Below are 72,089 nucleotides of genomic sequence, written 5' to 3' on the forward strand. Positions count from 1 at the left end.
GCATAACTGAGACCTGGATGGGTAGGGAAGGAGGGGTCCCTTTGACCCTTTCCTGCCCTCCAGGTTATGCAGTGCAGCACCAGGGCAGACTGGAGGGGCGGGGGGAGGGAGTTGCCATTGTTTATAGAAAATCATTAGAGGTTACTAGGCGCTCCTCGCTTATGAGGCCAGGTCTGGAGGCTCTCCATGTGTGGATTGGGGCCAGGGATGGTATTGGGATCTTGCTGGGTTACCGCGCTCCCAGCAACCCAGCCACCTCCCTACCGGAGCTGGCGGACTTCGTCTCCGCGGCACTGTTGGACTCCCCGAGACTTTTGGTCCTGGGTGACTTCAACATCTATGGGGAGGCGGAGGTATCCGGTCCAGCTCTTGAGTTCTTGGAAACCATGGCTTTCTTGAACTTGTCCCAACATGTCAACGGCCCCACACACATGGGTGGCCATATGCTTGATCTGGTCTTTTCTACCGAGTGTAGCGAGCGTGGTCTGATGGTGACTGACCTTGTGTCAGTCCCCTTGTCATGGTCAGACCATTACCTGATAAAATGTAACCTCGCAATGGCGCTTCCCCCCCGCAGGGAGCAGGGACCTATTTTGATGGTCCGCCCTCGAAGGTTACTGGATCCCATGAGATTCCAGGATACCATGAGAGGGATTCCAGCGGCACTGTCTGGCGCTCCTGTCGAAGCTCTGGTCGATGGTTGGTTCTCCGCCGCCACTAGGGCTGTTGACACGATCGCACCCAAACGCCCTCTCCGGAGTAGAGCTCGGCCAGGACCCTGGTATAGCCAGGATCTACGAGCAATGAAGCGAATAAGGAGACGGCTAGAGTGCACTTGGAGGAAGGAACCGACGGCTTACAATAAGATTGCTGTCAGGATCGCAACTAACCGTTACCTTGATAAGGTAAAGGCTGCTAGAAGAGCTTACGTCGCTGACCGGATAAGCGAAGCTTCTAACCAGCAGGCGGAACTTTTCCGTATAGTTCGCGATCTATCCGGAATTGGACAGGGTGAAGGGCCTCCCACTAGCATCTCACCTGACCAATTTGCAGCGTTTTTTAAATCCAAAGTGGAGGCCATCCGCCGTGACCTTTCTCCTTTTTTAAATACAATGGATCGAGCAGAGATGTCCAGCGCTCCGTCCTGCCCAGTAATTCTCGATTCTTTTCAGCCTGTAACATCAGAGCTGGTAGACAAGGCGCTTGATCGCTGTCGGGCCACCACCTCTTCTCTCGACCCTTGCCCGGCCTGGCTAATCAAAGCAGCCAGGCCAGTAACAACTGAATGGGCCACTGCAATAATTAATGGGTCTCTCCAGGAGGGCAAGGTACCCCTTGCCCTCAAGGAGACACTCATTAGGCCCATCAGGAAGAAACCAAATCTGGCGGCGGATGAAATTGGCAATTATAGGCCCGTCGCCAGTGTGTCCTTCCTCAGCAAAGTGGTTGAGAGGGTGGTGGCAGACCAGCTTCAGGCGCTCTTAGACGAAACCAATGCTCTAGACCCATTTCAGTCGGGCTTCAGGCCATGCTATGGTACAGAGACGGCACTGGTCGCACTGCTGGATGACCTGTTGAGGGAGGCCGATGGGGGCAATATGTCCTTGTTGGTCCTCCTCGACATCTCAGCTGCCTTTGATACCGTCGACCACGGTATCCTCCTGGGGAGGCTCTCCGAGCTGGGAGTCGGCGGCCTGGCACTTGCCTGGCTCCGCTCCTTCCTGGAGGACCGCCCCCAGAGAGTGCAGATTGGGGAGAATGTCTCGGCCCCGTGGAATCTCAATTGTGGGGTTCCACAGGGGTCGATCATCTCCCCAATGCTGTTTAACATCTTCATGAGGCCGCTGGGCGGGGTCATCAGGGGGTGTGGGGCATCGTGTCACCAGTACGCTGATGACACACAGCTCTACATCTCTTTTACTCCAACTTCAGTGGATGCCGTCCAGTCCCTTCAGCGCTGCCTGGACACCGTACTGGAATGGATGCAGTCAAATGGATTGAGGCTGAACCCGGACAAGACGGAGGTCTTGAGGGTGGGTGGCCCTCCCGTCAGTGGCATAGGTGACTCCCTTTCTTTTGGAGGGACGACCCTTGCCACAAAGAGTGAGGTCCGCAGCTTGGGGATACATCTGGACCCGGCACTAACCATGGAAACCCAGGTGGCGTCCGTGGTCCGTTCTGCCTATTTTCATCTATGGCGGATTGCCCAGCTGTGGCCATATCTTGATCGGGGGGCCCTCACTACTCTAGTCCATGCGCTCGTAATCTCGAGACTAGACCATTGTAATGCACTCTATGTGGGGCTGCCTTTGAGGCTCTTGCGGAAACTCCAGATGGTCCAGAATGCAGCAGCCAGGCTTATTAGTGGGGTGAGAAAATATCAGCACATCTCCCCCACTCTGGCTGCGCTGCACTGGTTACCTATTCGTTTCCGCATTGACTTCAAAGTATTAATGATTACATATAAAGCCCTAAACGGTTTGGGACCTCAATATTTGGCAGATCGCCTCCTCCCACCCAGATCTACCCGAGTCACCCGACATAGCCAGCAGGGACGGCTGAGGGGACTGACGCCGAGGGAGGCCCGGAAGGAGAAAACAAGAAACCGGGCCTTCTCGGCAGTTGCCCCTCGGCTGTGGAACACACTTCCCACTGAAATTCGGCTGGCACCCTCGCTGGGTGTGTTCAAAAACCAACTAAAAACATGGTTATTCAGACAGGCCTTCCCCCCAGTCACCTAAGTTCCTTCCCCCTCTTTTCTGGTTCTTAATGTTGCCATCTTGGATAATATTAATTATAATAATTGCATTATGTTAGTTATTCTTTTATATTGTTTTAATGTGTTTTAATTTTTGTAAGCCGCCCCGAGTAGACCTTGTCTAGAGGGGCGGGGTAGAAATTGAATAAATAAATAAATAAAATAAATAAATAAATAAATAAATAAATAGCAAGATATAATATACATATACAAAGGAGAGATATTAGCTGACTTGGGTAACCCAAAATGTGCCAAGTATCTTGGCACTCTGGATATCTCAACAGAGGGAGGAATGGAAAATGCCTTTGACACGAATGGGAAATATAAAAAATGAAACACAGGTGGCAACAGAAGCAACTATGTCCACCTCCACCACACACACACAACCACACACACACACAAAAGGCTGCAGTAAAGATCTCCTGCTCTAACTCTCCTTATATTTAGTATAAACTATTTTAAAAAAAGCAGCTAATGGAATTTCAATAGTAAATACCAGCTATCCTATAACTGCAGATTGGAAAGGACTCATCCTGGAAGAAAACGAAGGCTTGTCTACACAGCTAAAACATATACCTAAGTTGTAATCATTATGATTATGTATGTCGTGAGAATGGCTGAAGGTCGGATTCCAAAAGATCTCCTGTATGGAGAATTAGTGCAAGGAAAGCACCCCAGAGGGAGACCACAGCTACGATACAAGGAGATCTGCAAGCGAGATCTAAAGGCCTTAAGAATGGACCTCAACAGATGGGAAATCCTGACATCTGAATGTTCAGCCTGGAGGCAGGCGGTGCAGCATGGCATCTCCCATTTTGAAGAGACACTTGTTCCGCAGGCTGAGGCAAAGAGGCAGTCCCGAAACAAGCAAAACCAGGGAGCTGGACAGGGGACAGATTGTATTTTGTCTTCAGTGTGGGAGGAATTGTTACTCTTGAATTGGCCTTCTCAGCCACACTAGACGCTGTTCCAAGTCCTCTATTCAGAGCACGTTACCATAGTCTCTCAAGACTGAAGGATGCCTACAGAAAAAATATCATTATGATACATATATCTAATGCTAGGTTTAAAGTGACGCAGTGCATATCCACTGCTCTAAAATATTTTTCACTTCCTTGGCCCCTCCATGGAGCTGAGGAAGTATATAATTTAGCAATACTGTGAAGTGCCTGCCTTTCTTCACGATACTGGCAGATCATAAGAGGCTTTGGGTTCGTTCCCAGTGATATATGTGCTGGAAACAGACCAAAAGAGAGTGACCCTACCCATACCAAAAAAGTAGAAGCTCCTGGCAGGGGCCTGAAAGGTATGAGTAGGATTGATCTGGGAATGGGCTGGTTTGCTCTAGCAAAAACATCATCTGACCATCATCTTCAGGAGCGGACTAGCCCATCCTTGCAGTTGACCAAATAAGGGGCTAAGCTGCCATGTAGTCAGTCTCTTACTTATGTGGCAAGCACTGAGTGGGTTGCAACAATTTTGCACTATAAGATGCATTGGTAGTCCAGTTGTATTGTATTGTAGACTGGGGATTGTGCTGAAGCAAGGAGAACAGCTTACAACAACCATACAGTGTCATCCATTTATTATATACCCACATTGCAGAGTGGCCTGAAAGAGAAAAAAGCAATAGTCATGCCATGTATTACACTCTTATACCACTTGTGCAGATAAGAAGGATAGCACTGATGTGGAGTAACTTGCACCAGCCTTTTAATGTAGTCCTCAGTTTATATTGCAAGCCAAAAATGGGGTTATTTGTGGCCAAATATGCATGGAGAAGTCTCAAGCCCTGATGACTTCTATGCAGACTGCACTGTTTGTATGTTTAACAGAACTATCAGAAATCAAGTTAGCTCACAAGCTTCTGTCTTGGACGTTAACTGCTGTTTGTCCACTCCCTTTAGTTTCAAGCTCAAGTAACATGTGCACACCAGCCAAACACCACAGCATTTCTTGTTGTGAACCCACTTGTGAAAATAATATTTCTAGATCTGATAGAATATTTCCTCCAATATACAACAGCTGAAACCAAGCATTGAAAGGAAATCCCATTTCAGCCTTCTGACTTTAGATTATTAATATTTTTAACATTTAACTTCAACATTCAAAATTGGTTATCTCAGTGTTGTAGGTATCTGGCAGCAGAGCCATAGGTTGGGAGCTCAGTTCCCCATTGTTCCTCCTCAATAGAGGCTGGGCTCTATAAGATCCATAGGGTCCCTTCCAGCTCTGCTGTTCTAAGATGATGATGATGATGATTAAATCATTTGAGAGGTGCAGAATTGTCGGTGAGTGTTTTAGTTGGATAGCTATCACCACCAATGTACGGTAATATTTCCTGATGGAATTAACACTGCCACTTAACACTATGTGCTAAGATTTCTGCCTATCATTAACTATTGTAAATTCTAACCTGATGACACACAATACAATATTGTCTGTCATCAGGTTGGGATACAATAAGGCAGCTCTTTAGAGTCTTGCCATAAGGCCACATTAGCCTCTATCAGTTTAAAAAGACACTTCCTTGCCATTTTGGAGCATTCTGTTGGGAAGGATATATTCTAAACTCTGCCATGTTAGATTATCTGGCACCTGTTCTGTCAGAGACCAACCATGTCCACTTGTCAACACTAGGTTAAAATCGCTGATGGCTCAGCAATTTCAATTTCTCTGTGTGGTTTTTCCCCCAAACTGGCTCAAATCGCTTTTGTGACATTTATTTTTATTCAGCTAGGGATGTGGTGTTGCTGCGGGTTAAACTGCAGAAGCCTCTGTGCTGCAGGGTCAGAAGACCAGCAGTCGTAAGACTGAATCCACGCAACGGAGTGAGCTCCTGTCACTTGCCCCAGCTCCTGCCAACCTAGCAGTTTGAAAACATGCAAATGCAAGTAGATAAATAGGTACCACATCAGTGGGAAAGTAACAGCGTTCCGTGTCTAGTCGCGCTGGCCACGTGACCACAGAAGATTGTCTTCGGACAAATGCTGGCTCTACAGTTAGGAAATGGATGAGCACCGCACCCTAGAGTCAGACACGGCTGGACTAAATGTCAAGGGGAACCTTTACCTATTCAGATTTTAAACTGTGTTTGTTGTATTGAATGGCTAATGTTCCCTAGCCCCTACCCAAGGCTCGGTCCTCTCTAGCTTTTTTGGTCTTTACCCCTCCATTTTATGCATTTTGGAAAGAGGAAGCAGATGTGGATGTCCATGTTTGAATGGTGAACAGTGAACCCTACTTTCCTCGAAGGCATCCCCTCTTTGAAGGGCTCCCCAGGCCAAGCCTGGTTTTAAAATAAAGAATCAGGAGAAGGGCAAACAAGCAGAGGCCTTGAAGCTGCCCACTGAAGATTGCCATCTGGACAGCAGACCCAATATGCACACAGAACAACCAGTCTCCATAGTCTGACATCAAATGCCTTGGAGCAAATTTAGCAGCCCTGGCATTAGGAGACATTCTCTTACAGATTGGAAATTAGTTTAAAAAGTAGGGAGCAGAGAATCAAAATCAAAGGCCAGCTGTCTCAAACGCAGGGTTTATAAGAATGGCTCCCCCATAATCTTTTGTACTGCTGTTGTTCATAAATGTTCATGAATTTGGGCTAAGCAGTAAAGTCACTACATTTGCTGATGACATGAAATTATTTAGGTTGGTTCGAACAAAGACAGATTGCAGAGAGTTCTAAAATTGCCAAGTGAACTATAATGTAAGGAAATATAAAGCTATAGACACTGGAATAAAAATAATTAAATAGATAAAAATAAAAATAAATCCCAGCGTCACATACACTGATGGTATTTCAGCTGGATAGGTGAGTTCCCCCCACCCTCCACCCCAACCCTCCAAAACTTCTCAGGGTTGTAGTAGATCATTAAGTAAACATGTCTGTGTACAGCTGCTGTAAAAACGGCAAACTACATATTGGCCATAATTAGAAAAGGAATGAAAAGGAAAACTTCCAATACAACATTATCCTTATACAAATCTACACCGTGACCACATCTGGACCACAGTGTACAGTTCTGGTCAGCACACCTCAATGCAGATACTGTAAAGCTGGAAAAGGCGCTGAAAAGGGTAAACCAAAATGATTGAGAAACAGAAGGGACTTCCTTAAGACAAAAGGTTACAAAGTTTGAGCTGTTTAACTGAAGGAGGAGGAAAGCAAGGGAAGTATTATAGAACTTAACAAAACTATGCATGGTGTGCATAAAAACAGTCTTCCCCTTCTTTCATAAGCCTTACAACCCAGGGCATCCCCTGAAGCTGACTGGCAGAAGATTCAAGAGATAAATGCAGCATTTATGTGTTCATGCAGCACATAGTTAAAGTGTGGAATTTGTTACCACAAGACATGGTGACAACTGCCAAACTCAGGCAGCTTTAAAAGGAGCATGACGATTTCACAGAGGTCAGGTTGGTCAATGGTGACTAGCCATGACGGATAGCTATATTTCCTTCAGCATCAGAAGCATCTTTGCAAGAGTCTGTGCAATTTTGGAAGGGGAACACGGCTCCATAAAGGGAGGAAAAAAGGATTATATCTTCCAGTGGAGGGGTGTACAATCGGTATACTGTAATTGCTTTTGTTGTTTTGTCTTATTAGCTGTTTTTAGGTGTGTGTGTTTTTGCTTCATGTAAATAATTTTTAATTACTTTTTTAAAAAACAAATTTTAAATTACTTTTTAAATAAAAAGGTATCAGAGGCAATCTGCCTCTGCATGTCAGTTGCTGTAGAATACTGTAGGAGAGAGTGTGAGCTTCCTATAGGCAACTAATCAGCCATTGTGTGAACAGAATGATGGAGCACATAGGCCTTTGGTCTCTACCAGCATGACTCTTCTGATGTTCCAAAAGGGCTGGATCCTTTCCACCTAACACAGCCAATTCAATCCCCAGAGCAACTTGTAGGTATACATTTGCTGGGGAGGCTTTGGTATGGCATTCAAAAGATCAGATAGCCTCACCTCAGCTCCCCACACCTGTCACAGACGGCAGTATATCTCTACCGAATATATTTCCCTTCTCACTGCAACCAAGGCTTTCTCTCAGAAGAGGTTTTTCAGGGAGGAAGTTTTGTGGACTATTTGCAAGTCTCTCAAGGGCCACAGCTCTGAGGGGATTTGTGCTGCCCATGGGTTAATGTGCCTTCACGTTCTAAATGGGAGCTGAGTATCCTTGTGCATTAGTTTGATCCTTAGGTTTTATTAGACAAATATCCCAAACTTTATTAGATGGAAGTTCTCTCATGGAAAAATGTTCCATCTTCAGTGTGCTACTATTTGCAGCTTGGCAGCCATGAACCAAAAAGTGTAATTAGTTCTGTCTTTGTTGGAGATCAGTATTAAAATCAGGGTCATGCACGTACTTCCCAGTGCCAAATACAGTTGCTGTAAAGTCAATGTCTTTTTTCAAGGGGGGGGGAAATCCTCCAGTCTTGACATATGGTCTGTTATTTAGGGACTTGAGTCAGCTTTTGGATAAAAAGGAGAAATGATGCTTCCTTTGCCTTTAACAGCCCCCAACACACACCCTTCAAAGGGCCACACACTTTCATTAACAAGGAGAACAAAAAGCACTTGGTACATAAATATGTGCAGGAGAGGTTTCTCATCCTAAGTGGGTTATCAGTGCATGTTTGGGCACAGGCAGGCACATGGTGAAGCCAGTACAAGTTAGGAAAGGCAAACACCTCCTACACAAACTGGAAGCAGAGAGGAAGCCGCACCAGTTGGAAGCAGATGAAGAGGCCTGTCAGAACACGACGGAATAATTCCAGCATGCGGAAGCCAATGTGCTATGTGGGGAATGAGCGAATGTTTACGATGCATGATACTCCCTGTGACAAACCCAGACCTACTGGGATATGCCACAGTTTCACTAAGCTGCCACCAACCATTCCCTATAAGAAGTCACACAGACCAGGGATGGATTTTTAACAAATAAAGGAATAAGGTTTATTTAAAGAACACACAGGGAAAATAAAATGATCAAATGAATAAGATACAGTAACTTGGCTTAGTCTCAATCATACATACACACAGTTTGGTTCACACAGAACACTTAACTTGAAGCACAGACCCTGAACCTATCAGTTCTGGCTAACCATACAGACACCTGAACCTATCAGGTTGGTACTGACTGACACACAGTAGTACCCTGTCTGACACACAGACTCCCACACAAGCTTCTTCTCTCAGCTCTTCTTTCAGCTTCTTCTAAACTTCTCCACACAAGCTCCACATATATATACAGTACAGCCCCTCCTCCTGATGTCCCGCCTTCCACTCCCCATAGGATGGAACTTTCCCTCCAAACCCATGACAGACAGGTAACATCAGTGCTGTATGTAACACCTCCCCTCTTTATAAGTTGTTTTGTAGGGGGAAAGCTAAGGTGCTTTTCACCAAAAAAACAACCTGGACCCAAAACACACAAAAACAGTTATACATACAATATCATACTTACTTATACTTACACTCTATTAGGCATTTAAACATTTACCATTAACAATACATCAAGTTACCTTTATTCATACAAACCAACATGTTTAATAAACAGACACATTTGACTTTTTGTCATCAAAATATATACATAGTCCATGTTTCTTTCGCCGTCTTCATTCTTCAGGTCTTCTTGACAAGGCGTCAGCAACACAGTTCACTGACCCTCTGACCACCTTCACTTCAAAGTCATAGTCTTGCAGGTTTAAAGCCCACGTCATAAGTTTACTATTGTGGGTTTTCATTGTCCTTAACCATTGCAGTGGTGAATGGTCAGTGCACAGAATAAAATGTCTTCCCCAGATGTAAGGCTTGGCCTTCTGGATCGCGTAGACTATGGCCAGGCACTCCTTTTCCACGGTTGCCAAATGTCTCTCACCCTTCTGGAGTTTCCTACTCAGGTAGGACACTGGATGCTGGTCACCATTCTCATCCTCCTGGCAAAGAACTGCTCCTACCCCGCTGTTAGACGCATCGGTGTAGATGATGAACTCCCGGTCGAAGTCTGGAGCACGCAGCACTGGATAGTTGATGAGCGCCTGCTTCAACCTCTGGAACGCCTCCTCACAGTCGCTGGTCCACGGGATGCGGTCATCAGTCTTCTTCCTCGTCAGATCGGTCAGCGGAGCCGCAATCTCGCTAAACCTCGGGATGAACTTTCTGTAGTAGCCCACCAACCCAAGAAATGATTTGACTTTTTTCTTGGTGTTGGGTCTAGGCCAATCACGAACTGCTTCTATCTTGGCCTCGAGGGGTTTTATCACTCCTCCCCCTACTATGTGACCCAAGTATTTTATTTCTGGGCTACCCAGCTGCAGTTTGTTCTCTTTGCAGAGCCTAGGCCAAAGCACTTCCTCCCCTGGGTCAAAGTGCCTCTCCCTGGCTTTGTGGTCATACCAAGCTTTCTTTCTGACCTTTTGAGCTTGCAGGGTCTCTGCTGCTAGCTCTAGGTTTCTCTTTAAGTCATTCATCAAGGTGTCTATGTATGTCACAACGTCTTGTGGGTCATCCTGGGTGATCTGCTCCCAATTTTGTTTGATCAAATCAAGGGGCCCTTTCACCCTTCTCCCAAATAAAAGTTCAAATGGACTGAACCCGGTACTGGCTTGTGGCACTGATCGATAAGCAAACAAAAGGGATTGCAGCTTCTGGTCCCAATTGTTTGGATTCTCTGCCAAGTAAGCCCTAATCATGCGCATTAGAGTCCCATTGAACTTCTCAGTTAACCCATTACTTTCAGGGTGATAGGCAGTGGTTTCCTTGTGCTTAATTCCACAGATTTGCCATAACCGTTTCATGAGCTTCGATGTGAACGATGCGCCCAAATCTGTGATTATTTCTGAGGCAAATCCCATCCTGGACATATACCCCACCAAGGCATCTGCCACTGTGTTAGTTTCAATGTTAGTCAAGGGTATGGCTTCAGGGTACCTCGTGGCATGGTCCACAATGGTGAGAATGAACCTGTTCCCCCTCTTTGTGGCCTTGGGCAAAGGTCCCACAATATCCACCCCTATACATTTGAACGGAGTGTCAATCACAGGCAAAGGGCACAACTTTGCTTTGGTCCTGTCACGGTTATTCCCCTGCCTCTGACACACATCACATTGTTTACAGAACTCCTTGATCTGCTTCCCTATTTCAGGCCAGTAAAAATTCTGTGTGATTCTCTGCTGTGTTTTGTTCACCCCTAAGTGCGCAGCAAACATGTCAGAGTGCCCCCTTTGTAAGATCATGGGGCGATACTTTTCAGGTACCACTAGCTGACTTCTGATCCCATCTCCCCCTTTTGAGATATTCCTCAGGGTCTCTCTATATAAAATCCCCTTTTTCTCTAGAAATCTCACTGGGGTTTCAGGTGTTAGCTGGGCGTCAGTCACCTGTTCAAAACACTTTTGGAGAGTGGCGTCTGCCTTTTGCTCTTGGCCAAATCGGCTGTCTGTGGTTAAGGTTTCCACCACAGCTTCTGAACTCCCCTCTGCTTCCGTCTCTGGCTCATCATTACCCCCCTGAACTGTCCCCGTGGTGGCTTGTGAACGTGTAATCACTAGCACCCGTTTCACATGTTCAGCCAGGTCATTTCCCACGAGCACGGCTGCTGGCAGAGTCGATGAAATCGCTAGCCGCCAAACTCCCCTCCAGCCTTGAAAGTTCACAGGTACCTCCGCTACTGGCAGTGAGATCACCTGCCCCTCAATCCCTGCCACCTTCATGCTCTCATTTGGGATTATATATTCCCTAGGAATAATATCTGGATGGCACAGGGTCACCTGGGAACAAGTATCCCTTAACCCCCGATACTGATGGTCAAGTATTCCTACGTCCACCCCTGCTGTTTCAAACAACTGTGAATCTGTTCTCACAAGTAAGCAGCGCCTGACCTCCACAAGAGGACCATTTTCCTCAGCCTTATCAGCAGATGTAACTGTTCCAGATTGAGTAGCCATGGCAACAGGCTCCCTCAGTGACAAGGAGCTTTGCTCTTTCTGGACACAGAACACAGCTTTTGGCTTGGTTCCACTCGAATCATGAGGCACATTTCCTTTTAACTGCTTTAATTTCTCACACTCTGAGATTAGATGGCCCTTTCCTTGACAGAAATAACATTTTCTGGTGTATTTTGAGTCTTTCTCATCTGATTTTGGTTTTCCCTCCAAAATCTGAGGTCTTGGTTTCGTGTCTGAGGGCTTCCCTTCACCATGGGCCCCTCCCACTTGCTGGTTTCTTCCTGGTCCCTGAGAGTACTTGCTGTAGGTTTCTTTAGGTTTCCCCATCGATTTCCCCTCACCCAAGGGCTTTCTTATTTGGGAAATAAAATCTGCGATCTCGGCTGCTTCTGCCACAGATTTCGGTTTCCTTTCCCTCACCTGGAATTTCAGTTCCCCATGCAGGACTGAATAGAACTGTTCCAGCGCTATCAAGTCTTTGAGCTGCTGAAAGGTCTCTGTCCCCTCCTGAGATAGCCATTTCTCTAGCAGCCTCACCAATTGGGCCCCCACTTGGGTAAAAGTCTGCTCTGGTTTCTTGGTGATTGACCTGAATCTTTGCCTCAGCTGTTCCGCATTTATCCCATGTCTGGCAAACACCAGTTTTTTAAACTCTGCAAAATCTTTCATCAGTTCCTCTGGCATCTCTGCATAGACTTCTGCAAGGCTGCCACTGATTAAAGATCGCATGATGGTCATCTTCTCAGTTTCCCTTACTGAGAAGTCCACAAACGCTCTTTCCACTAGGGAAAAGAACACCTCAGGACAATCTCCCTTGTGGTACACAGGGAATTTCTTCAGGTCAGCTTTAGACAATTGGCCTCCCTCAGAATCCCTATTGTTATTATTGTTCTGGTTCATCAGTTCCAATTTTCTTAACTCAAACGCCATTCTTTCTTTTTCCAGAGCAATTTTCTCTCTCTCCCTCTCCATTCTTTCTTCTCTTTCCATTTTCTCTATTTCAAATTGCCTATGTTTCTCTCTTTCCCTTTCCTCCATTTTTTATCTCTCTAATCTTTCCTCCATTTCAAATTGCCTCATCCTCAGTTCATGCTGTTGGGCTATGAGCATTTTCCTGAGTTCTGGGTTCTGTTCTCCCGTGCTGTCACCTTGCACTGAGCCAAATTCATCCTCAGAACCTTGGTCAACCTGGGGGTCTTTCACTTCACCCATTTCTGCCATTTGGCTTCGAGTCAAGGGCATAATCCCCCCCCCCCAGAACAGGCTGCTTTCAAAAGTCAAGCCTCAAAATAAAGCGACCACTTTTTTTTTCTTTTGCCTCAGAACCAGCTGTCTATAGATTGCTGCTGTTCTTCAGCACTAACTTGCAACAGTTGCGAGCCAGAGTCTACCCCCCTCTGCTAGGCCTCTCAGCAGGCAGGCTAGATCACTGCTACTACACAGTTTTGCCTCAGCTTTTTTCCCGCCAAAACAGGCTACCTCAGAGCTCCCTAATCTAGTCCCCAGTTGGCACGTTCTTCCACTAGCGCCCCTCCCCGTGAGGTACGCCTAGAAGATTACCTACGCGCCTCAGATTGTCCCTGACTAGACCCCCCTTGCTCTGGGCACACTTGCCAAGGCTTTGCTGGACCACTGGACAACTGGACCAGTCGTATCCCACCGCTGCCACCAATCAATGTGACAAACCCAGACCTACTGGGATATGCCACAGTTTCACTAAGCTGCCACCAACCATTCCCTATAAGAAGTCACACAGACCAGGGATGGATTTTTAACAAATAAAGGAATAAGGTTTATTTAAAGAACACACAGGGAAAATAAAATGATCAAATGAATAAGATACAGTAACTTGGCTTAGTCTCAATCATACATACACACAGTTTGGTTCACACAGAACACTTAACTTGAAGCACAGACCCTGAACCTATTAGTTCTGGCTAACCATACAGACACCTGAACCTATCAGGTTGGTACTGACTGACACACAGTAGTACCCTGTCTGACACACAGACTCCCACACAAGCTTCTTCTCTCAGCTCTTCTTTCAGCTTCTTCTAAACTTCTCCACACAAGCTCCACATATATATACAGTACAGCCCCTCCTCCTGATGTCCCGCCTTCCACTCCCCATAGGATGGAACTTTCCCTCCAAACCCATGACAGACAGGTAACATCAGTGCTGTATGTAACACTCCCATTTCTAAATTATTCCTCCTCAACACACACCTTAGTTTTATACCAACACACAGCAGAATACGAACTTAAGGGAAGATTTCTGCAGAATGTAACACAGTATTGCAGGCGACTGACAGGTAACTCGATTGACTGGCTAAGCAGATTCCAAATAATGCATGTGGAAGCTACAGATCTCAAACAATGAGCCAGAAAGTCAGTGGTTCAAATTTCACAGCCTAAACACTGTGTAGCGTTAAATAAGCCACTGTTTTCTCATTCTGATCTGTAGAATGGGGATAATTTAATGCCAATTTGGTTCACCAGAGTGTTGTAAGGGACTGCTGAGATAATATAAGTGAAGTGCTCTGAATGTCCACTGTGTAACTGCTAAGTATTATTATTTTCCACTTGATTAAAAAGGTAAAGGATACCTGCAAGCGGGATCTGAAGGCCTTAGGAATGGATCTCAACAGATGGGAAACCCTGACATCTGAGCGTTCAGCCTGGAGGCAGGCGGGGCATCATGGCCTCTCCCAATTTGAAGAGATCCTTGTCCAGCAGGCCGAGGCAAAGAGGCAGTCATGAAAGCAGCAAAATTAGGGAGCTGGACAGGGGACAGATTGCATTTGTCTTCAGTGTGGAAGGGATAGTCACTCTTGAATTGGCCTTCTCAGCCGCACTAGATGATGTTCCAAGTCCTCCATACAGAGGACATTACCATAGTCTCTCAAGAGTGAAGGATGCCTAATCTGAAAAGGTTTTAAAAAAGCACCATCTACATTTTAAGAATATATTATCCTGGGTTCATTTTATAACTCCTTTGCTGGCATGGCTTCCCAAAATGAAACTTGGTAGTACTAATAACTAGTTTTGTCAAATCTCTAGTTTGCTCTCGTTGAATAGCCATCTCCAGAGTTTGTTCAGGAAATGTTTCCATCTTTGCCAAAGAAGAGGAGGGCACCTCTTTTGAAGCTTGCCCATGAATTCATTTAGCCTTACTTTTGGGAAGCTAAGTAGCTCCCAACCAAGCCCTGCTCAGCTCCTGCAAACTCAAGATTGTGGCTTCAATACATCTCATACAGTATTTGGTCTTCCTCTTTTCCTGCTGCTTTCAACTTTTGGTTCCAAGCATTATTGTTTTTTCCAGAAAATCTTGCCTTCTCATTAGGTACCCAAAATAAGATAACCTCTGTTTTGTCATTTTTGCCTCCACAGAGTTCAGACTTGTGTTGATCTAGGACCCACTTGTTTGTCTTTCTGCCAGTCCAGGGTAGCTCTTCTGTAGCACTATATTTCAAACGACTATCCCCCCCCCCTTTCAACTTTATTCACTGTCCAGCTTTTAAAGTAGTGCATAGTAATTTGGAATAGTGTGGATGATGTTGGCCTTGTTCTCTAGTGACACGTTCTTACCCTTGATGATCTTTTCTAAATCATTCATTACTCTTCTTCCCAGTCTAATAAATAAATGTTTTGATATATAGCAAAACCAAAATTCCCCTCTCTCTTTGTTGTGTGTGATATTCCAACTCTTTGTTCCATTCTTATCTTGTTAACTGTATGACAGGTCTGAACTTTCTGGAAAGTTCCTATGGAATATAACCATGACTTGCACTGTATGTATTAAGTGCTTTTGAGGAACTCCAGGCCTTCAAAGGCCAGGTGTTGGGCACCCAGCCAGTTTTTTAGAGAAACTGTAGTAGCCTCACCTAATCAGATTATCATTCCAAAAGTGAAAACAAAAGAATACTCATAGGAACTAGCCAAACCCTTCTATTAAATGAAGCAACTCTATAAAACACCTTCCAAAGGCCTGTCATTTAGAAGTATTCTGGATACAGGGCAAGAAGGGATATACCACACCAAGGCAAAGACTCTGAGGACTGACTCCAAATGAATTATTCTTCTAAATTTTTGACAAATCATAAATATATCACTCAGAAGCTGCAACAACATAGTATTCACAGATCGCCTTGTCAGAAGTCAGCCTTACTGTTTTTTTTAAAAAATAATATAGTAAATTTGTTTTCACTGTAATATCAGCTTCAGTTATTCATTTTGCTTTGAATTAGTATCTGAATAATTTCTGTATTCATATTATTTCAAAATGAAACTTGGGCTATTGACAGGGAGGACCATAACAGGCAGAAACTGGTGTTTATTTTTTTAATTTTTGTTTCATGCTTTTATTTGACAAAAAAAAAAAAACCTTTTGACATGTACCACCTGGAAAAAGCTCATTATTTGAAAATCCTGAAAAGAAAAAAAAATACCAATAAGTTAAAGTGTCTTAGTAATTTGAGTGTTGCTGTATTGCCCACATATTAGGGATTGAAGTAAGCTATGCAACAATGGGTAAGAAAGTGGGTTTCTTTTATGGGTGATCAGGAACATGATGAAAATGTTGTTCGTCTCCTTTCATTTCATTTCTCCCTTCTGCCTGAAATCTAGGGCCCACTTCCTTTTCCTGTACTTCCTCTAACTCTATCTCTTCCTTTGTTATTTCCTGTTCCCAGAGATGCTGGGAGGAAAATGCAGTATTTTAAAGGCAGCCAGAAGCTGTGTAAATTTTCTTTGCCTCAAGCTATACTTTAGTCTAGTGTCTTTTCCCCCTTGAAGGTTAGGGTTGCAAGGTTGTGGAACACCATCTAAACTCTTGTGGAATTTGTGTGCTTCTCCGGGTCTCCAGATATGGAGGCAATTCTGAGGACAAGTAGAAGAAAGTTTCATTTTTGTGTGTGAAGTCTTTTAAGGATTTTCAAGAAGACACCTCCTTTTCTGTTTAGGCCCCCATGTCCTCAGATTTCAGGTTGGGACCCAGGGTTATGATGAAATAAGGTTCACTGGTGGTTTTCTGCCTGCTCTCCTCACATCCAAACCAGAAAGTTGTTACTTCCATTGGTTGGGCGCGCACACACACACACACACACACACACACACACACACACACACACACACACACACACACACACACACACATACACACACACACACACACACACACACACACTCTTTTCATCCAAATTTCCATGAATTTAAGCACTAAGGTTTCAGTAATCAGAATAGGAATTTCAATTATCTCTTCATTTTCTATCAAAAGATAATCAAATAGTGGTTGGCTTAGTTTCCTGTACAGCTAAATACAGTGTCATCACTGTGTTACCAGAAAAGAACAACTTTATTTGTAAGCAGGTTTCAATAAATCAGTCTGAAAAGTTGGACCTGACTAGGAGACCATTCCAAACTCAAAGATGCACCTCCTGCTGCAGTGACTTTGGAATGAGCAGACGTCTTGTGGGAATGGCACAGTAACTGCTCTTCTACCTGCAAAACCACTTTGTGCTGGTTGAGACTAGACAGGAGATCAGCCAAAAGAGGGGAAGGAGGGAGTTGCAAGACCCTCCTGGCCTGCACTCAAGATGCTTATGCCCATACAGAGTTAGCCCGGGGTCACGGTAGTCCACCCCAAGATACTTTGGCTGGACAGGTTTGGATTCAGCACATTCTCAAAGGTCTTTATGGCAGCTCAGCCAACACTCAAGTCAAACTGACTAGCGAGGACTGCATCCTTTGTTGATTATTCACAAATGTACTGGGGACTTTAGCCAACTGAAAATATATGAATATTACTATTTTGCAATTTATGTGCAAACCAGAACATGTGTTATTGCTATTTTTGTCCAGTAATGATCATTTCAGGCCCTGCTTCCACTTGTGTGTGCCTTTCTTCAGCAACCTCAGTGAGCTCACCTGGCCTTTCGACAAGTATCTCCCACTATTTTTGTTTCTTTCTCTCTCTTTTTCCTTCTTCCTCATATAAGTGATTCTCTGCTCAGTTTACTTACCCCTGAGGGGGAAAATGTGTAAGGAAAAAAGATTTCAGGACGTAAATATTTAGGCCAAAATCTATAAACTATTTCCTTTCACTTTTCCAGCTTACTAAAGGCATGCAAATTTATATCCATTTTGGAAAGAAAAAATAAGTGTCCGGGACCCTATTAAAATATTTATCACTAGATTTTCCTCTCTTTTTTTTTCTTTTTCTTTTTTTACAGCTGTTGTATTTTTAATGGAGGCTCAGGGGAACAGGATCACATGAGTTACAGCTGCGGATAGAGCATTACCACATTTGGTTCTATAATCTTTGAGTGCTGTCTGGATTAGCAAACCACTTTACTACTTACCCCGCCCCCCCATTTTTAATAGCTTCCATCTCTCAGATACTTTTGGGGACACTCAAAAGTGTCCCTAAAACACTTCCATATGAACCTACCCAGCAGTTAAGATCTAGCCAAGGGGCCCTTTTGAAAGAGCTGTCCCTCAAGGAGGTAAGACATGGTCTAGAGGGCGGGGTATAAATTTAATAAATAAATAAATAAAATAAATAAGAGGGATGGCTTGCAGACAATGCAAAAGCAAAGTGTGCTGCTTATATACCGCCCCATAGTGCTTCAAGCACTCTCTGGGCGGTTTACAAGTTAATTATGCAGGCTACACATTGCACCCCCCCCCAGCAAGCTGGGTACTCATTTTACCGACCACAGAATGATAGAAGGCTGAGTCAACCTTGAGCCGGCTACCTGGGATTGAACCCCAGGTCATGAGCACAGTTTTGGCTGCAGTACAGCGGTTTAACCACTGCGGCACGAGGCTCTTGTGCCACAAGGGCCTTTTCTGCAGCTGCCCCCAGACTATGGAACGCCATCCCGACAGAGATTTGTCTGGCGCCGATGCTGATGGCATTTCGGCACCAGGTCAAAACCTTCCTGTTCCAGAAGGCCTTTAACTGTGGGTCCTGGTGGCAACTTATAGAGTATATATTTTAATTTTATTTTAATTGCTTTATCTTTTTTTACTGTAGTTACATTGTTGTAAGCTGCCCAGAGACCTTTGGATAGTGTGGGCGGCATGTAAGTCAAATAAATAAATAAATAAATAAATAAATAAATAAATAAATAAATAAATAAATAAATAAACAAATAAATAAACAAACAAACAAACAAATAAATAAATAAATAAATAAATAAATAAATAAATAAATAAATAAATAAATAAATAAATAAATAAATAAATGTGGGAATGGGACTGATCCAGATCCTCAAACCTCCAAGTGTTGCAATGTGGGCCTTTCCCATACAGCCAGTGGTTACCATAAAGGTCACAAGTTTCTCCAAAGGGTGTTTTCTGCTATTTAGAAAATACAGGAACATCAAATACATTCTGCATCTTATTTGGTCACTCTCTCTGACAACTTCATCGTCCCTCATTCCTTTTTTTCCCCTCCTCTTAGCTGAGATTCAGGTAGGTTGGGGCTGGATCAGCTATTAATCTATAAGAATATACAGTAAAAACAGAGCCCTGTGTTGAAAATAACCCTGAAACAATGGCCATTTTAATAGGTGTAGGAGTATGTCATGTGACACAACAGCATTGGCTAGAGATTGGGAAAGGATTAAAAGCAATGCATATCTGAATACTATAAGCCATTGGCCTGCGATACAGAACACATTGTTCTTCCGTCCACTTCACTCAGCACCCATAAAAGAGCAGGAAGCGGCCCCATGGGGCATAGCAGGAGCCAGTACATCAACACAAAGATATTCCTTCCCCACAATTGAGTGAGCCCACAAACATGATAACTATCAAAGTAACAAAACTAAAAGTTACTACAAGATATGCCACAAAGGAAATGAAGATATCTTTTGTTTAGCTACATAGTCTGAGGTAACAGAGCTTCATCCTTGTTCTTGCTAAAAGGAATTATTCAGAAGTATCTAGTTATTAATTTAAAAACAGTTATTTGTAAGTATTTATGTTCAAGCTCTGCAAAGAATGTGGGGGAATTGGTCACTTATGCTGCTTGGGGATGATGGGAATTATGATACAATATATCTTAAGGGTGTCGGGCAGGGGACAGTTTTCCAGTCACGGTCTCATCCCTTCTAGATGAATGAGATCCTGGGCAGCTCCCCCTCAGCCAAAGCATGCTGGTTCACTCCCTGTCTGCTTTATTTCTGCACTAGCTGTTGAGGGCAGAGGTTAACACTGGAGGAAGAGAGCTTTCTGCCACCAGAATAAAGGTCCATGTTGGGGGTTTAGTCCTTTTCAACAACTAGGTAATCACTTGGAAATCAGAAATCAGTTTGTTTGCTTGCTTTGCTTTAGCACAACATCATGCCCAGATCTTGTGGGTCCCATGCAACATAAGTACACAATGGCCAAGGTGAGTCTACTTGTATGGCCGGTCTGCTGGCTGTCATTCTCCTCAGCTTCCCCAGTCAGGGAAGCAGTTATATAACAGACAGCAAACAACAAATGAAAACTGTTTGCATGATTGCCCTACAGTTTTTGCCCCTCCACATTTCTTAACATGCTCTTTCTTTGGACCTGTACTCTATGCTGCTTTCTGAACCACTGTCCTTCGTCTATGAGAAGAGGCATCTCTGAATTTCAGCCACCATTGTATCTGCAGAAACTGAGAGCACCATTTCTTCCCTCTTGGTGTGCACAGCTGCTTATAGACTGATAACGTGCACATGCACGGTGACTCAGTCAGTCTAAAATCTCATTTGGGAACCCAGTTTAAAGTCACGCTCACAAACAAAACTTCGTCCAATTTTTAGACTTGCTAAATCCTCACCTCTGCTCTACATTTTTCTTTTCTTTTGCTTTGTTTTAGTACCACCTTACCTTACCTTACCTATTAAGATTACTATGAGTCAGTTTCAACTTGATGGCACAGAACAAGAACAACAGCTTCATGAAGAGTTCTGTATAAGTCAAAAGCTTGTACGCTTTAGCAGAACTGTAGCTGGTTCTTGCAAGCCTGTGGATCATTCAGTCAATTATCCCTGGGATCTTTTCCTCAGTCCCAACTGATGTATGGACATAAAACAAAAGTCCCATGGTTCTCTGGGCCCCATCGTACCCACTAATATCTTAGAGGGAATCTCTCCACCCAAAGTATGGGTGGGTCAATGTGCCAAGTCTCAAACCATCCTCTGGGCATGATCATTATAACCTAATGGCCATAGCACGTGCAATATTGCTTGGCAGAGGCAGCGTTATCTCCACCAAAATGCCAGCCCTTCAGGGATGTAATAAATAATTACCCCACGAACAACAATACAAAGCACAAACAAGAGACAGCAGGAGGAAGCAGAACGGAAGAATAAATGCCACAGCCTGATAAGGCTTCCTGTAACATGCACGTTTCCCACATGGGCATGGCAAGTTACGCTGCCTTTTAGGATGATCTTCCCACCCTTTTTAGCCTCACCCTTTTGCTTCGGCTAGAGACATTATAGTCTAACCTTCCTGAAAATGAAGAACCGGTTGCCGGCCTCACGTAGCACACAGCCTATCTTCCTCATGAGCTGCTTTCTACTACGAGCTATCTATACAATCATCTCTTTCAAGATCCTGAAGGGAGCTATTATTAGGACATCATTTGGGGGCACTGGGTGAGAGGACAAAGAAGCATATCATAATCCTAAAAGGTATCAGACTGTCACTAACAATAAAGTTGAGGAAGGAAGGAGACAGAACCTTTTGAAAACATCCAGCTCAGACAGACAGAAATGACGGCTGGCCGGTGATAATGATGAGCAGTCATATTGCCTTCCTTGAAAGAGAGGAATTAGTTCTGAATTAAAGAAATGGAGATTTCTGAATGAAAATTACATGTGCCAGTTTGATGCCATGGTGACTAATTATACTGTGATTAAAAGTAGACTCCTAGGAAAACAGAAGCTAGGTATTGCTGGCTAGAAATATTTTTTTCATTTCAAATTTGAATGTGTTCTTGGTTGTTCTTTTCCAAGGCCTTATGAACACCAGGGATTTTGCTTGCAGTCAAACCACCTTGGGCCGTTATCCTATTATCTCTTATAGGCTGGGCAGGGTCAGTCTAGGCCAGTTAAGCAGGCCAACAAATTAGTCCCATTGGTCTGGCAGCTTGTGCAACAAGAATACTCTTTGGGTTATATAAATATAAAGCTACGTCTTAATTCAGCACAGCTGATTCCTTTAAGACACATGGTACAATCCATGCCCTGTTCAAACCAAACAGCCACTCATATATATGATGTGTTCATAGCACTTACACGCTGCTCCTGTCTTCATGAGCTCCACTTAAAGGAAGGTGCGTGAAACTTTTACACCTTGTTTTTTTCAAGTATCTTTTTCTGTACTCCTAGTTTTGCACAAAATAAGGTTGCTGTGCTGTGCTTTTTCAGATAAGGCTCCTTTGCATTTAGCGGCTCCATAACAGGCAGCAGTTACTGGTGTGTTGTTGTTTTTTTCTCCTAGCACAGAAATGCTAGAAAAATGCATGTTCTATCCAATTGTTTGTGTAAGTTGCCAGAAGAAGAAAAAAAGATGAGGAAACTGGTTTCATGCTAGCAATAAAGATATATCACAGGTATGTCCTGAAACAATGTTGGACAAAACCATCAGCAGAGAAAATACAGTATAGCTGACTTGCATGCAGGTGTACTCTCTCTCTCTCTCTCTCTCTCTCTCCCCCCCTCCCCCCCCCCCGCTCATCTACTATCCTTGTGTTTTATAATCCCTGTTATAGAGAGGCTTCCTGCCTGGTCTGCCCCTGCTCCACTTGCCATGGGAACTTCTGCATCGCCTCACAGAAGAAAGATGTGCAAAAATCCATTTCAGATAATTGCAGGGAAGAGGATGTAGATGTCAATCAATATCACATCCTCCGGTGAACATCCTTGGGGACGGGGCTGCAACATATGCAAAATGATGTTGAAAGTTCCAGAAGGCAACTGTTCCAACAACAGGCATGGTATATGGCTGCAGCTCCATTTGTGCAAGCAGTATCGGGGTGGGGGGTGGGCGGGAGGGTGAGAAGAAGCCTCAGCATATCTGAGAGACTCTGGTCCCAGCATTTCACGTGAAGTGCTTCACAGCAAACATGTGCCAGTCTGCTATAAATACAACAATGTGTTGATTAGCAGAACTATTTACATGCTCTTAACATTTTCAGGGCTACAAATGTGAGTGTGTGAGATGCAGTGCATAGTCAAACCTGCTACTTTAGAAAACCAAGAATTTAAATTCAACATTGGCATTAAGAAAATACTTTGCATCGGTACTTTTCTCAATTGCAACATGGATAACAAGCCTAGAGCTATGTTTTAATGTGTTTCATCGTGACTTTGAAAGTCATCTGGGATCCAAGCTACTGCATGTCAGCCTCTGCATGTCAGATATTTACTGTTACTTGTCTGATAATACCAAAAGCTGGCTGCTGCTACATGTCAGCATTGCCAAATGTTAACTGCAACTATCTGCCAGTTGTCAGATATTGACTGCTATAATAATTATCATGTGCCGTCAAATCAATTCTGACTTATGGTAACCCTTATCATGGTTTTCTAGGTAGAGAGTACTCAGAAGTGGCTTACCATTCCCTTCTTCTGGGGGTGCCCTGGAACTGTACAGCTTGCCCAAGGCTGCACAGGTTGGCTTTTCTCCCAGGAGGCACAGTGGGGAAATGAACTCCCAACCTCTGGCTCAGCAGCCAGATACCTAAACCACTGAGCTCTCTAGCCAGCTATTGACTGCTAGACACCTGATATCATGAAACTAACTGTGGATATGTCATCTGACAGACCTAGTGCTATCAAACATTGCCTGCTAATACAAAAATAATCATACAGTGGGGTCTCGACTTACGAACGGCTCGACATACGAACGTTTCGACTTACGAACCGCTCTCATAGGAATATATGGACTCGACTTACGAACGTAGATTCGAGTTACGAACTCTTCCCCCCCCTTTTTTAAAAAGCTAAGTCATCTTAGGTTAAAAGGAAAAAAGAAAAAATATCCCCTTCTAGTGGCAGAAGGTGGAATAGCAGCTTCCCATTAGTTTCTATGGACGAAAAGAACAGATACGGATTAAATGGTTTTCAATGCATTCCTATGGGAAATGCAGATTCGACTTAAGAACTTTTCGACCTGAGAACTGCCTTCCAATATGGATTAAGTTCGTAAGTCGAGACCCCACTGTATTTCAAATGACAAATCAAAAAACGTGCTCCCACGAAGAGGGTGTTCATCATTGAAATGTACAGTTGAGGCTGCTGGAAACTTCTTTTTAATTCTGTTCAGTGCATAAACATTCAGAGTCTAGCGACAAACCAATCTGTAGATGCCAAATTATCTCTCAATGAACCTGATTATTTTTGTTTTTAATTTGCTCAGATACTTCAGTACCCTGTGTTTCCTCCTAATTTTTTGTATTAAATGCACATGGGATAGGATGGTACTGTATTACTTTAACATAGCCATGTTTGGTGCAGCAGAAATATATACATTGTTTAAAAAAATACATATATCATTTGACCTCTCTATAGAGACCAATGGAAAACATCATATGAATGATGACCACAACTTTTTTTTAATAATTATTTTTGGGCAACACCTATTATTCAGTCAAATTCACATAATCAACGTGATCTTCCATATGTATAAGTTCTTAAACATAAAGCTTATACAGATGTTTACAAATCACTTCCTTTGTGATTCATCCTCAGCCCGAACTCAGATGAGTCTCTTCCACCCTGACCAACCTTGGACAAAATCAGAAACGAAACATTCATGACATGACACTGGAGGGGAAAGTCTCCTTGCCCTAGCAAAGGAAGCTTATCCAGGGTGCCAGGAAAAGAGAACTAACCATAACAAGAGATGTCTCCACGTGCCATACTCAAACCTGAACTATAACATCATTACAGATAATTATTGAAAGTCAAAAGTCCTCAGGAGGTGGAAATATTTGATTTTTCATGCCAGCAGTTTTTCATCCTTTCTGTGGTTTGCTAATTAGCTGGGCCTTTGCTTTCAGATTGGCCATTCAGAGGTGAGAGGCTTCATTCTGAAGCATGACTGAAGCTTGGTCGCGAAGGTCTGCCTCCATCACATTTCTGGGACACAAAATGGCTTTCAGCTTCTTTTGGCATGTTATCTTGTAACATGGGTTTTGGACCTCAGCTGAACCAGAAACTCATTTTTCATAGCAGTATTCTGTGCCCCACTTTAACAACGGGAACAAGACACTAATGAATGTTTGTAGAATGGGCAAGATCAGGCTGGCCGCACTTACCTGGGACAAAACTCTTCCTGTGATTCTTCTGGCACACAAGTCTACCGTAGTGTCAGGAAACAAAACTGGGGATAACATCATCTTTTGCCTGCCCCTCCCCTTAGTTCTTTCTTGCATATTCCTTCTCTCTGAATGTGGCAGCAGAAAGACACAATAAAGGAAGTTCAGAAACGGAGTGCAGAAAACAGGCAGGTGGTAACCAACTGGGAAAACTGTTGCCAGCTCTGCCACTTTCTTCTGAGACCACAAAGAGGAAAAGAAAGGAAGGCTTAATTATGGAGGCCCACTTCTTTTGGCTTGAGACAGGGGCTGTGCCCTGCAGTTTTGAGCCTCCCATTCCATCCCTGACTCTAAGTAAGGTCAGGATTTAGGCGTTAAGGTTCAAATCCCTACTCAGCCATGAAACTCAGTGCAGGGGACTTTGGGTCAGTCACAGTCTCTCGCCCTGATGTACTACTCTGCAGGGCCGTTGTGAATGTAAAATGCGGCGGAGAGTCATGATCTCATTGGCGAAAATGATATAAATCTAAGGAGGTGAGAAGCAAGCAAGTGCCACTTCTGCCTACTTTCTCTTGGGCTCCTCACTTCACACTGATAAAACAAGAAGGAGCTGAACGACAGACCGACCAGCCCACACCTTATCCCAGGAATGTAAGACAGGGGAACTTTGATGTTTGAATCCCCCAAAAAGATCAGAAAGAATTGCTAACATTTCTTCAGAGAGCTAGGAAGGGGACCACGGAATGCAGAAGCCTGAACTAACATAGAACACCAATATGAGAAGCACACCATTTACTGCATATGATATTTCCTTGATTCAGCTGGGGTTTTTTTGAACAGAAAGCATTGCAGAAGCAAAATATAAGTATGCATTCATATATTTATAGAGCCAGTCTCACATATTAGATCACATTATGTAAGACCGACACATAATGTGTAACATGCCACCTTTGTGCTGAAGAGGAACAGTAGCTCGAACCCAACAAAAGGTTCTAAATATGGAACACTCTTAAAATCCAACCCGTTAAGGGCAGTGCACCTTGTCTTGCGCAGAATTTTAAGTTTAGACGGCTAAAAATGGATGCAGTATTGTTCCAGAAAGCCACAATCAGGCTACTGTAAGAGACACAGGGGAAGGGGGAGAAACCCCCCCACACACACACACCTTACCTCACACACAGCTGAAGTGAAATGCTATTATTAACCTGAATCCTATCCAAGGATGTCTTAAGAGAAAACCAGGAGAGTGATACCAGATCAAGGAGAGAAAGCGGGCTTACTACAGCATCCTGTGCGATGGGCTGGAAATATGCACGTTTGGCTAAAGCTTCCTGAAGAACCTCTGTATTGTGTAATCGGACAAGAAAGCCATTAGAGCAGCTCCTGCTCCACACAGAAGAATTTTGCTCATTGATTTTATATCTTTTGAAGTACATATGTGCAGTAAAATTTTCTGTAAAAAAAAAAAAAAAGCTCAGAGGGCAGAGTTCCCCACATGGATCACCTTGAAAAAAAAAAAATATGGATGCATTGCCGGTTCTCTACTTCTGAGCACAACCACAGCGTGGGCTGTCACTGGAATGGAAAATTTCTTTGCACATCGACCCCTTTGAATACGGCAAAGAAGATTGCTTGTCCTCCACGCAACCGGCTTTCCCACTCCACCGGCAGGTAAAATACATTTTGAATAGAAAGGAATGGGTGTGAAAAAACAAGGTAGGTGCCAGCCACCTAAAATGTGGAATTCCTTCTTTAAGGTAGCAAGAATACAAAATAAAAAGGAACAACTCAGTTCCTCTTTAATTGCCTTTCAGAAGTTGGGGGGGGGGGAACGGTCCATTTTTTGCCACGGTACCAGCCTAAACATGCCTGGTCCTGTTGGATTTTGGAAGCTAAATAGGGTCAAGCCTGGCTACCATTTGGAAGGGAGACCACCAGGAGTCTCGAAACAGAATCCTGTGTGGGACCCTTGAAAGTTGCTGCGGACCAGAATTGAATATAGTGGCCGAGCTGGACCAAGGACCTGAACTCAGCAGAAGGCAGCTTCCTTGTTGTTAACAGCACAGAACTCTTTTGAGGAAAGGCATCAATGCTTTAAATAAATATATGTCACTGTAACGTTCACAAAAGAATAGAAGGAAAGCATGCTGCATTGCAACATTAAGCGTGGGATTCAGTCACAAACCCATGGCAAAAAAGTCCTGCCAAATTCTTTTTATAATTCTTTCCAGATTGGGGCTTACAATTAACAGAATGGGTGTCCTTTACAGTTCTTGGCAAGTATGCTTTCTTCCTTGTTAGTTGTGCCAGTCAGCATATAAAATGCCTCTCTCTTTTTTCTACCTTGGCTGCCCAGCTCCCTCTTTGCTGATTAATAAGTTGCTTCTGCGTTGACCAAATAACCACAGGGAAATGGAAGCCTATCATGTCCAGAGACATAGTGTGACTACTTTTATCTATAGTAGTTTTTTTCCCCCCTCTTTAGCCAAAAAAGTACTCCAGGCCAGTTAACAAACATGAACCCTGAAGCTTACAGCCTAAAAGATACAACACTCATCAAAAGGATGTACAATCATAATAATCATGTGCAATCAAGTAAATTCTAACTTATGACAATCCTGTTCAGGGTTTTCCAAGTAGTAAATACTCAGCAACCCTTCTTCTGAGGGTGCCCCAGGACTATGTCGCTTGCCCAAGGCCACATAGGCTGGTTCTATGTGTAGGAGGCACACTGAGGCATTGAACCTCCATGCATAAGCCACTGAGCAATCCAGCTATGGAGAATGAAAAAGGCCCTCCTTGCAGCAGAATGGTCAGTTCAGGACAGACCAATTTGGGAAACCTAAAACTGGAGCAGCTGTGACTACCTCTAGGTTATAGCTAAGGGTGAGCTGAAGACAGCTGCTCTTAGGCAAAATTTGCCCCACCTTTGCAAACAATCCAAAGAACAGAGGTGGTAAAATCCTCCTCAGCGCCTGGTCAAATATTACGCTTCCTGAACAATAGCATGCACCACAGGAATTTTACTTGTAGCAACTTTGAGATAGCCAGTCACCTGTCAATTTTAGAAAGGATACTGTCATCCTAAATCAGTTTGTTATCTACAATGTCATAGCAGACTTTTTATATGAGCCTGACTGCATTTTTATTGATTATCGATCCAGTGGGCTAATTATCATTTATGGTACTACCATTAGAAGACGGAATCAGAATTCAAGAGCATCTTATCTTGATGGATTGGAGAACCAAAGCAAAAGAAACATGAGAAAATGAGATGTCCAAATATAGAATGGGAGACAGGGAACTGAGTACTTGTGAAATGATCTAGGGATCTTAGTAGACCAAAAGCTAAACATGAGCCAACAGCATGACATGACAGCAAAAACAGCAAATGCTATACTAAACATTTTCAAGGAGAAAGGCCAGGTAAAAACATTTTAAATAGGTAAATAAGCTGCATCAACAGAAATATGGTGTCCAGGTTAAAGGAAGCAACACCACAAGTTTACTCTGCTTTTATCAGACTTTACCTGCAATCCTGTGCTAGTTCTGAGCATCATCGTTTAAGAGGGCTATTGAGAAGCTAGCATGTGCCCAGGGAAAAGCAATCAGGATGATAAAAAGCCTGGAAACCAAGCCATGTGAACAAAGGCTAAGGATTTTCTGTCTCTCCAGAGAGCTGGATTCAGTGTCCCCCAGGGTCCCTTCCAGCTGTACAATTCTACAGCTGAAACCCCGTTCTCTAACTTATACTACATAAAGCTAATGACATTGTCACAGCAGTAACTTTTCAAAAATTAAACATTTCTGATTTACCCCCTAAAAGTCCCAAGGCTCTTTGTAATTACTGTACTTTCATTGTAAGGAGCTATTTGGTGGCTGTGGAACAGGAGAGGAAGTCTTTAATTCCCAGGAATGGCTGCCATCAGAAAAGTCATCTACTGTATGTGTCTGCGATCTTTAGCAATTAAAGGCTTTCCCCTCCAGTCCCAGCCAGGAACAGAATTTCAGCCTGTGATTCTCTCTGCCAGTGCTAGGACACAGCCTTTCACACAGAAAACTTTAGGTCAGGTTATTCAGAGAGACAACTGAGAGATGAGCATCGTTTTTCTTTCCAGGTCTCCTCTTCTTTCTGCTCAGAGTGTGGGGAAAGAAATTGACTTTTGAATGCAACTGGGCAACTTGACCGATCAAGAGCTTCTAGACTGGCATATGGCCAAGGGAAGTATCATAGATAAATAAAGATTAAGAATTTGGAAAGGAATTTGGCTTCCTCTGCTTTTGTTCATTGCCACTTCATATTATCTTCTGCTTCAGAGAAATCTAGACCTCTGTTAGCAGCCCTATTTCCTTCCTAAGAGGTCCTTTTAATGTTCACAATTACCATCTTTTTTGGCTGCTTCTGCACCTTCCTTCATGGATGTGGTGGAAGGCCAGGAAAAAATTTGAACCACTCTTCCGCATCCGAAAATACAAGCAAAACAGCCACCTTTTCCCTATTGAAGGAAGTCGGTGCAGAATGTCTGCAAACAGGGGTTGAATAACCATCATATTATCAAAGTATTTCTGACAGGAATCAGTGCAAGGCCAGGAGAGCAGGTAACACCTCAAGCTGAGTGTTACCTGCTCACCTGCCCTTGCACTGATTCCTGTCAGAAAGTTACCCTTACCAGTCCCCGATTTCCAGTGACATTAAAAATAAACCCACCCTGCCAAATTAAGCAGGAAAAGTCATGACTCCATCCTGATTCATGAGCCCCTGTCACTCTCTCGAAGGCTGATTTCTGTCAGGAGCTTAGCACTTCTCTAAGGATGTAACATGAGAAGGGTTGGATTAGCCAAGGTGCAAGCTTTCTATAAAGATCCTATTGACCTGTGTTGGAATTCTTAAGGGCTGAAACATCTCTCACAATCTAAGCTCCTTGCTGATTCAGGAGATATAACCCATCCCTCTCCACCATTCAAGTAAGCAGGAGCTCAACCACCAAGGCTGCAGCATACACACGCTCTGCAAACAAACAGGCTTCCTTATTAGCCGGATGAGGGCAAGTCTCTCAGAAGGCTCTTCTGTGCTTCAGCTTAATTCAGATGCACCTCTCCCCAGCCTGGACTTTACCACAGGGCCTAGAAAATTATACTCTGTATGTGTAGCCAAATACCACAGAAACACTGACTAGTAAACACCAGTCTTTGTCTGCTAACGTATTAAAGGAAAAAATAATAAGATTCTTTTAATAAGGTAGGAAGCCATACTGGCCAGGGAAACACATTGGTTTGTTTTTTTTTTGACACACAAACACAGTTTTTAAAGAAAAAATAATTTTTATTTGCAATATAAACAAAGTCCCAATATTGGGTTCAGGATATATAGGGTCATTCATTTTTCCTTCATAAACACAGAAAGCAAAAGTTGTCCCTCACTAACAAAGTCTCATTTGTACGAAGAGGATGCATCTTTAAGAAGACCACCATTGGCATAGGAAGCCTTTTTACAAATCAGCTTAAGATTCAGATGCACTAAATCCCTGAAAAATAAAAAATTCTCCTTGAGGTAAAATGCAGTTAGGAGATTCCTCATTTGCTTGCTCATCCACACATAGTGCTCCACATTTCCTGCCCTGATGACCCAACAACCCCAACATTGTTACATAAAAATGAACAAATAATAATAATGAACAAACCAACAACAACAAAAGAAATCATTCCAATACTCTGGTACTATTCCCCCCCCCCCAAAAAAAATACATACGCATACACACACACCACAGTTCCATGATGTGACAGCATTAAACATTCTTTCACATGGATATTTATTTAGAGGAAGGAGTATAAAAACTGAATATTTAGGAGAGGGAAAATTCCGTGGCTTTTTCAAAATTATTTCGAGAGTGAAAGCAGAAAGGGAGGTGGGGAAAAAGGAGGGACTACACTGCAGCCAATAATTCTTTTCCATGTCCATTCTACCCTCCTCCCAAAAAATAATTAAGCACCACTCCTCCCTCTTCCAGTATTATACATTAGTAAGAAATATAAACAAGTCTTCTTGTTGTAGAAGGCACAGCAAAGAAGTTACCCAGAAAAAGTTCACCAAAAAAGCTCCAATGGCCTCAGAAATTCACCAGTTTCCTCCACAACAGTTCCTACACGGCATAATTCCACGTCCTCTTTGCGGCTGGCATGAGGTTTGTCCTCTAGTTAAAGCCTTTTCAAAGTCTCTGCTCAAGATTTTGAAAATCGCATTATGATTTGATTCTTCTTTACACCTCCCTGCCGCTCCTCCTCCCTCCCATACACGCACGCACACACATCCCGACGAGAATCGAGGGTGCCTATTAAATGCCAACATCACAGGAAAGTGTTTTCATTGCTTAGGAAGCTGGAATGATTTCAGGCCAGCTGGGTGATGTTAACAGTCATAAAAGGGCTGCACAGAGCAACCGAGAGAGCTTCTAAAACATGCTTTTACCACCTCTGGATGAAGGCGATGGGAGACGTGTTCTCAGATAACATCAAACAGAGTGGTGACTGGTGTAGGGTCGGGTGGGGGGGTGTTTTTTGTTTTTGTTTTGTCTTTTTTTTTTTTTTGGCAAAGGTGGTATTTTGAAAAGCACATTGGCGCTTAGTCACCTTGGCTGATTCAGTGCAGAAGATTGTGAATCTGGGCATGGTGGAGAGGTGTAGGATCACTCGCGGGCCCTCACAAGTCATGAGAAAACCAACCGGTTGCTAACAAACAGTAGCAACAGACGTCTCTCTCTCCCCCCCTCCCCCTCCCCCAGGTACCCAGGAACATGCCAGAATATATCAAGGCTTTACAATGTGTGCAAAATGCATTTGGTCAATAGAAACGTTTGATTTTTTTCTCTCTTTCTTTTATCTAAAAAACATGAAATCAAACAAGAACAGAATAAAATACTGGTTTTTGCAACCTTGTCTGTACAAACAGTCAGGAACGTACATATTTAAAAAGAGTTTTTAAACCCGAGAAAGAGTAAAGATTACCTCCTTTTAAAAAAGTAAACTGGGTTTTAAAACAACAGTCTCAGGCCAACACTTATTGGTCAAGGTTGCCAAGTGCATAAGTCTCCTTTGCTCGCCACACCAAACTCTAACACACACTGATCGTTTTTTTTATCATGTGCGTGTGGTACATGTGTATGTTTGTGAATGTGTGTATATACGAGAGTGTGTGTACGGTGTGCGCATTATATCAGTCTCTACACACACAGGAAAGCAGTTATTGCCAGTAACAGCTGTGTTGAGAACGCTAGGCCAGGCCAGCCCCCTCATTAAATAGCTCTGGTAAAGTAACTCCTCTGAACCCACTTTGATTAGCATCAGAATACTAGTAAATGGCACAAGCCTTTTCCATAAAGCAGCAATCAGACAGCTCTACTTAGAGAAACCAGTTCTTTCAAGGCTGACCGAAAGATTTTCTTTTTCTTCCATCAAGGAATTTGAAATGCTCAAGAGAAGCACAATTCAGGGCTGGGGAGCTCTCCCCCCCACCAAAGAACCTCTCTTTTCAAGTGGACTCCAGCGTGTTCAGCTGAAACAAGTTGTGATTGGTTGGAGTGGAAAAGTAAAGCTGTTCGCCAGGGGAACAGTTGTCGCACGGGCTGTTGAGTCCCAAAGTCCTCTCAAAGTCCAGGAGCTGGCCCATAAAGTTAAAGTTTGGGGAGATATTGGACTTTTTCCTCTTGACAAAGTCGTAGGCATCATTCAGAGACAAGTTGAGCTTTTGCATTAAGTAGGCGACAGTTACCGTTACAGACCTGCTGATGCCAGCCAGGCAGTGAACAAGAATGCCACACTTCTTAGAACGGGCCTCATCTGAAATAGAGAGAGAGAGAGAAAAAAAGGGATAAGGTTAGAATTCTGGTCCAAAGGTAGAAACACCTGTCTTTCAAGCAAGGATAATGAATACCTGTACCTAGGTCAAAATATTGCAATAGAGCAGTGATTCCAATCTTGGATAGCCCAGGTGATCTTGGACTGCAATTCCCAGAAACCCCAGCCAGCACAGCTGGTGGTGAAGGCTTCTGGGACTTGCAGTCCCAAGAATACCTGGCTTAACCCTAGGTTGAGAGTCACTGCAATAGATGATGATGAAATTCCATGTGTTACTGGAGAAACTGTTCTTATATATCTTCCATTCAAGTCTCCAATACAAACTGGCTGCAACACAAATTAGTCCTCTCTGTTGAGTCTTGCCACAAAGATGATGATGTAAGTATCCTGCATGGGGAAATGAGAACTGCAGTTCTGCTTCCCAAGTTCTCCAAGTCTTTCTAATACTAAAGTTAACAGACAAAAATGAGTTGGATTGTGACCTAAGAAACAACGGGTAGGCAGTTCCAACTAGTTAAACTTGGCAACTCTGGCAAAAAGCTGTTGCAGAGGTCTGATTTCCCAATTTTGTGGGCCTTCAGTTTTTCCTAATATACTAAAACTAGCTTCAGATATTTACTTAAGAAGTGAAATTTTAAAAATGGTCTCATCAGAAAGGAAATGTAAAAACAGAATGCCACTAATTCTAATTTGATTAATAATGACATTCAAGCATATAGCGGAGAAAGCAAGAAAGACATACTATTACTTTATGGCAGAAATAACAACGTAAGAGCAATATTGATGATAAAACAGGCGACTGTGGTGGGTATACTTATGGAGAGAGCCAGTGTGGTGTACAGCAGGGGTTCCCAACCCCGGTCCACATCCCGGTCTGTGGGCTTCCCAGCACTAGGCCACGGAGACAGATCTCCACCCCCCCCCCCCGCACGCACGCAGACACACTGGGAGTATCACGCTCATGGGGTTGTCACACTCACGGGTGGGCATGTCGCACTTGCATGCATGTGCAGGGGGAACACGCCCCCCCACGGAGCCCCCGCAATTGGTCCGCGGTTCCAAAAAAGTTGGGGACCGCTGGTGTAGAGGACAGACTGTCTAACTAGGACTCAAGAGACCAGGGTTCTAATTCTCACTCAGCTGTGGAAAACTCACCGAGAACGGCAGTGTCAAACCACTCCTGAAACAGCCTCACATACCTCAAAGACCCTAATAAGGTTGCCACAAGTCAGAAGATATTTGATGACACATAACTATACCACGTAATTGACAATGGAGAAGAAGGTTCCGATTCTAAATACTGTATCTGAGCCTGCAATCAGATATGCATTTTTCTAGGACTAATCCTCGCTGAACTCAACAGCCCTTATTTCCAAATAAAAAGGAACAGGTGTGCACTGCTAGCACAGGACCTGTAAAAAGAAGAGCATATAACCCTAAAACTATACTGATACAGAACTATACTTTCCTCACATTAGTAGGATTTATACAGGACACATATATTTAGGCCTGGAAAGAATGGTTGTGTTTAATTTTTAGCTCCTGTCATAGTGAAAGCCACTACTGTACACCATGCTATGTAACAAGGTTCATTCATCACTGCTGTTTCTCAAGTAAGAGCGGTTCTTAAAGGTCTTCTGGTATTCCAGATAAACACAGGTTGCTTATTTTCAATTCAGTTTTAAAGTGAATGAGCGAGACAATCATTTTTTTATTAAAAAAAACTAAATGTGTGGTTTTCATAGAAAGGTTTTTTTTTAACCAAGTCATTGTCTAAATAGCACATTCTACCAGTATATCTTTAAGTAAAAAGTAAACATCGATCAACCAATAAAAGAATATGTATTTTACACATTTTTGAGAGTGTATGGGCCAAAACCTACCCTTAATTTGTGTTTCTCAGAATGTATTAAGTTTGCAACAGAAAGAGTAGCATGAGGAGTGGCCAACAGGCAACACTGAACAGCTTTAAGATATCAAAGATTGTGTTGAAGCACACCAGCACTGGCCCACAATCGATACTTGGCCGAACGCCTACTTCCACCAAGATCTACCCGTGTCACCCGCGCGAGTCAGGAGGTGAGGCTGAGGAGCCTAACGCCGAGGGAGGCCCGGAAAGAAAAGATAAGAAATCGGGCCTTCTCGGCGGTGGCTCCTCGCCTCTGGAATAACCTTCCCCCTGATATTCGCGCGGCTCCCTCGCTGGGTATTTTTAAAAATCAACTAAAAACACTGATGTTTCAGCAGGCCTTCCCCTCAGCCAATTCCCGATTTCCCCTCTCTTTCCTTTTCCCTATTGTCTGTCCCATCTTGTCCAAAGCTTTTCCCCTTATTTAAAATTGTTTTTAATTACATTTAATATTTTTGTTGTAAGCTGCCTAGAGTGGTCTTAACTGACTAGATAGGCGGGATATAAAATAAATAAATACATAAAATAAATATTGTAATAGACTATATTAGAGGCAGTGGGGATATCTGGCTGCAGAGCTAGAGGTTGGAAGTTCGATTTCCCCATTCCACCTCCTGTGAATAAAGCCAGCCTGTGTGGCCTTGGGCAAGATGAACAGTTCCAGGGTGCCCCCAGAACAAGGGAATAGTAAACCATTTCTGAGTACCCTCTGTCTGGAAAACCCTGACCATACATCAGAACTGATTTTACAACACGTGATCATTTACTATCGTTATTAAAGACAAGACAGTATTGGTGTGCTTCAGCACATAGTAAATGGCTTACAGAACTACATTATCACCTGCAGCATACATAAGTGTATTAATTGTCAACATGAGTTTATGGAAGCCATGTTGATCTGTTGCAGCAAAACCAACAGGGAGTCTTAAGGCACCTTCAAGACTAAAGAGTTTATTTAGCTTTCTTTAGATGGATCTTATAAACTGGGCAGCAGTAGACAGACATGTATCCCAAATAAACCTTATTAGCCTGAAGATGCCATAAAGGTTCTTTCTTGGTTTGTATAAATGTGGTATATACCTGGATCACAAGAGCAGTTTTGGAAAGTTAGCTTTCATTTGGACATAGCAACTCAAAGGACAATGCAAAGCACTTGTGCAGGCTTTTGAAACTCTCTTTATCGTAAGACTGTGGTGACTTATATACAGGTTCTTTATATAGAAAAGCCCAAGACTCTTCAAAGGTGTTTCGTCAGAGGTTCTCCAGCCTTCTCCAGCTGCCACCAGCTTTAGCTTAGAATAAGCCTTTTTAGTTGTTGTACCCCAATTTTGGAATGCTTTTCCCTACCTCACTTTAGGTACCTGGAAAATGCAACACTTTTCTTTAATTATTCTAGGTTTCTAAAACAGTGGGTAAAAAAATCCTATGGTGTAAATTTACATCAGTGGAAATTGATGATGTCATCAGCTACAGCTGATAAAATTTTACATCATCATCATTATCTTAGAACTGCAGAGCTTACGGGTCATCAAGTCCATCCCTTGTCAAGGAGGTAAATTTGCACCTTCCAACCTCTGACCCAACAGCCAGATACTAAACCACTGAGTTATCCTGTACTTAAATTAACTGCAAGCTTCCTTCCCTTCCCTTTCAGTTCTGAAGCTCCTTAAGACTGCCATTTGTCCTGTGAAAGTCTTTGGGACCCTCAGGATGGGGAGGAACCTATAACTGCCAAAAGGTCACCCCTAGAATGTCACCCAGAAGTTTGGGACCACTGGCAGTAACCTGGCAGCAATTTTTGCTGACTAAAGGCTCCCCTATTCTTCTCCCAAAGGCTTCCCCAAGGCAAAAGGAAGCCCAAGGAAGCCTTGGAATCTAAACTGGGGGAGAGAGGGATGACAAATGGAAGCTTTTAATTAATTTTAATCAAATTAATCAGCTTCCAACAGCATACATTTACTCCATCCAGGTTTTGGCTAATTTATGTTGCACTTTCTTTTTGTCATTTTCCATGGTTTATTTTATTTATGCAGCGTCAATTCATAATAAAGGAGTGAACATATTAAACATTGGATCCAACATTTGAAAATAGATTGTGTTTTAATTCCTTCAGAATTCGGTGCTTCCCAACCTTGTGTCTCCAGATGTTCCTGGACTACAACTCCCAGAAACCCTGGTTCACACAGCTAGTGGTGAAGGCTTCTGGGAGTTTTAGTCCAAAAACATCTTGGGACCCAAGGTTGGGAACCACTACTTTAGATAGTCAGCCCAAGAGTTTTCTTTCCAAAAACAACAGTAAGGTTCTAATACCACCTGATGAGGCATGAGTGGTTAATACAAGTGAATCCATCACTTGCTGACATTACCATCAGGAGACAGCTGAAATATTGGAGTGCGTTAATGATTCATCGCCAACAGAAATCTCATACCAGTCCATATGTTTACTTCCAGCTTCAGAAGCTAAGGCTTGCAAGCCAGCTCAGAGTAAACTCATTCTTACTGGTCTCCAAACTGAGTCCTAAGAAATCTTGGAGATTCCTTAGGAAGATCTGGCACAGTTTGGAAAAGTTTGGGTTTTTTTATTATTTTATCATGTTGGAAGAAATACTTTTTGGACAGTAACTCCCCAAATCCCAAGCCACTACGACCACCACCACCAAAAATGCTACTTGTCCTGGGTCTAAGATCAGTAATCACAAGCAACCTTTCCCAAATAAGAGGATGTCCAGCACCAATGATCTCGCCCTGCAGTTCAACAGAAGAGGAAAATGCTGGGATGTCTTCAACAACACATTTTCTGTTGGCCCAAGAGTAGAGATGGGGGTATTCGTATTTCTATACCCCCCACATAGGTGGCGATAACGAGGGTCTAGCCCCATGGGGCCGGACGGTCCACTCACAATTCCACCGCCGCTGTGACCTCCGCGGAGCCTTCCTATCACACTGGAGCTCACGATCGTCTAGCCACTCCTGGCAGAAGACAGGACGGCAAGTTTCCCTGCCAGGTTGAAGAGTGGCTCATAGATTACGAGCTCCGGTGTGACAGGAAGGCTCTGTGGAGCTCACGGCAGCGGCGGAATTGCGAGTGGACCATCTGGCCCCATGGGGCTGGACCCTCGTTATCGCCACCTGTGCGGGGGTATTCATATACCCCATCTCTAGCCCAGGGTGACACCAAGGCTCAACAGACTCAAGCAGCACCCCAGATGAAACATAAGTGCAACATAGAGTATGACACACACACACACACACACCCAAAATCCTCTTTAGTTCTATGGAAGATGCTCAACAGAATGTTTTAGTGCTGAGGGGGCTCTTTATGGGTACATCATTTAAAGACAACAGCTTTATTTACTTCCTCAATCAGTAAAGGGGCTATTGGGCAGGTATCCCATTCTCCCAGTTACCTGACACTCAATTATTACAGCTGAAAAAGTTCCTAAGTACAGTTACTAACAACTGTGGTCTACAGTAGAATCAGCAGGCCATATACCTACAGAGGTCATTTAAAACCACCCAGAAACTTGTGGATCAAAACTCAAGGCTACTCCATTCCCTGCTACAAATTATTCAGAAGGAGAAATCCAAAATTAAAAAACAGTACGGAGCTGAACTACACCCTATATCCTCTTTAAAACTATACTAATGGGTGTAATCTTTGTCCCGCAGAGATAAGCTGGGTTTTAGCCTTTTAACTTTAAATGGAATGAAGCTTACAACCAAACAGGCACATTTGCCTGGCGCCAAAACTGAGAGGTGTAAAATTGGGCAAATAATAATGAGCAGTTACTGAAACCATGGAGCATTTCTGGAAAATCACCGATCGCTAAAGGGGCTGTTCTGTCAAGAACAGGATGTCCAACACCTACCTATGAAAGCAATGGCCTCAGGAAAGAACTGGGAGAGATTCTGACTCCAGTGATCCGAGATAGGAATCTGTTTGTACTTGAATTCTCCGTCGTGCTCAAACATGTTGGGAAGGTTAGGAGTCACATTCAGGATGTACTTGATGCCATATTTGCCCAATACATCCAAATTGGTGGAATCTTTGGCACACCCCAGATACAGATAGGGAAGAATCTGGACAGGAAAGGCTGGCTGATTGTTTGGGATGGGGCTCCCATCCGATTCTGTGGCACTGCTAGGCTCTCGATCAGACTCCCCGTCCGAGCAGTCAGAGCTGATCCTCAGGCCTCCGAGACCGAGGACAGAGGCAGGAGGAGAGTTGGTAGGGGACGAAGCGTCCAGGTTGGTTTCACAATGCTCCGAGTATTCAGTCTGAAATTTGTTGAATCCACCTGTGGAGGGGAGAAAAAGAAAAACACGAGCTGTAATGCCACAGCAGCTCAAAGTGAAAGGTAGCTTAACACTCTATTATCAGCATAAGTTGCCTTTTGTGGGCACTGATCACCTTCTCGGTCAAAAACACCCTGCTCCTAATAGAACCTCCAGCGCAGGAATAAACATTCCTCAGAAAAGGTATTTTCTGGACAACGGATTTCCTGGAAATCTCCAGCCAGTGTAACTATGATGGCCGTGGGGATGGTGGGAGTTGTAGTTTCCCTCCAAAAAGCTTTCTGAGTAAGGGGTAACAGAATGAGGTGCCTTTGGAAAGAGAGACAAATGTATAATTTTCTATGTATCTACTCCAATATAAACCAACTGGATTCAATGGGATTGCTGCTTGACTGAGTTACCTTCCTTTTCAGCAGTCATGATTATAGGTAGCAACTCGCCAAAAACAGGCCCAGCCTGTTTCTGTGCCTTTACACAGCACTTTAAAATGCAGGAATCAGCAAGTGAAAGTTTTCATACCATGAAGATGAACACCGTCATTCACTAGCAGCTGCAGATGAGACTGCTTGTTCAAACGTGGGGGGGGGGGGGAGAGTGCAGGGGAGGGGAGGAGAAAGGTACCACCAGAGCTTTGAAGTAAGCGGCTCTTGGATCACAAAGCCAGTTCAATAGTTTCATCCAACTGTGCTACAGACTGTCCTGCTTTTCACTTTAGCCTATTTCTCACTGTTGAAGTAAACATGTGCCTAAGTATACAAAGGATAGAGACAGATCAGGTAACAACTGGATTTTATATTTTCAAAAGCAGGAGTAGGAAGCCAACCTCCTGCATGTCCCAGGTGGCACGTGAAACCTCCATAACACCTTGCAGAGCCTAGTTTGAATGTCTGTTACTTCCTCCCTCATTTCATTTTGAGATGAAACAGGAGGCCCAACTCCATGGTGTGAACTTCAGACTGATTATTTTAAAAAATTTTGTCCTCCTCCTTGATTTAACATGTCACCTAAGGAACAGTTTTGGAAAACACAAAAGCTTGCATCCTATTTTGTGATTCTGGGTTGTTTCACTAAAAGTATTACTTAAAGAGAAGTACATGTGTTCTACCTAGAGTCTGCTAGAGATGGAGGCTGATGTGACAATCCTCTTCTCTCTCTTTTTGAAATCTTTACACAGAAAATCAGAGGGGAGAAAAATGCTTTTTTGGAGTGTATCTTGCACAGCGGTCCCATGGCAGTATGGTGTCTCTGGGGTTCTGGAAACTATAGTCCAAAAAGTAACTTTTCCCATCAGTCTAAATGGTTTGCCAGCCAAGGAAAGAACCAGACTAGAACCTCTTCTCTCTGCCTCCCGTCTCCAACACCTAGTTATTTAAATATAGAATAGTATCAGAAGAGTATTATCAGAAGAAGCATTATAACGCATGTGCCACACCACCTGCAATTTGAAGCAGCCTCAAAGCCAGCAGAAGGCACAGCATGTTCTTATTTATGAAAATACTTGATTTCCAGTTTAAGGTGGAATCCACAGACACTGCTGTTGACACAGATCATACAAGAAAGCTCCAGTTCACTTCCGATAGGTGGAAGGGGGGACTCTTTAGTGGGAGCTAGCTTAGCCTTGGAGGAGGGAGCAGTACTTTAAATATACAGTAATTGCATATTTCCAAGGCAAAATAGAAGCCACTGTATATCTGAGCTACTTAAACACAGTTTTCAATGTGTGGGAAGGGAGGGTGAGGAGAAAGTGGACAGCAACAGACATTTCCTTTCTAATAATGAGCACTATACCACATCAGTTGCCATATCACAACTGTATAGCAAAACAAAACAAAGCACACCAAAAACAAAACTCTTTCTCAAAATCAGAAGAGTAACACTGCAGTCCTCAGGCTGAGAAACTAATGAATTGAAACCACCCTTGCTATACAAGACGGGCTCGAACTCAACTCCCTCGGCCTCACTATTTATCTCTGAATGACTCTTTTTCATTAGCAATTGGAGAAAAAGAAATTTATTTTCTTCTTAACGTACAATAACAAGCATTTGACTATCTTTATGTGAATCCGATCAATTTTTTCACTATAAAAGTCTTCTTGGAAATTCAAGGGCACAGTGTTGTTGTGGTAAGGTCACTCAAGAGAGTACACAGGCACCAAAGACACATTCATTCATAAGGCGGGCAAAGGAGAGAGAACAGGTTCCCTTTTCCTCTCCTGCAAGAGAAAGACAATATGGAGAAGCCATTTTGGAATTTTAATTGGAAACATTTCCCAGTGAGCCCCCCCCCAGCAAAAAGAAAAAGAAAAGAGAGAGAGAGAGAGAAAGGATGAAAAAGCAGGAGTTTGATTCCTCCTTTCTGGGTTAGCATATTAAATTTAAAGGAACCAAAAAAAATCAGAAAAAGTGGCAGAAATACAACATTCAAGCTCAGTGACACAATAAAAACTTGTAAGAAGTGCTGAAGATACTGAGAGAAGTCATTAGGAGCAGCCAAAGCAATTTATTATGTTCACCTTAATTCAGCCCCCCAAAAATCTATAGTATAGAACGGATTCCAGAGTCCACAGGAACTGTTTCACCTTTCTTGTAAACCCCACGGGCCACCAAGAAGGCTTCCCTTTACTTCCAGGGCTGTTTGTTTTTAACACACAAATTTGGTGGAAAGTAACAGTTTTGATCAGGTGTTGCCTGCTATTTCTGCCTCAATCCTGCCGCCCAGTGACCGCAGCAGTCGGCATCTTGGGGAAAGCGAGCCAGTAATTATCCCTTATCCTGGCAGCCTCACTCAGAGCAACTGTTTCACAATGCCTTTTGAAAACGGTAAAAAAATGTGAATGGGGAGTTTAATGAATTAAGACAGTCATTCAAATGAACTTCATTCACAAAGCGACAGGAATAAAGGAGCAGGGTACTGCCAGGGGGCAGAGGTCATCTAGCTCACCCTCTCTGCCCAAGGGCAAAACCCATCCACCACTTAAGCTACAACACACACACACACACACACACACACACACACACACACACACACACACACACACACACACACACTTTTCTCTCTCTCTCTCTCTCCAGGAAGTACACTAGGGCAAACGCTCCTTGATCTACCTCACTACACCAGAGACCAGCTAACTGATCAAACTGGCGGATAAACTGTCTGACAATATGCTGGCTTCTCACTACTCAGTCACCACTGCTCCCACATACACTGCCTGTGTGCAAAAGCGATATTCAAAGGCAAGGAAAAAAACCTGAATAAAAACTCAGTTCACATGGTGTCATTACACACACACACACACACACACACACACACAGCGGATCTGTGCATGAATGGTCTATTAAATGGTAATTAAATGGAATGTGAGAAGGCTAGAAAGATCCACACAAGCAAAGCCCAGGAGAGAGGCTTTCTTCTTTTTTTAAAAAAAGGAGAGGATACCCCCTTGGAGAGGAGCGGGAGGCAAGAGGCGTCGCAAACCCAGATGCAAAGAGGCAGATGTCAGAAGGCAGAAGAGAGGAGTGAGCGGCTACTACTTTAAGTGTGTCGCGCCGTCCCTTTCCCATTCATAGATAATGGGAAGAATCGGGCCAAGCCAGGCCAGGCCGTCCCTTTCTCCAAGGAGGGAATAAAATCTCGCCCCGGAGGCAGAGCAGAGGGGGAAATTCCTCGTTCCTGCCGGGGGTGGGGGGGAGGAAAGGCACCGAGAGAGGGACCCCTTCCCCGGAGGGGGGGGGGCGATCCCTCCTCGCGTTCAGCACCTGGAAGCAGTTTGCGAGACAAAACAACACAAAAAGCCCCGCGCGATGAAAACCAGAGCAAAAGCCGCTCGCCATAAACACGCACCCTAATCCTCCCCATCCGCTGCTCCGGGAAGGTCCTCCTGGATTTTGAAAGGTTTTTTTTTTTTTTACTCAGAGCAACTAGAAGTCCTGTTTTCGATGGGGGGGGGCAGCAGCCTCCCCACCCCCACCCGTTAAGCCGGGCCAGGAAATCTTGAGGGATCGGAGACAGAAAAGGCCGAAGGTTTGCAGATCAGAGCAGGAGATTTAATCCAAAGAGAGGCAAACAGAGATAGGGGGAGAGGAGTGGGGGCTGAGGTTAGGCGGGAAGCACGCCAAGTGTGTGTGTGTGGGGGGGGCTGGAAGAGCCGAGTCCTGCTTCTGGAATAGGAGGGGGGAAGGGGCAATTCTCCGATCTCGATCTCTCTTTCACACAAACACGCGTTACTTGGACAGGTTACCTTTCAGGTAGAACGCCTTGCACCCGTCGTCGCGTAGTTTTTGCAGCAAGAGGCCGAGGACCGAGGTGGGGCCGCCGCCGTCCTGCTGCTGCTGCCACTCGGCCGTGGCCTCATCGTAGAGCAGGACGGTGTCCGCCTTGCACCGCTTGATGAAGCGCTCCTTGTCCTCATTGTTGGGGATGATGGAGCGGATGGGCAGGTTGCCCTTCTTGAGGCGCCGGAGCATCAGGCTCGGGATGGCCAAGTTGATGGCGGTCTCGATGTGGGACGACTCGAAGAGCTCGTGGGGCCGGCAGTCGAGCAGCAGCAGCGAGCTGCCCCCGCGGCTCTCCAGCTCCTCCTGCAGCCACTCCGCGCTCTTCCACGGCATCGCCGCAGCCATGGGAGTCCGCGCGGCGCCGCTGCTGCTGCTGCCCCAGATGTGGTTTTTCATCAGGATCGCAAAAATTATTTTAAAAAAAGGGAGGGGAGGGGGGAAGAAGGAGCGGGGAGCAGAAAGGGCGCGCGCGGAAAAACAACAACAACAACCCCCTCTCCGTGGGTGGGTGGCCGGGAAAGGGGGAGGAAAATGCCCTGCAACCTTCCCCCCAAACCACCGAAGACGAGAGGAGTTGTTTTTTAATGAATTTGGAGGGGAAGCAGCAATCCGGGTCGCTTTAATGATCCAACGAGCTCCAGCCCGATCGGCGATCCCGTCCTCTCTCTCGCTCCGCTTCTGCTGGTTCTCTCTTCTCCTTCCCCCGGCGAGGAGGGTGCGAGCGCCGGAGAAGAAGAGGCGGCCTCCGCGGATCTGCCCGGACGAGTGGCTCAGCTCGAAGCCGCCACGACTGGAGTCCCCGCGCCCGCCCTCCTCCCGCCTGCCCGCTTCATCCCGGGCTCAGCCTGACAGCCTCAATTAAAAAGGGGGCTTCGCCAGCGGGTCGGCGTGTCAGGGCTCGGAGGAAGGCGGAGCCTGACTGCCTCACTGCCTGCTTGCTTGCCTGGGCGGGAGGCGAGGCGAGGCAGGGAGGGAGGCCCGCCTTAAAGGGGAAGGAGCCTCCCTTGGGCGCCCGGGCCGCCGCTGTCCTCGCTTCGCCTTCCCTCCTCGCAGGCTGGCGCGTCGCAACAAGCGGTGCGGGTCCGCTGGCGAGCGAGGTTCCCTTCCTCCGCGCCTTCGTCACATCAGGCGTTGGGCTTTTGCGGGTTTTTTTGGGGGGGGGACTCCTTCTCTCGATGCGTCTCTGCGCGCGTGTGCGTGGATTTACTGAAATCCTATACTCTCTGCCTTGGCTGAAAAGGCCCTATATAGTTCAGTGAAATTTACTCCTGAGTACACACAGGCGTATTCTCGGGCTTGGCAGGATGCGGGACTTAGGGACGCTCATGGGGCGTGTCGTCGTCAATGACAGCATTTCAGCAGATTAGGACTCCACAGATGTGGAGTGCCTGTCCCGTTTCCAGCCTTTTGTCTGTCGTTTGTTTGAAAACGAAAGTCCAGTGCTTCGGAACAGACCTAAAGGGGGGAGAGATCGCGTGCGAGTGATCACTTAAATCCTTTCTGGAACAGATATACTGTAGATCTGGAGAGCGAGCGGGAAAAGGGTTCTGCTCTCTGCAAAAGGCGACCTTTCTCGACTGATCGGAGGCGATTGCGGGCCACCTCCAGCGGCGGCTCCTTTTACTTTCACTAAACGGGAAATGCCCCCATTCTTCAAGTAAGCATGAATGGGAAGGAGGTTCTTGCCTCATTAACCTCGGCTGTAAACGTCAAATAGGATTTCAACCTGAATCTATTAATACAGATTTTTTTTTAAAAAAACTCCCTTTTATTCACAAGGCCAAGTCGCGGGCTTCACTTCCAGGCAAAGACTTAAACGGGGCGTCGGTAGCGCGGACTGGAACCGTTTGCGCAGGCACACAAGAAGAACTGCTCCAGTAGAAATGGATGTGGAAAGGAGAATTCTACCACCATACCTATACATAGACCAAAAAAAATACAGTATTTATCTGTCAAGCGAGGCAGAGATCCGAAAGGGCGCCGCAAACAAAGCAAGGCACACGCAGCGCGGAGACATCTGCGCCCTGTGACACAGAGCTGGCTAGAATCTTAATCTTTAAAAGGCTTATGAGCTGCGCCTTTGATTGACAGAACTCCTCGGGACACGTGATCTTTATTTAAAGAGAGGGGGAAGCCGACTCCTCTTCTGCTGTAATCCGTTAGCGAGGAGCCAATGAGCCAGTTAAGTAGGCGGAGCTGGAAGCCGAGGGGCCTATTACGAAGCGGGGGTGGAGCCTTTAGAATGTTGGGCATCAAGTCACTAAACACAAAGCGCGGGAAGTTGAGCTGGAGGATTTGAATGGAGTGTCACGCTGGGGTACGGCTGCGAATGTCGTGGCTCGCTTCCGTAAACAGTGGCTAACCAGATTTCTCGTAGTTTTTGATCCTGATAAACCTGCTACATCCTGATGATTTTTTTTCAATATTTAGCCACGCTGTTCAGGAGGAACAGTCTTTGTCGTACCCCTACAGGCAGTTTAGGGCATCTTCACGTTTCACATTTTGTGATGACTGGGAATATTTTTAATGCACACCTAAAATTTTATATTAGGCAAGAAATATGCACACAACATGGAGTGCCGTGTGGTGGATCAGGACTCAAGTAACCTGGGTTTGAATCCCGGCTCAGTCATGGAAACTCACTTGGTAGCAATCAGTGGTGGGGTGGAACTGGAAAGATTGCTCCTTAAATACTGTATTTACTTTGAAAACACTGTTAGGGTTGTTAGGGAAGTTGATTCCGACTTGACAGCACAGCATATATAAAATGTAAAACACAGATATATAAAATACAGAAGCTGCTGTTGGACGTTACTAGGTGACCCAAATGCACAACCTGTGGCCAAAACAACTCTTTTTAAATGCATGTGATAGTGTCATGTAGATACAAGAAACATGAAGACAACTGGGATAATATATATCTACTTACTGGCATGTACAAGTTTACTTCTGAGAGGTGTGGAATGGCTACTAGGGTGATAATGCTGTGCTGTGAAGAAAAAGAAGTGTTTTATCTGTTCCGTAAACAGTACTAATGACATCCTGGCAATTATAATGATGCTACAACACAAGAAACACAGGATAGCAGAGGTATTTATTTCAGTGATTATAAGTACAGTAGTGTAAATTCTCCAAAATAAATTATTGATGTGGACTATTTTCTGCAATTATCATTATCATAGTCACATCATTAAAACTCCACCAAGTGTGTGCCTAACTTTAGAAAATGTAAATTGTCACCAAAATACACAGAGAGAAGCACTGTAACAAGCTTCAGACATCCTTAATTGGACCAAATAGGATTTAAAATGTAGAACAACCTTTCAGAACGATAGGTTCCTATTTTACATGTTGAATGTTTAAGGAGGAAAAACGCCTCTTGGAAGCAAAACAAGATCTTTTGAATATTTATATTGTTATATATTTATTTAGAGCATCATGTCGGAATGGTGTTTGGTCTGGAGTACAACTCCCAGAATTCCCCAGTCTAAGGGATACTGGTACTACAAAAATGTAGTACTCCCAAGCTCCAAAGGGGAGTCCAATAAAATCACAATGTGAAGAACAACAGATACTACAAAACGTTGTCTACAGATTCAAAAATAATGTTAAAAGTAGATACTGACCAAAGAAGACAATTTTGATTGCCTGTTGGAAGCACAATATGGATGGGACCGGCCTGGGTGCTCCATGAAATGGGTTCTGCTACAGAAAAGCCCTGTCTTGTGTACTCACCAGCCTAACTGCTCAGTATGGTGGGGCAAACATCTATGAAATCTTTCAGTCTTTCAGATATATAATACTGATCCTAAACTGTTTACATCGGGTCCAGACAAAGGAGAACTGAATGTACATCAGAATTTGGGGTGGGGGTGGGCTGTCCTTTGTTTGTTTTTTTCATTACCCAGACATTGGCAGGGTCAAAAATTTGCACAGTCTTCTCGAATGGAGAGCATTATGTTTCTTTGCATTTTTGCAGCCTTTGTTCTTTGGCTATGGCAGTTTTAAAGGATACTGTGAAAAATGATTTGAAAAGAAGAAGTCCTCATTCCACAGGTGTTGTAGTTCTGTCACATGGTTCACAGGCCTCCCTAAGCAAGGTTAAGTGCAATCCTGGACACGTTTGCCTGGGACTGAGCCCTATCAGACCCAATGAAGGCCTTACTTCCTAGTAGGATTGTGTTGTAAAATTTGTTGGGCTGCTCTACCAGATTAGTTCGGGCAGCAATTTCAGAAAGGGCCAGCGACAGCAGAAAATCAGAAGCATCAAATCATCCAAGTGGCTTCCAAGACTCTAAAAACTAACATATTTTATTTGGTATAAGCTTTTGTGGATCACTGCCCAGCTTGTTAGTTTTTAAAGTGCCACAAGATTCTTTGTGTTAGTGTTACTGTATCAGACCTACAGATTACAGCGACCTGTCTGGAACATCCAAGAATGTTTGGTCACTTACCAGTGTCATGCTGATGTCCTGGCTTCTGGCATGCAGGTCATTGGGCTGTATTGTATCATTTATTGCCTTCTGAAACTTGCAACACAACACACAGAGACCAGGCCTAGACCATGGTACTCTTCCACCTGGACATGTTTGCTTGCGGGAGCACTAAATCCTATGCACAATTCAGGCACAAACCTGTCAGACTGCTATGCACAATGTAAACCATGGCTGCGTCACCCAGATAACATTCCATGTCTCAGCAAGTGTGTATGTCCCTTAAAATCTATAAACAATGCAAAAGGTTCAAAGGAAACATTCTGATCATTTACGCAAGAAGCACCAGCTGGATGGCCGCATCCATTAATGAGAGAGAGAGAGAGAGACATCCCTAAAGGGAGAAGTTGGCTGGATAGCTCAGTGAGTTGGAATACCTAGCTAAGGAACAAGGGCCAGAAATTTCATTTCCCACTGTGTCGTTTGTGGGAGATAGCCAGCCCTGTGTGGCCTTTGGCAAGCTGCACAATCCCAGGGTGCTAGCTGAAGAAGGGGCTGGAAGCCAATCCTGAGTGCTCCATACCTAGAAAAGTATGCAATAACATGCTGAAATACCTTGTTTCAAGAAAGAAGGAAAGCAAAAAAATGCCGAAGAGAAAAAATTCTCTTCTCTTTCTGTCTCCACTGGTCGAAGTACAGCTCGTGGCTGCCTTCAAAACATTCAGCCAGCGTAGCTGAAACACTTTACAAATACTACTGGTTATGTTATGTTCCTGCCTGGACTGTGAAAGAATGAGAATGTAAAACAAGCTGACCTTGATCCTGATTATCAAAGGACTTCTAATTCTTTTTGAAAATGAACAATCTTGTGCCTAGAAGAATTATTACACTTTCACTCCCGAAATCTCCGTTGGGCTACTTTGCAATAAACATCATTTTCTGTCAGTCTTTGGATGTGTAAAAATCGTGTGCGTATAAGATGTAAAAATATCAAAACAAGTGTTTTATACTAACACTTTATCCTGCCATAAACAAGGCTGCCAAGTCTTGCATTATTAGTATCTCTAAATATTAGCACTAGGTTTTATGTCTTGCCTTGAAACTGTTGGGTGAAGTGTAAAATTGAAACAAAAATCAATCCTTGCCTACACGCATACCATTTAAATAAACCATTTCAGATGCTTTTCTAATACCTGGACTCTTGTTTTTATCACAGTTTTAGGTCACAATCCTGTGCATGCTGACCTAGATGTAAGTCCCATTGTGGTCAATGTCATGAATTGGGTAGAGTACCGTATCCAACTAGGCCATGGGTTCAAATCCTCACTTGGCCACGGAAACTCACTGTGAGGTGGCATTTGTAAAGATCACTCCTTATACATCTCTCAAAAACCCTACCAAGGTCACCATAGGTCAGAACGACTTGACAAAACTTAATACACAGAGAGATCCCACTGAACTCAGCAAAAATTACTGGCTACAGCATTAAAGTAGGGTTCCAGAGATCTGGGTGCAAATCACCAGTCAACCATGAAGACTGGGCAATGGTGTCTGGTTCATTAGGGGAATATCGGCACTGGCCCACCTCAGCCTGAGGATGCCCCCAGCCACCCCATTCTTCTGCCTCCATGCTAGAAGTGGAGGATCAACATGTTCCCCTCCTGCTATGGGCACATGGAAATATGGTTTGCTTCTATGTGTGCATGTGGACATGCAGGTACATGTGTGAGCCTGCCTCTGTGAGTCATCTTGGCTTCTCTCCCCATTGGTTGCAGGGCCCTCTGCCTCACCAACAATTACTGTATAGACACCAGCCACCACTGTCACTGGATGACGTTTGGCCAGCCTCTGTCTCTCTGCCTCCCTCCCTCCCTGCGTGCCTGCCTGCCTACCTCATAGGGTTGTTGTGCAGGCAAAATGGAGAGGAAGAGAGCCAGGTACATCACCTTGAGCTCACTAGAAGAAGGGCAGGAAGGAATAGAAATGGACGAATCAGCTAATAGGGGACACGAGGGGGGCTGATCCTGAATTGCGATGTGGAAAGACAATTTGTATTTGGAGTTCTGGGCATTTGTTTCTTGCTGTTTAGCTCTGGCAAACATGTTTACAGGGCACCCCCAGGTTGAACAGCAGAGGAGATGCTTTTATGGAAAGTTTCCAGAACCTGTTTCATAATCATACTGCATCATATTGAATTTTCCAAAACAGAAAGCCACAATAGGGTCCAAGAAGTTCAGGGGATAATGGGGGTCAGAGCAGGAGGGTGTTATTCAGCACTGAAGCAATTGGTGCTGCTGCGTGATGCCTTCATTATTCTTCATGATACCTCCCATGTCCTGTTGCTGTAGACTTTTCACCAAATTCGTAAAACGTCTCCACTCTTCCTGTTCTCCTCCACTAGACTTTTTCACTGCAGCTTTTCTATTTCCAGCTGTGTCCCCAAGTTCTTGAATTTGCCTTCTGAAATGCACCTCCTCACACAACTAGGGTGTGAAACGTTCACCTTTCAAGATACTTTGGTCTCGCTCCCATCAACCCCAACCAGCAAAGTTAATGGCAAGGGATTCTGGGAGTTACAACCTTAGGGAGCCAAAGTTTCCCCCCCTGTTGTACGGATTATGCCATCCTCCTTAACAGAACACAGTGTTTCCCTAATATTACAGGATCATGCCCACTTTTCAATTTATGAGAAACCCTCATTTCTCACAAGCACATCTGAACCTTTTAAAACCAAACTACAACAGAACAAAATTAAATTAAAATTAAAAATAAAAAGTTAATAAAATACTTAAATGTAACAGTTGTTCTTTAAAAAACCTGAATCCTATTAATAATAGACATTATTACTCAGAGTACCTGTCACATAATACTGTTTAAGATGATGAAATTATTTATCTTTTCTTTATGAATTCTCAATCTTACATCCCCTTCCCCTTGACATTTTTTCACACTCTACCAAGTTTAGGAACCTGTGTTACAACTTGAGAATGTCAGAATATGTTTTCTACTGTATAATGCCCCCTCTATCAGAAAAAAACACATAACAGGACTTAATTCCAGAACAAGTTAGGGTGCAGTCAAATGTGCCAAAAGAACCCTAGTTATATCATTGTTTAAATCATTTTGTAGATTTCCTTTCACAGGGCACATGGGTAACATAAATTCATTTGGCCAGCCAATTGTTTTTTTCCACCTTGCTGGCATGGCCTTTTAAAAAATTACCCGATCCCTGGATCTCTTCAGTCCATATCAATTTGGCATCTGTGAATGTTATTAATTTATTTACTTTGCAAACAGGCTGGGGTTTGGGGCACTATGATCATTGCACAGCCACCATGCTTGTACACTTTTATTTTTGAATTTTTGAAAAATGCTTAGCGATAAATCGCTTAGTTTTTCTTTTATATTTGTTCTCCACAACAGTTTACAAGTGCATCACTTAGCCAATGTCTTTCCTATTGTAACTGTCATCCCTGCTTTTGTGTCACTGATAATTCATCTCTCCCCCTCGATTTTCAACAACAATTCAATCATTTTTTATAATGCTCCCCTACATTTATGTAGTGACATATCTCACCAGGTGGTGCATTGACTAACCACTGGAAGTGACAAGACTATGGCATGCTTCAGAGATACATCACATACAACTCTTAAAAAAATTTTTTGAGGGCAGCGCGGATCGAGAAACAGGATGAAAAAACAAATCAATTTATACGAGATGGTTAGTGTAGCCTACAGAACCAATACAGATAGCAAGAAATGTATTGATTGAACTGAAAGCTATGTGAACAGGCATAGCAGTATATATACCAAGTGACTATACATACAAATATATTAATATAAAAAAGGAGGAAAAAGAAATGATTCAAATGGTCCATGTCAGTCATCAGTCATAGGCATCCTTCAGTCTCGAGAGACTATGGTGACATGCTCTGAATTGAGGAGTGTCCTCTCCAGAGCATGAAGCCCGGGGTAAGGTAATATGGAGGATAGGCTGTTACCCAAGCAGCAGATCCCCCCTCTCCACATTGCTGAAATGATCCAATGGAAAGGCAAGAGCCAATACAACTGGTTCCAGCAATGTCGCAGGAGTTGGCAGAACGACACGAGCTGCCTTCGGGACTCCAGCTCCGGATTTTGCCTCTAGGTTAACTCCTGAAGCCTTTTCCATGAGTGGATATAGCCACAAGGCAGTGGAAGTTCGAAATCAGAGTTTTCCTTCTCCTACATGGGCTGCCTTCCATGGCTGACAAGCCCCACCTACCCGGCCTGCTCTTTAATAGTGTGGAAGTATGATCTGACCCTTAAAACTTTCCTGCCTCCCAGGCTTATGCAAATCTAATTGGATTTCCTATTTACCATATTAAGGCCAGATATAGAATTTGAGAATTTCACGCGCCGTTAGGTGCGCGGTCCTGGGACACGTTCTTTTAAAGCAGAAAGTCCCACCCCCTAGGCCCCACCCCCAGGCCATGTGGTGAAGAGACAAAAAGAAACCCCAGAAAAAACAACTCAGCAAAACATCCATGCAGACATACCTGGCCTTCACCCTCAGCCCAGCTTCCTAGGGAAAAGGGTCCAGGGTCCTGGGACATGCTCTTTTAAAGCAGAAAGTCCATGTGAACAGGACTTTAGTCACACTTAAGCACTACTGAACTCTGGGAGACTAGTTAGTTAGTCGTTATTATCTTTCCACACTGATTTTATTCAGAATAAACATCAATAATTGTGTCGAAATCCAACACAGAGATTCTATTGTAAAAATCTGAAAACCAACACACATAGGTTTTACTTTGTTCAGTGGGGATTACTCATGCTTAAGTGTCCATAGATAGATTCACAGCCCAAGAAAGAGTTTCCACACATCTATATGGGTTGGGTGGGCATATTTGGAACTTGTTGGCCTTCTAAGTGGGCCCTATGAGCAAAACAGATCAAACATGAAACTGACATGTTTGGTTCTACCAAAATGATGTTTGGGATTGCCTACCAATTTAATAAACTCTGTGCCTTGAGGATATGTTGAAAGTGCACAATACAACCATCAACTGTTTTTATTTATTTTTATTGCTTCCATGTGTGTATATAATGAGGCCTCTGGCTTTTCATATTTTTGTCCTAATTTTTAATTCAAATTTTTATCTTTAAAATCAATTTGAAAAGTTAATAGGTCTCACAGAGCTTTCCAAGTTGCTTCTTGTTTCCCATACTGTTTATGGGTCTTAAATATGTAATTGCAGACAAGCTAGTTAACACTAGTTAAGTTAATTAACAAATGATTTTTACTTTAAAAGAAGAACAATCCTGAGTAAAAATGCCTTTATTCCAATTCTAATTGCAGGAGATAGAACTGAACCCCTTGATGAATTTTCACAGTCAAACAAAAAATATATACAATAACAGTCTGTTGGTATCTTAAAAGACTAGCAGATTTTATTTGGCATAAACTTTCATGGATTGCAGCCCACTGTTGGCAGTCCATGAAAGGTTATACTGAATAAAACCATCCGTCTTTAAGGTGCCATGGGACTCTTTGTTCATCTTGATGAAGTGTAACTATTTCTCATTCTGTTCTCCCTTCCAAGCTTCTTTTACTCAGGAAGAATGGTCACTTCATCGGGAAGCTGAAATAATAATGCCAACAACTATGTTGTGAATGGCCAAGGCTCATAATGCATTGTAGAGAGCCTATGTGCTGCAGTGGACAGAGTGATGGACTAGGCGTCTTGGATTCGAATCCCTGATTAGCCATGGGAACTCACTGGTAGGGCAACAATGGTAAAAGCACTCCTTAGATATCTCATTTATGGTAAATACCCTATTAGGGTTCCTGCAGGTCAGATGCAACTTGACAACACAGACCAACAATAACACATTGTACTATCTGCATTATACCCTCCCATGACATCACTCTCTGTGTGTGCCCCCCACAGACATGTGCATTTTCACATCCAGCTCACAAAGACTGTAGCCCCTGAAATCGTGCTCTACAGTAAATTTGTTTGTCCATAAGGGACCAAAAGACTGCTTTTTTCCCTCTCTCTGGCAGGCTAATTATGGTTACCTTTCTAGGAAAAAAACCCAATATCCAATATATTTCATATCCATATACTGCTTATATTGTCGTGCAGAATATTCAGGAGCCAGGACCTTGTGGTTTGTGGGTTGCCACCATTTTCCAGAAGTATGCTGTAATCCACAAAATCTCAAGCTACAATAAACTTATCAGTCTTCAAACTGCCGGAAGTGTTTGTTTTTATGTGTGTGCTTGATTTTGGTTAGACATATTGATTATTCATGGGAGGAAGGGTGTTCTATATGGTGGCCCAGAACCCAGTTCACTATAGGTGGCCGCCTAGAGTGGTTGAAATAACCAGATAGGCGGGGTATAATTAGAATAAATAATAAATAATAATAAATATCTACCTTTTGGACTGCTGCACATTATGCAACAGAGCTTTATTGCCGTTCCCGAGACAACCTCATCTTCACTGAAGTTTGGAAAGACAACTTTAATTTTTTTAAAAAAATAAATAAATAAGAAGCTAATAAAAAGCTAACATGAATACTCAGTCACCACAGAAAGGTATGAGTCAATAGAATGGCATAAGAAGAGTAAAATCATAGCAGGCACTATATTCAAGAGGAGCATTCATTATATATTTTGTTGCTACTTCCAGATATTTTTGGTATTTTTTAACCACATTTTAACAAATTTTATCCCTTTCCTCTGGATGAAGCATCAGGCTTCCCTCAAAACTTTTTTTTGTGCAGTTATTACTCTTTTCCGCCTCTATTGCCGGAATCCCATTGGTATTTGGGGAAAGTTTGCATACCTTGTGGCAGCCAATAGACAAGAAGCCGGGGAGTGTTTCAGTTGTGTGACTGGCTATGCATCAGTTGGCTGCACTTTGGTCATCACAGTTCACTCTGCCTAATGCGAATACTACTAAGAATGAGGCTTGTATTTTAAAGCACATTAATTTCAGTGTTTCCTTTCCCTACAACCCCAGTTCCTCCTGCCAGATTTCTCCAGGCACAAGACATTTAAGAGAGGTTGCAGTAAAACTACTTGCAGAATGTGTCATTGACAAGTCCAGGTATCCTTACTGGACTTTCCATACATTGGGATGGCGGGCTCTGGATTCAGCCTTAGGAATATTTCTGTTCCTTCTGTGATTCCACTCACCAAAGCCGTCTTGTATACATTTATCCCTGCCCTGCCCTCTACTGGGTGGAAGAGGTGAGGCAGGGTCAAAGATTTTGGTCTTTTATGGCAGCAGAGTTAGACACCGCCTAATTGCACCGGATATTCACTGAAGATTTTTATCTTAAAAAAAAAAAACTTTTCTCAGCAGATGGCATTTAAGAAAGTAACTTAGAAGAAATGTGCGCATATCAAGAAATTCCACAAACTAAGCTGCCCATTTTCTTCCCCATTTCTAACAAGAGCAAGTACCAAAAGCATGCAGTGCTATGTTGGCCCTGTCTGCCATACCGGTTTTACAAAAAAGGAGCCACTCAGAAAAATATGAATGATAACCCAGTGGTGGGATTCAAATAAATTAACAACAGGTTCTATGCCCAAATGGCAAATAAATAAATAAATAAATAAATAAATAAATAAATAAATAAATAAATAAATAAATAAATAAATAAATGCCCAGGACAGTGGGATCCGATGAGAGTTTCTTCTACAGTGGTCTCCCTGCTGCCTATCATCACAACTACTTCTCACATGATTAAGATATCTGGATAAGTGTATCTGTTTGGGCATGCCGCTGCTGTTAACCTCACCATGGGCATGTGCCAAACACACACACACAAACACACACCTCACAGTGGGTGCTTATGACCAGGTTTGACAGAGAACTGACACATCTCTCCTTCCCTTTACCTCCTATTTCACCCTATACCTCACCAGTAAAAATTGCTTCCATCCCCTTTCTTGCTCCTGAAATGACTGATAGCCCTGCTTGTTGTTACCTGGAGGCTGCCTTTGCACACCTGTTGAGGAGTTCTTCCCCCCCCCCGCTTCCTTCTGGCTTGAAAGGTATGGTCTCTTTTCAATCTGTTGCCACTCCACCTCAACCCCACCGCCTCAATCAGTCCAGAACACTGCCAAAGAGCCCGAAAAACCCACAACAGCCAATATCAACAAATGCTTGATTAGTATGCTCTCATGTATGTCTTTTCTGGAGAATGCTGCCTTCTCATGATGGTCCCTCCCCCTTGGAGTCCCTCCGGCCCCCACCCCACCCCCATGTTGACCTGTGGTCAAGATGCGTCTGAATGTCTGGAGAGAAGAGTTTCAATTCCCCTTATCTATTGATATGTTTATGTGTTTTCCTTTCTTGGCCCTGGATATATGGCCTTCAAGAATAGTCTTACTAGTGTTAAAATACTGATAGCTGTCTTCCTCCTTCTAACAGAGTGGGCCATCTCTGTGTGCCATTTGTCTCCCGAAATTGTCAGTTTTGGGGCAGGAGGAAGAGTTCTTTGTTACTCTAAATGAGGCTTGGAGGTTTCATCTCTTTGTGGTGTGAGTGACTTTTCTATTGCATACCTTGCTTGCGTGGATCAGTGAGACTGTCACTGGTTCATGCATTGGATATTCTCTGGGATTTAAAAAAAAAACTGTTTCTAGGCAGAGCAACAGTCTTATGTGGTACCTTTAACTTGAAAAAAATCATAGTAAAACGAGGACGGTTGTTTGTTTGATTGAAGCGGTCTCACCCCAAAACTTTTTCCCTCTGTGTCCTGCCCTCATGCCTTGTCAATCACACACCCCCTCTGCCTCGAGGCCATGGGCTTTCCTCCAGTGACATCAAGGACTCATCCTCCCCCCTTTTCCCCCAGTGACACCTCTGCTCTTTCCAGGGCTTTATCTCTCTCACCCATATCCCACCTCAGACGGCTCAGTGTGGAGTGGGAAGGGAGGCAGTTAATTGTGCCCCCTCCTCCTCGCTCATCGCTGGTCACCTGGCCCCTCCTCCTTCATTCATCTCTGGCCAACAAACGGTTCTAAGAACCAATAGTACATTTAGGAAGCGGTTCTATAGAATAGGTGAGAACCTGCTGAATCCCACCTCTGTGATAACCCTTGCATGAATGGTACCCCGACACGATTGAGCATGGAGGGATCCATATCTAGTTAAGCCTAGGGACAAAATAGACAAATGTCTCCATTTAAGTTTCTTCCACCTTCAGGTTTCCCCGTCAAGTTCTTCCCCCTTTGGCAATTTGCACTTTGCACCAACGGCTATCTAAACAAGCTGAACCCTTTTGCAGGCTTCCTCCTCCTTCCTTTTCAAGCTGCCAAAGAAAGGAGGAGCCATTTCTAAGGATATTTTTGGGGAAATCGTAATAACAATATGATTTCCCAGATATGATGACAATGGGGAGGATGAGGAGGAAAGAAAGAAAGAAAACTCAATTGTCATATATCTGAGACAAAATTCAAGAATCCTCTCTGCCTCTCTTGCCAGCTTGTGATTCTGACCACCTACTCTAAACACCAGCTTTAACTGATGGCTGGGAAGAGGGTTCATTCCAAAAACCCTTGCACATTCAGAGAACATGTCATAATGCCCTCGTACACTATGTGCTCAGCAGCCATGTCAAGGGATTGTGTATTTACGCCACTGTGCCTTTTCTTTACTATGCCCTGGCATAACACATTTCCTTCTACCAGTTCAAGGTATATGGCACTCCCTGTTCTCCCTTTAATCTCACAAACCCATTGGGTCTGGCTGACAGTATGATTGGCCTAAACTCCACTCAGGGCATTTTATGGCTGAGTGGGGAATCCTCAAAACAGAGCCACTGCTAGGTTGCTCTTGCAACCGAGAATCTAAATGCATAGATCTATATATTTAAGGCTTCCTTTTAGGAAAGAAGCTATGTTTCTTTCAGTGATCAGAGTTTCCTCATTGTAACCACTCCATTAGGTCTTAATTAGTTTAGAAGCCATTTAAAAATAGCTTCACAAGGGAAGTGAATTTGAATATTTTTTTTAAAAAAAATTTTTTTTATGGTTTCAAGATTTTTAGGGGAGGGAATGTTGATGCTACCAGGAAAAAAATGACTTTTAAAAGTACAATGCACATGCAAATTCTAGTAAACGACATGCTTCTTCTCACCCAGCTTGGACCAACCAGGGCAAGGGGAGGGAATCTGCTCTGAAATCATACTAAGGTAGCATGGATTCCTGATTTCATGATATCAAGGGAAACAGGCATTTGTGAACAATATCAAAGGATTATTATCAAACGATGATATCAGCAAGGTGGGTCATTAGTAAACTGATTGAAGTAAAGTCTATATTTTAAGCTAACATGGAGATGCTACAAAACATGGCTTTGGGGTAAAAGATTATCCCCACCGAAGTGGTAAGGTATAAAACTTTTCATTGCATGGCCATGGGCAGCCCCCCAGCCTGGTTATAGCAAACTTCTACATGGAGCATTTCAAAAAACTGGCCCTGGCTTCGGCACCCCTCACACCCACAGTCTGGTTCCGATATGTGGATGACACCTTTGCAATTTGGAGCCTCGGTGAAGACAAATTGGAAGAATTTCTCAACCATCTCAACAGCATCCACCCAAATATACAATTCACCATGGAAAAAGAAATAGAGGACCAACTCCCGTTCTTAGATGTCATGGTCCTACGCAAAACTGACCCCCGACTGGGACACAAGGTCTACAGAAAACCCACCCACACAGACAGGTACCTACACAAAAACTCCAACCACCACCCACAGCAAAAAAGAGGCATAATCAAAACATTGGTAGACTGTGCAAATCGGAATTGTGAAGCTCAGTTTCTCAGCACTGAACTCAACCATCTGAATTGGGCCCTACAGGCAAATGGCTATTCCAAAAATGAAATCACAAGAGCCATCAAACCAAGAAAACAACACGGAACCAAAGAAGAAAAACAGTCACCCACAAACAAAGTATTTCTGCCATACATCAAAGGGGTCACACACCGCATGGGGAAACTTTTGAAAAAACACAACCTATAAACAGTATTCAAGCCCACCACAAAAATACAACAAATGTTATGGTCGGCAAACAACAGAAGGGACCCCCTCACCACTGCAGGAGTATACCAGATACCTTGCAGTTGTGGCCAGGTATATATTGGAACCACAAAATGAAGCATCCACACCAGAATCAAAGAACATGGGAGACACTGCAGACTAGAACAACCAGAAAAATCTGCAGTAGCTGAACATGCCCTAAAACAAGCTGGACATGAAATTCCATTTCAAAATACCGAAATACAGTGGTGCCCCGCATAGCGAGGTTAATCCGTTCCGGATTAACCTTTGCTATGGGGAAACATCGCTAAACGGAACGGAAAGGCCCCAGATGGGCCCCAAACTCACCATTCTGCGATGTTTCCCCATCCGGCCGTGGCCATTTTGGGTGTTCCAGCGGCCATTTTGGGTGTTCCGGTGGCCATTTTGGGTGTTCTGGCGACCATTTTGGGTGTTCCGGTGGCCATTTTGGAACCACCGAACAGCTGTTCCCCCATCGCAATGCAAAGATCGGTAAGCGAAATGCTTACTGATCGTCGCAAAGCGATTTTCGCCCTATTAAAACATTGTTATGCGATCGCATTAGCGATCGCAAAATCCGCATCGCTATGCGGATTCATCGTTAAACGGTGCACTCGTTATGCGAGGCACCAGTGTACTGGACAACACCAGTAATCATTACGTCAGACTGTACAGGAAAGCCATTGAAATCCACAAGCACCATCAGAACTTCAACAAAAAAGAAGAAAGTTTTAAACCAACAAAACTTGGCTCCCAGCTCTCAAAAATACAGCATTCAAAAGGTCAACGTACTCTACCCAGCCACAAGGACAGGGGATCATTACAAACAAAAGACCAGCTAATGACACCCATCAACCACAGTGACAGATAATCTCTCCTTCTTATCACAACAAAACACCCACAACAAGACATACTAATCACCCATCTACAGAAAAAGACAAAAGCCCCTCTCACAGCCATAAATACTCCACTCCCAAGCCAACTACACCAGAGTGCTGCCCTCTGAAGATCCCGGCCACAGAGACTGGTGAAACGTTAGGAAGAACAACCTTCAGAACACGGCCAAAGAGCCCGAAAAACCCACAACAACTATTTTCATTGCATACTTTAGGGCCATAGGTTTTTGTTGGGCTTTTGCTGTTTGGTTTTTGGAGGGTTATTTGGTTTATTTGGTTTTTTAAGTCTTTTATTAAATTCCTCAGCATAGCAGGAATTAAAGTTTTTTTTTAAAAAAAATGCACTTCAGTAAGCCATTTACAAAAACCCACAACACCAGCAGCAGTTAGTAATGTTATAGAGAGGATAGCCAGGCATGATCAACCATGTAAAGCCCTTAACATATATTGTTACAATCATCTGATATCTTTCCAAATGCATCTCTATTGTCCTGGAGCAATATATACTTATGGGCTTACCATTCAAGAGATAATGGAGAGATGACAGGTCTCATAAAAGATGCAGTGGCTTTGTGTATTTCTTGTCACCTCAACCTATTGTCTCAATTCTTCTAGTAATGAAGGCTCCAGGGCCACAATTTCTGAAGATGCTCCCAGACAACCCAATTATTCTAGCCTGGATTGGTCTCAACCATGCTAAACAGGTTGCTTTGAGGTGCAGTATGTCATTTGGAGCAATTCTTGCATCCACCTGCAAGGGCTGATCACACTGCATTTCAGTTTACTATGATCTAATTGTCTTTTTCTTTAAAGGGAGAGAAAAAGAAAATTTATAAAACGAACCAAAAATTCCCCTCCTGTCTCTTCCTCTGTGCTTTGCCTAAGGTAGTTAACAGTTTTGAGAAATGGATGACTTCCTTCCTACTCCCTTGTGGGGAGAAAAGAAGATAGAGCTTTCAATTTCTTTTTTAATTGTTGCTAACAGGTACAGCACATCAGCAATGCTTTGAAAGGGCTTTTTAAAAAGCCCTTTCAAAGTATCACTGATGCATTGACAACAATTAAAAACAAATGGAAAACTTCCTCTCTTTTCCCTTCTTAAAAACAAATGGAAAACTTCCTCTCTTTTCCCTTCGGCAGGGGATGAGGAAGGAAGATTTCCAGTTCTCAAGTAGGTTAAGCAGCTCAAACAAATGGACAACTTAAGCCAGCCTGAGTTAGACATCGATCAGGGTCAGGATGAGTTGTGATGGTATGTACATCATGTGGTTCCCGAGAAAAGGAGTGAATCATACCAGCCCCAGCCCAGACAAATGACTGATCACACCCTCTTCATCTGGTCAGAAAAGATTCACCACAAGAAAACCAGTTTTGGAGGCATCCCTGTGGCAACCTGTGATGTGTTACTAGCTGTGATTTGCATTAGCCATAAACACAAGTTAGAATTGAGTCTGTTAAGTTGTAAGACAAACAGTCCTGGAACAATTAATGCAGGCATGGACCTTTCTATGTCCATGTCTTTCTTTGTAGACAGAGCCGGGGAAGACAGGAGGTGGGGGAGAAAAATGAGTACTGTACAGTAATTCTATTAGATTGGACAATGAACAGTCTTATGACATGGTTGTTGTGGGTTTTTCGGGCTCTTTGGCTGTGTTCTGAAGATTGTTCTTCCTGATGTTTCACCAGTCTCTGTGGCTGGCATCTTCAGAGGACTGGAGTAGGAACTCTGTCCATGCTCTGTTGCTTATAACAGTCATAATTTTGGATGAAATTATTAGGTCCTCTAACAGTGTTTTCAGTGTGGCATTTGTTTGACCCTTTTTAGTATTTGCATACTTACTTTTTAAAGATTTAAATGTTTTGGTAATGATGTCAGCCGCCTTGGGTCCTTCCTAAGGAGAAAGTTTTTACTTACTTCCTAAGTAAAAATATTTTAAATAAATAAATAAACACTTTCCACAAGGAACACACCCTTTTCTGGACCAGCAAGGCATGTTGCAATGTGGCAGGCCAATCTGAAAATTTTTGAAAACTGGGATTGCATAAGAGGTTAACCCTCTCCAGAAAATAAAATATATGTATTTTGAATTTTTATACAAGCCTTTTAGCTCCTGCACTAATTTGTGCTATTTTTATCAATGCTAATGTTCTGCTGTTATAATAAGGTTCTATAGGAAAGTTTTCTTTTGTGAGATATACAGCAGAACACTATCTTTCCAGCCTCCACAGTATCTAATCTTGATTCATTAACTTCATCCACCCCCAAGAAACTGTCAGGTTGCTTTAGCTTGGCAAGCTGGAGATCTGTGCTACGGTATCAAAAGAGCTGCGGATAGACATTAGAATTGAGTTATCTGGCTGCACGATGTATTCTACTAATCCATCTTCTCACTGTAACATTTCTCTCCTTTATTACCATCCCCAGGAGACCTCAACCACATAATAGGACTCAAGTGTCTTGACCATCCTATGCACTAATCTTAAACTCAAGAGTGTGGATTGTTGATGCAGTCAAAATGCACCACTAACCCAAGGGAGGAGATGTCAAAACCATAAGTACAACCAGCCTTTGATGGTGAGGAAGGCCAAATGTTCCAACAGGGTAGTGCATGCTCAACAGGCAGCAGATCTAACTACATTTGAGGAAGGGGGAGAAAGGAACTAGGGAGAAATAGAGCACAGAGCCTGAAATTGGTGCAGCCCACCCACTCCATTGTCTGGGGGAAGGAGTTGTGGGGGGGGGAGTTAATTCACTCCAGAGCTTAGTCTGGAGCTATCCAAGAAAGCAGACTCCCTGGCTCACTGACACCAGAGCCACCAGATTCTACTGCTTGGAATATTACTTTTTAAAAGGAACTGGTTGCCTTGTGTATTTGTGTGCTTAGACGCTAGGCTGCTGCTCTTTGCATTAGCTGCATGAACCTCTTCTCTTGCTCCCCTGCCTGGTTGTTGCTTGCTGTACCAGGCCTCCTCCACAAAAAGAGGAAGGTGAAGCAGAGGCCCGAAATGAGCGATGCTTCTGACTCTTCCTCCTCCCCCCCCCCCATTTGCTCAAGGTCAAACCCTGCCTACCTGCTAGCAAGGGCTGGCAGATGTCCCATTCTCCTTCCACTGGAGAGTAGTGAAGTACAGCAAAAACCGCTTGCTTCCAAAACTCTAGGAAGAAGGCACGGCTGGTTGGATCGGACAAACACCCCAAATGCTGTTTGCTGGTCCCACTTGTTCCAAAATAATTCATAAAATTCCATCTGGCAAAGCTTTTATGCACGACATCAGGAAGCCTCAAGCACAGAATGGTAACCTTCCAGAGGAACAGGAAACAAGGCAGTTCTTGCTGTTCCCTTCCTCCTCGTTTGCCATTGAGCCCCGTCTTCCATAGCCATTGGGCACCTGCTGATGGTCAGCAAGTCTCTGGCTGGGTGGCAGCTCAGGTGAGGGCGTGATCCCTGGAGAGGGAAGCAAATGGGCAGGAACCGCTGGGCTGCCTTTCTTTCTCTGTCCTGCCTCTGGGAATGGAGACCTTTTCTTCCAGTATCTTATGTAAAAAGGAGGCAACTGGGACATGGCATGGATATGTTTTATGAGAACTTTGAGAGCCCTCTCCCATCATGATCTGCTCATGATCTGTTCATGCTTCTTCGTGTCCCATGTTGTCCTAATGAAGACAATGTTTATGTCAGGGAGCTGTTGTGTGTGAATCTGATTTCCTTTATCTCCACTGAAAATGTTAGGGAAACAGTGTTGTTATACTACGGTAAAATTATACTTCTGATGTCATTCATGGTGGAAAGAAATTAGGCCAGGGACTGGCAGTCTGTGATGAGAGAGCCAAGAGCAGATCTAGGAATGGGATGGCAATTTGGCGAACTACGCAGAACTCAGGGTGTGGCTACATTAGCAGCAGAGAGTGAGCCAGGGTGGGCCACTTTGGAATGGTCAGGCTTGATTAGAGCAATCTAATCAAGCACAATGGTTTGCATGAGCCTCGTGGCGCAGTGGTTAAACTGCTGTACTGCAGCCAAAACTGTGCTCACGACCCTGGGTTCAATCCCAGGTAGCCGGCTCAAGGTTGACTCAGCCTTCTCTGCTTCCGAGGTCGGTAAAATGAGTGCCCAGCTCGCTGGGGGGGGGGGGGGAATGTGCATGATTAACTTGTAAACCGCCCAGAGAGTGCTTGAAGCACTTTGGGTTGTATATAAGCAGCACGCTTTGCTTTTTGCTTTGCATGGAAATCTCTCCTGCCAATATCATGAAGAGACTTAATAAGCAAGACACTCTTCGCGATATTGGAAAATTAATCATTTCCTCTGCTTAGCAGTAGAGGGGCAGGGGAAATGGAGGTCTTTCAGAATGTGCAACGGACTATTGTTGATGTGCTGCATCAATTATTATTGTAAAAAATCTTTTATTTGCCTTCTCTTAAAGGGCTGGTTGAGAAACTGCCTGCAGCTTCTGTGGATTCGACTGTGGGCAGTTTCTTGACCAGCCCTTTAAGAGAAGGCAAAGATTTTTTTTAATATCCCATGCACCACACCAATGATTGCCCATTATACAGTGTAAAAAAAACCCTTCACTTGCTCTGACCCTGCACCAAGGAACAGAGGGAGTGATTAATTTGCCAGTATCGTGAAGAGTGTCTTGCTTATTAAGTCTCTTCATGATATTGGCAAATTCAAACCAGAAGGCTTGCTTTGGATCATTTCCAGCAATCAAACACACTGGAACGGATCAAAACCAGAGCAATCCTACCTGCACAAAAAAGCAGGAACCCTTGACCGGGGCTCAGAAAGGTACAGACAGGATCACTGTGTGGGCAGGCAAGTTCATTCAAACAAAGCTGTCATCTGATCACTGTCTTTGAATCTATGGTGCTTGGCAGTTGAGTTAAAAGCATTGGGGCTTTCTTGATGCCTTGACTTGGCAAGTTTACGTATTGATGATCAATGTCCTCTTTGTCAAAGTCTGCACATAAGGAGCTGAGTGCCTAGCACTTCTTTCATCAGGGGTTTGGCGCAGGCTGGAAATCTAGATCTGGAAATCTGTAAAGAAGAAGAAGAAGAAGAAGAAGAAGAAGAAGAAGAAGAAGAAGAAGAAGAAGAAGAAGAAGAAGAAGAAGAAGAAGAAGAAGAAGAAGAAGAAGAAGAAGAAGAAGAAGAAGAAGAAGAAGAAGAAGAAGAAGAAGAAGAGGCATTTGCTTGAGGATGTTTGTGTTGTGCAAACTGTATCTGTGTGGACTGTCCTGCTCTTGTGAAGTTTGATTGAAGCGGCCAGAAGCAGTGTAAGAACAGAACAAGATGAGCAGCTTTTTGAGCATTAAGTAGCTGCTAGTCCAGGCTCTCTTCCAGAAGAGTGTTGGAAGAGTGTCATCCTGAATGACATGCTCTCTCAAGCATTGGACACATTTCTGGGAACCAGAGCCTTAACTAGGGTGGGCAAAACAGGGCTTTGTCTATATTGCTGAAATTCAAAACCTTACTGCTGGAAGAGTGAAAACCCACCTTCTATTTACTCTTCCCAAACCTCAAATAGGCAGGCTCAGTGCAAATCTAACATGGCCATAATCGATTCAGATCTAGGTGTTCCTTCTCATTCCTTCATCTTCTCCCCAAATATGGCAATCACACGTGTCCCAAGTTTAACTAATAGGAGAACAAAAGGCCTGATGACTACAATTGGTAGTTACAGCTCTGAATTGGTGGTACTGATAAAGTTTACAGGTCCTAAAACACGGCTGAGTAAATGAGTAAAGGTCTTAGAAGTATGTAAAGGTAAAGGTAAAGGTTCCCCTTGACAATTTTTGTCCAGTTGTGTTCGACTCTAGGGGGCGGTGCTCATCCCCGTTTCCAAGCCATAGAGCCAGCGTTTGTCCGAAGACAATCTTCCGTGGTCACATGGCCAGTGCAACTTAGACACGGAACGCTGTTACCTTCCCACCGTGGTGGTCCCTATTTATCTACTTGCATTTGCATGCTTTCAAACCGCTAGGTTGGCGGGAGCTGGGACAAGCGATGGGCGCTCACTCAGTCGCGTGGATTCAATCTTACGACTGCTGGTCTTCTGACCCTGCAGCACAGACTTCTGCGGTTTAGCCTGCAGCGCCACCACGTCCCTCTTAGAAGTATGTACAGAACAGTAACCCTGTGCTCTACAGATACGTCTTGGGCTACAACTCCAGCTTGTATGGCCATCCTTCAGGCACCAGGTGAGAGAAGAATTGGCAGTAGATCCCAGAGACAAGAAATAACATCAGAAAAAGCATGTGTCGTTCATGCATATAGTTAAGAGACAGGTGGGCCATCCTGGTAGAAACACAAGGAGTTTCACCAAGGAAAGAGACTAAAAGACACTAATTGAACCCTTTTGTTTCCCAACACAGACAAGATATTGTTAGAAGGGAAGCATGCTACAAGTTTGTACTAGAGAAGTAATGCTTGGAAGAGATTGTACTAGGAAAACACTTTAAACACATGTTTAGGGATGTCCAAGATATGTGATCCATATGATAATTTTACCAGGAATAACATAAATATATTTTTAAAAAACAACAAAAAAAGTTACAACTTAAATTCAGGCTGGAAATGTACTGCATATTTCAGCCATAGGGAATCTTTTAGTCAAGACTCTGAAATGATATTTATGTTGGGGTATTTCCAACAAGTAACATCGCTGGCTACCTCTGTACTTTTGACAGTTAGATTTCTAACCCATAGCCATCCGCCTGAACTTTTTCGTTAACCTAACATAAAATTCTTTGAAAGTCCACAACTTGGCCAAATTTCTCTCCACCTTTCTTCTCTGTTCTGCAATCTTGTATCACTGCATGACGAGTGAAGGAGGAAATCATCCAATTATCAGAGAAATTCTTTTATGAATCCACCGTAAGATACTCTGTAAAATGTATGTATATTGACTGTTATTTTGTCATGTGTTTTCAAGTTGGAACCGAGTTTCAGGGACCTTAATAGGGCTTTTAAGGTAGCTGAAATATTTAAGGAATGGTTTTATCAGTTCCACACTCCCATTGAGTTTCCATGGCTGAGTAGGGATTTGAACCCAGGCCTCCTGAATCCTAAACTGTCACTCTATCCACTACACCAGCAGTTCTCAACCTTGAGTGATGGTGTTCTTATATGGCAACTCCCAGCACTAGCTGTGCTGGCCGGGGTTTCTGGGAGTTGCAGCCCAAGAACATCTGGGCTATTAAAGGTTGGGAACCACTTTACTATACAGTACCGTACTGGGTATTCCATCATATTGATTGTCGTCGTTTAGCCGTTTAGTCGTGTCCGACTCTTTGTGACCCCACGGACTAGAGCACGCCAGGCCCTCCTGTCTTCCACTGCCTCCCAGAGTTGGGTCAAATTCATGTTGGTTGCTTCAATGACATTGTCCAGCCATCTTGTCCTCTGTCGTCCCCTTCTCCTCTCGCCCTCACACTTTGCCAACATCAAAGTCCTTTCCAGGGAGTCTTCTCTTCTCATGAGATGGCCAAAGTATTGGAGCCTCAGCTTCAGGATCTGTCCTTCCAGTGAGCACTGAGGGTTGATTTCCTTCAGAATGGATAGGTTTGTTCTCCTTCTAGTCCAGGGGACTCTCATATTGCATATTGATAGCACTACATTATTACTGCTGCTGCTAGTAAAGTTACTATAACATAGTCTTGGACTCTAATTAATAGTACTGCATATTCAGTCTCAGACATCTCAAGAGAACATATTTTATGCAGTAGAGGGGTAGTCCTAAGGGCAGTAAAGATAAATAAAACTCAGAATAAGGCAGACTATTGAGAGGGATCTAGATGAGTCATTTAAATCTTTATGAATGCATTACAACCATCTCTAATCTTTCAAACATTCATCATTTGCAAAGATTAAATGCTCACTGAAAATGCATGTCTCCAGATAAGTGTCTACCCATTAATATATTTTGTCCCAGAGCAAAAGAAAGAAACTAAACTGAAAGTAGTTAGGGCCCTTCCTTTGCCTTCAGGGAATTTAATTATGCACTCAGCTTAACTTCTTCCCAACCAATGGTAAACATATGAATGACACCTATCAAAGGAGACATCATGACTCCTCTTGAATATATCTTGATGAGGGGGGAAGTGAGTCATTTCACAGCAGCAGTAGAATACTCTACTTTGATCTGGGTTGAGGCAAGAGGTATTATCAAGAAAGTATTCCCACTGGGAAAAATATACTGTATATAAAGAGGCACAATATGGATTTCCATGCTATGAAACGTTGCAATGTTCTTATATTGTGAATGAAGGGGTAAACTAATTACAAGCATTATTCCAGATCCAAACAAAAGCTTGATTGTAGTGGTGTCTGTGTCACTGGGTGTTTTTGGCCTAACACAGTATGTCTCATCCTTTCAAACAGAGAGAAGAAAAGGTGGGTCCAGAGGAAATGACTTCTCAATAGGAGTAGGAAGTACTGTATAAAAGTATTCTTCGTGTGCCTGTTATTTTGTTTCCTTAGCAACCAAAGATGCGGCTCTTCTAGGAATATTACAGGGTTGCTTACGCCTTCTATATCATTCACTGCACTTTAAAAAAATTGATCCAGTTTTGTACCTGATCCTCCTGCTTGTTAAAATCATATCTGAACTAAATAAACCACCGCCAGGTCTTCAGATTTTTACATCCCCTATGGAAGCATTGGTACGTCTGTAGGAAAGCATCTGTTCTTGTGCAGCGAGTGTAACTCAAGACCACATGGCCTGCCATCTCTCAACTGTTTTTGCAGCCAGCAAAGAGTATTCTTGGCAGAAAATCTTTGTCGATTATTGCAATGAATAACCCTAGCTGGAAAGCTCGCTGTCCTTTAATAGTACCTAAAATCTTCCACTTAAGGTGGATGCTCCACTTTGTCTAATGGTAGGGCCAGCTTTGGCACTTTAGTCCAGAAGATTCTGCTGCAATTACAAACCAGCTGATCTTTTGATCCTTCCAGCCCCTGTGCTTTCATCAGGTCATGAAAATGTGTCTCACATACCACAAAAGGCATAGCAATGTGCACACAACCTTCAGCCAGAACACCCATCGCACGACAACTTCATTCACGCAATCTATTCTCCCATGAAAAGGGCAGGAATAATCTACACAAGGACTGTCTGCCTAGAAGTCATTGTTCATTTATTAATCACATAGAAGTGAATAGGCATCATGTGATCTGGCCATGGGCCATTTCCCACAATGCACCCCTTCCGTTCCTTGGCTCAAGGGAACCTATTGAGTGGCTTCTCTGCTAGAGATTAATTTGGTCCCCACAGCAATTGCCTGTCATATTTGCAGCTGGCTTTAGGTTACCAATTGTCTGCCTGTTTATATTTCTAGGTTGGATTTGAGCAAACATCTGTAGCTCATTAGACTTGCCCTATAGAATATGTTACTGAATCACATTGTTTAAAAAGAGGAGGAGGAAGAGGAGAGAAAATGTCTTCAAAGTCTGTTCATTCCAAAAACCTACTTGTCCACTTGGCAGGCTCCAGAAGACAAAATCAGTTCCAGGAATAGAAGGCCATTGAGCTGACACATGTTCTTCACTAAGCCAGTTCTGTTTTGTTTTACTCTTACGGCCCCTCCCGTTGTTCTTCAGCCGCTTCTCTCGCCTGCCCCATTCACAAACCTGCCTGGCCCCTCCTTCCTTGAGGTATTAATGTGGAGTTATTTTAGCAGCTGGAGGCCAAAAGCAACAATGGAGAAAAAACAACAACCCAACAACCCAGGCAGGACTCCAATGATGCCATTAGATTGCTCCTTCAGCTTACACCACAGCTGGCCTTAGCCCTTTTTCTGCTTCCAGTCGGCTTGAAGAGCTTAGCTTGATCTAATGAATCAGTCACACTGGATTTCATAACATTCAGCATTACAATAGCAATGACTCATCCCTTCTTGAAATGCATTGTGTATTTGACTAACGATTAACTTTTGCTGAATGGGATGATTTCTGGGATGGGAATTGGTGCTAATTAGCGCACAGGGCTCACACTTTCTGCAACTGCTTTGCTGACCCACTTTCTAACTTCAAAAGCCCTTCTAAGCATGCACACGTGCGTGTGTGCACGCATGCGCATGCACACGCACGAATGCTCAATCATACACACACAAACAAATATTGTCATTCAGCAGCTTGCTTACATAGGCTCAACTTTATGCAGTGCAAAAATCTGGTCTCGGTTTAGGAGAGAACAGAAGAGAAATCCAAAACCAGAGGGTGTGGATCTTTCAGCAAGAAGAGAGGAACCTGTGGGCCTCCGGATGTTGAGGAACTGCTAGTTGCCTCTTCGCTCAGCATTATTCAGGTTAACTGGGATCAAGGGGAGTTAGAGCTCCACCACCTCTGGAGGGTCTACAACTCCCAAGCCATGCGATAAGGATGTCCTTGTACTATATGCACTTCAGTTCTACATCTTCTACCTCTAAACGTCACTCCTTCAGTAGGTTTTTACTTTGTGCAGTATGCAAAATGCGTGGGCTCCGCACTTTCATACCCAGTGTTATAGCATTATGTTTAATTCTGCTTATACAGTAGCTATTACAGCACTTCTCAGAAACGAAAAGATAATGTCCCTTTTCCACAATGTAATTTCATAAGCCTGATAAGATGTCGGCTTGTGGAGGGTGTGCTACATACACAGCCACCTTCTCTTGTTTAGTATTTTTCCTCAATACAAAATAAGTCACAGGACACGTCTATTTCCTCATGACTGTGCCTCTAGTATTGGTCCGGAAAAAAATAAATATATTTATATCTCAAGGGATTCTCCTCCACCTTGTTACAAAGTGAAAGAGTGAGTCTATGGTTAAAAACTTCATGCCAAATAGGTTCCATTAGGGTTGGTTACAGCAAGTCGAGAAACAGCCCTGTTTGAAACTATGAGCGGTTAAAGCACCATTGACATCTTTTAACATGATCTTTCTTCTGGCTAGCTTTCAAAAAAAAAATCTCTCTCAAACCCTAGTGAAATATTTACTGAAGTAGAACAGTCTTTGCCAGCATTGTTCATTAGGTCTCTCTTAGTAAGTATTCAACCTCCCAAGGTCATATTTCTGAGCTCCTCCTACCTGTTGCATGGTGATGATCAGACTGCTCTTTTCTGAAGTCTCTTCTTCCTGCCAACACAGCCCCAGGCAAGTCTGTGTGCGGCACTTCAATTATTTGAACTTGTTTAGGGCTGCCTTCAGCATTACAAATGCCATTCCTAATAGTACCCTTGCACATTAATCTCGTGCCAACAACTGTAATGTAATGTAGCAAAGATTTATACCTTTGGTTACTCATGATAAACGCATGGTTAGCCAATCCCAGTCTTTTGCCTGATTCTTGTCACAGTATGAATGGAAACCCTAGCCTTTCATGGTTATTGAATAGGTTGAAGGAATTCATGCTTTTCCACCTGTACAGCCTGAGGATCTAGATACAGTATACTCTTCAGAGAGGTGACATCTACCACATGGATGGTGGATCTTTGTCCCTCCTGGCTTATAAAAGTGGGTGAAGTGGGTGAAAAGGCTAGTTGAATGAAGAAAGATTATGAAGAATGCGTCTTCATGAGAAATTGTGATTTCATCTTTCCTAAAGGAGGTGATGGTGAGAAACTTGCCTGAGGGAAAGAAAAAAAGAGGGATCCTTCCCGAATTATCACCATTTGGTGGTTCAGTAATTTATTTTAGGGACAACGTGCTGAAACGTGTCAGTATCCCACCATCAGAGCCTTCATAATAAGATGCCTATCAGCCTTGGGTTCCTAGATGTTCTTGGACTAAAACTCCCAGAAATCTTCACCACTAGCTGTGTTGGCCAGGATTTCTGGGAGTTGTAGTCCAAGAACACCTGGGGGACTTAAAGTTGGGGACCACAAATACAGATGATTCCCTATAGGACAGAGATCATTTTGATGGCTTATGGTACTGGACAAAGGGGAATATGTCCCTGTTGATTTTGCAGAATCTTGTTGAGACCCTCAGATATGACATCATGGAATAAGAGGGGACTAATATCATCTGCCTAGACATGGGATCCAATGTTATTGGCTGGAGGTGACCATAGTGTGATCAGCCATCTTGGTCAGGAGTGTTTGGAGAGGAGAAAGAGACCCTTGTTGCTTGAACTTGGCAAGGAGGGTATACGAGGTTATCTCCCGTAAATAGAGAACTGAAGGCCTTGGTCCTCAAGAATAGATATTGTGGCCTTTTTGAATTCCATCTCTTGTGCCTCATCTCTTTATTTGCTGGAGAGGGGCAATACACTCTTTTTGGGGTGACTTAGAACTTGTCTGGAAACCTCAGCCAATCCAGAATGCTGCAGCCAAACCAATGATGGCCAGTTGCAGG

At 43.6% G+C, this 72,089-nt stretch overlaps 1 protein-coding gene across 1 annotated transcript; it reads right to left on the reverse strand.

Moving 5' to 3' along the window:
- Positions 1-30,323: 30,323 nt before the first annotated feature.
- Positions 30,324-44,286, reverse strand: DUSP7 (dual specificity phosphatase 7). The gene is made up of 3 exons (XM_020796689.3): positions 43,316-44,286; positions 38,651-39,079; positions 30,324-32,854 (listed from the first exon to the last, which is right to left on the reverse strand). The coding sequence occupies exons 1-3, from the start codon at positions 43,746-43,748 to the stop codon at positions 32,547-32,549; spliced, it is 1,170 nt and encodes a 389-aa protein (XP_020652348.3). The 5' UTR covers positions 43,749-44,286; the 3' UTR covers positions 30,324-32,546.
- Between the last annotated feature and the right edge of the window lie 27,803 nt (positions 44,287-72,089).

This window comes from Pogona vitticeps, chromosome 2 (assembly GCF_051106095.1).
Source record: "Pogona vitticeps strain Pit_001003342236 chromosome 2, PviZW2.1, whole genome shotgun sequence".
NCBI classification, from domain to species: Eukaryota; Metazoa; Chordata; class Lepidosauria; order Squamata; family Agamidae; genus Pogona; species Pogona vitticeps.

Excerpts from the sequence above, each read along its gene's own strand:
- DUSP7 (XM_020796689.3), bottom strand. The coding sequence starts at position 43,748 with ATGAAAAACCACATCTGGGGCAGCAGCAGCAGCGGCGCCGCGCGGACT. Across the intron at positions 39,080-43,315 it reads CAAGGCGTTCTACCTGAAAG|GTGGATTCAACAAATTTCAG; the intron begins GTAACCTGTCCA and ends TCCCCTCCACAG. Across the intron at positions 32,855-38,650 it reads TGAGGCCATTGCTTTCATAG|ATGAGGCCCGTTCTAAGAAG; the intron begins GTAGGTGTTGGA and ends TCTCTATTTCAG.